Source organism: Tachyglossus aculeatus, chromosome 25 (genome assembly GCF_015852505.1).
Source record: "Tachyglossus aculeatus isolate mTacAcu1 chromosome 25, mTacAcu1.pri, whole genome shotgun sequence".
NCBI lineage: Eukaryota > Metazoa > Chordata > Mammalia > Monotremata > Tachyglossidae > Tachyglossus > Tachyglossus aculeatus.
In genome coordinates this window covers 27,315,621-27,385,901 of record NC_052090.1, presented here as the reverse complement: position 1 = coordinate 27,385,901, position 70,281 = coordinate 27,315,621, and the positions used below count along the sequence as shown (strand labels likewise).

Below are 70,281 nucleotides of genomic sequence, written 5' to 3'. Positions count from 1 at the left end.
GCAGACAAGCAGGCGGGGAAACAGACAGACTTCAGACAGACTACAGGCACGCAGGAGGCAGGCAGGTAGACAGATAGCACACCAGAACATGACAGACAGATATTCATTCATTCATTCTTTCAATTGTATTTATTGAGTGCTTACTGTATGCAGAGCACTGTACTAAGCAGTTGGGAGAGTACAATACAGCAATAAACAGTCACATTCCCTGGGTAGATGGGCAGACAGGCAGATGGCAGACAAGCAGATGGGCAGACAGACAGACTGCAGACAGGCAGACCTGCAGACCGATGGCAGACAGACAGGGTGTCAGCGAGGTCCAAGGGAGCCGGGGCCTCGGCTCAGGGTCCAGCGGCCCCAGGCGGCACTGTACGCTTCCGCTCCCTGCACCACATCCTCCCCTCTGCAGGCTCTCCTGTCCCCACTGCAAGACCCATCTGCCCCTCTCAACTGCCCCTTGGAGCTCACCTTGCTTCTCAAAAGACTTTAGGGCTTCTTGTTGCCACCATGGGCCCCCCTAAGCTCCCGCTTAGTACAGTCCTCTGCACACAGTAAGCGCTCAATAAATACGATTGATGAATGTTGGGGACAAGTTTCCATCCTGGCCGGCCCCACCTCCCTGGATGACCTCTTCTCCTAGAACTCCCGTGCTTCCCCTCACCTCAGCCCAGCAAGCCTCCTTGACACACCTCAGACTCAACTATCCGGCCCCATCCCACTGCTCACGCTCTGCCCGGCTGGTGCCAATCTCTCCCCCCAACACACCGCCCAACCAACCCATATCTTTCCCCTCCCCCTTTCTCCCCTCCCCATTTAGAGTCATGACTCAGAAAGGTGATCTGGGCACTGGGGACTGATTCCCTGTCTCTTCCTGATTAGACCTGCTGTGCCATGGGATTTGAGGGACAAGACACTCCATTTCTGCCAATTTGTCCACTCTGCCCACCATGGTGGACAAGAGGGAAAACCAGAGACGATGGGAAAACCAGGCAAGCCCCAGAGCCCTGCGGGGTAGAGGTGCTCCCTGCCCCCTGCAGTGATGCTGAAACAGGATATTTCTCTCCTCCACCCAGGCTGATCACCAGTCGGACTCCAGGGCTGCCGTTCATCAGCTCCCACCCCCGGATTCCTCCTGCATCGAGCAGACACCCCATAGCTTTGAGGGATTGTTAGCAACATCTCCTTCATTGGTACTTGCTGAGGGCTCAATGCATGCAGGATCCTGTATTGGTCACTTACGTTTTGCAGTGATACTGGACGAGCATCTCTTGCGTGCAGAGCACTGGACTGGGCACCGCCTGTGTGCAGACAGCTGGACGGCCTTCTGTATCTCAAGCATTGTGCTGGGCACCTCCTGGGTGCCGAGCACTGTGTTAGGTTCTCTGAATCATAGAGCGAAAGTAAAACACAGAATCCCTTCACTCCAGGAGCCTGCATGAATACCTTCCTCCTGCCGCCCTCTCACAAGCTCGGGTCCAGGAGGCTTTGTTACATCTTTGCTGGGTCGGTATCGAGCACCCTTATTATCAAACAGCCTTCCACTACAGAAAATCCAGTTTTTCAGTTTCCCCAAGCTTGAGAGCAGGCCGATCCCAAGGTCACCAACCCATGTAGAGGCTGAAGCCCTTCTGCAGGAAACAACACCGGGCCAATGGTCCTGGGCCAGTGACCAGTGTCCGTCAGTGTCTGGTATCCGGTGGTACTGGTCTCTCCATGGCACTGGGCTCGTAGCATCAACAAATACCCCAGCAGGTAGACCCAGCTCTGGCTAGGTCTACAGTGAAAGCACTTCCCCACAGGGGGCGTGGCAACAGACATTCATTCATTCATTCGTTCATTCAATTGTATTTATTGAGCGCTCACTGTGTGCAGAGCACTGTACTAAGCGCTTGGGAAGTACATGTTGGCAATCAATCAATCGTATTTATTGAGCGCTTACTGTGTGCAGAGCACTGTACTAAGCGCTTATATGTTGGCAACATATAGAGACGGTCCCTACCCAACAGCGGGCTCACAGTCTAGAAGGGGGAGACAGATGACAAAACAAAACATATTAACAAAATAAAATAAATAGAATAAATATGTACAAGTAAAATAAATAGAGTAATAAATATGTACAAACGTTTATACATATATACAGGTGCTGTGGGGAGGGGAAGGAGGTAAGGCGGGGAGTGGGGAGGGGGAGGAGGGGGAGAGGAAGGAGAGGGCTCAGTCTGGGAAGGCCTCCTGGAGGAGGTGAGCTCTCAGTAGGGCTTTGAAGGGAATCAATCAATCAATCAATCGTATTTATTGATTGGGGGTCTGTTCCCGCGGGCGGGCGGGTGGGTGGGCTCTCCTCGGGTTGGGGCAGATACTGTGGCTTAGTGGATTGAGCACAGGCATGGGAGTCAGAAGGACCAGGGTTCTAATCCCAACTCCACCAAATGTCTGCTGTGTGACCTTGGGCAAGTTACTTAAGACAGGTGCTACAGCAGGAATTAGAATCCAGGCCTCCACTAGGCCATGCTGCTGTCCATAGGCTGTGAGCCGGGCGTGGGACAGGGACTGCTTCCCACCTGATTAACTTGCATTTGTCCCAGCGTTGACATATAGCAAATGCTTAACAGATACCATAATTATTATGATGATAGTATGCAACTTAGGGCTGGCTAAGGGGACCTCAGTGCAGCCCCCAGAAGTAGTCGCCTCCTGTCCAGGGCACACTAGGACACCTCAGGTCGATTTGATGGACTTTTGAGTGCAACACCAACATCAGTATTTATTTAGCACTTCTCTGGACACCTGAGCACCTACAATAAAAGTAGTAGGACAAATCCCTGCCCTCAAGGAATTTATAATCTAATGGATTGGAGGATTGTTGGTCAGTCAGTCAAGCAATGGCATTTATTTTTTGTTGTGTACAGAGCACTGCTGTAAGCACTTGGGGGAGTACGACAGACTGGCAGATCCGATCCCCACCCTCAAACACCTTACAATCTAGACAGCTCATTTTGCTGACTGTTCAGAACCAGCCCTGATCGTGATCAGTCAGTCAGTCTTTTCTGTTGAGTGCTTACTGTGTGCAGAGCTCTGTACTAAGTACTTGGGAGAGTATAATATAACTATATAACAGACACATTCCCACCCCACAATGAGCCTACAGTCTAGAGGGGGAGACGGACATAAATATAAATAAATCAGAAATAACTATAAATCAGAAACAGAAGGGGCAGCGGGGCCAGCGTGGTCCGGCCAGATGCCGCCCGACCCAGGGTCTGATGATGTCCAGGACTTCCCTCCCCATAACCCGTGACCCACATGCACTGCCCCGCTCCAGCACATAGCTGGTCATTCACTGGGAATCCCAGCACCAGCTGGACAGAGCCCCTGGGTCAGTGACACCCAAGGGGAGGTCCGTCACCTGAACATCCTACGGGCCAGATGCTGTGTTGGGGGGCCTGGTGGGCAGGCGGCTCTTGAGGCTACTTCAGAGACCAGAACTGGGGGGCTCAGACCCTCCCTTAGATACCCACCCCAATTCCAGAGGGAGCAGAACACACCAGCTGGGTTCAAAGTTTATCACCTTGGGACCCGGCGGGGGGTGCACAGACAGCTCAGTACCCGGGCCAGCAGGCAAGGCCCCACCGTACCCCCTTCCCCACAACTCCAGCACTACTCATGCCATCGCCTCCTTGTGCCCCCTCCACTTTGAAGACCGATCTCTCTGCTGGAACAAGATCATCAGATCCCACCTGAGGCTCACAATCTAAATAGGAGGGAGAACACAATTTGAATCTGCATTTTGCAGATGAAGAACCTGAGACGCAGAGAAGTGAGGTGACTTGCCCAAGGTCACATGGCAGATAAGTGGTGGAACAGAGACCGGGCCCGTGCTCTTTTCAATAGGTCACGCTGCTGCTAATAGTAATAATAATCGTTGTATTTAAGTACTTACTATGTGCCAAGCACTGTACCGAGTGCTGGGGAATTAGACGATAGTCAGATCATCAGCTGTGATTCTCATTTTCTGCACCAAGCCTTCCTCGGTGGTTCCGGCCACAGCAGTACCAGGCTTCGCTGACCCCAGAGGAGACACAGTGGCAACACAGCAAGCTGAGGCATCCGCACGGTCCCCTGGAGAATGTTCAATTATCGCTTGAGATCCATATGGTTCTGAAAAATTGCGGCCACGACATCATCACGTTGTGCTGAATGTCCGGTGTCACGCATGTGCTGTCATATTTTTTGAGTGCTGGTTGTGTGTATAGTGCTTTGCACATAGTAAGCGCTTAATAAATGCCATCATCATCATCATCATCACTAAGTGCTTGGGAGAGTATAGTGTAACAATAGACAGACACATTCTCTGCCCACAGTGAGCTTACAGTCTGGCGGGGGGGCAAGATAGACATTAATATAAATAAATAAATTACAGATATGAGCATAAATGCTGTGGGGATATCACGTGCGTCTTCTGGTCCGGAAGTGATGTTAGTAGTCACGGTGAGGTGCCGTGCCCCACCCTGAATGCCCGGGAAGGTAGAGAAGGAGCACGAGGCCCTCTCCCTGACCACCGGGACCTCCCCACCTAACCCCACTCCAATGGGGCCACTGGTCCTTTGATCCTCAACCCCGCAGAACTCTTGTCCATATCCATAATCTGTTCATTTATATATTCATGTCTGTCTATCCCTCTAGACTGTAAGCTCCTCGTGGGTAGGGATCGTGTCTAACAACTCGGTTATACTGTACTCTCCCAAGCATGTAGTACACTGCTCTGCACATAGTAAGTGCTCAAAAATACCACTGATTGATTAATATCTGTCTCCCACTCCACGTGGGCAGGGAACTTGTCCACCAAGTTTGCTGTACTGTATGCCTCCAAGTGCTTGGGAAAGTGCTCTGTACACAGTAAGTGCTCAATAAATATGACTGACTGACGGCCATCCGTGGTCCCCTGGCCCAAGCCCGAAGCTCGCCCTTCTCCCAACCACAGAACCTCCTTCCCCCAGGGCAGACCTGACCCTGAGGGGATGAAACTGCCTACTCAGTGGATTTCTTGCTCTAGGAAGCCTCATCCAGCTCATGAGAGTGAACAGTTTATCCCCATAAAGTGAGGAGAGTCACTGACTTGGGCCAGCAGCGGCTGGCTGTCGTGGGTGTGAGAGGAGTCCAGCCGGCCAGAGGCTCAAAGGGAAATCGGAGGTGGGGTGGGGGTGGGGGTGGACAAGGGCTATGGCACCTAGATCGGGGCCCAATTAGTGGAAGAGCATGAGCAGCCCCAGGCAACATCCTCCCATCAAAGGGTCCTCCATCAAAGGACCTCTCTCTCTCTTCTGGCCCCTCCAGCTGCAGGCCGTGCTCCTGGCTCTGGAGAAGGGCACTGGTTGGGCCAGTTATTCTGAGAACCATCTTTGAGTGGAACGAAAGCCAATTTTCCCCTTTCATCTCTGATCTTTGTTTCATAGAGCTGCAACTCAGCATGCCACCCTAATTACATTAGCAAGTTGGTTTGCAAAGTAACTGAGGGCAGACTTGCACTTAATTGAGCCCCTCTCCCAGGGCAGCAATCAATCAATCAATCAATCATATTTATTGAGCGCTTACTATGTGCAGAGCACTGTACTAAGCGCTTGGGAAGTACAAATTGGCAACACATAGAGACAGTCCCTACCCAACAGTGGGCTCACAGTCTAAAAGGGGGAGACAGAGAACAGAACCAAACATACCAACAAAATAAAATAAATAGGATAGAAATGTACAAGTAAAATAAATAAATAAATAAATAAATAAATAAATAAATAGAGTAATAAATATGTACAACCATATATACATATATACAGGTGCTGTGGGGAAGGGAAGGAGGTAAGATGGGGGGATGGAGAGGGGGACGAGGGGGAGAGGAAGGAAGGGGCTCAGTCTGGGAAGGCCTCCTGAAGGAGGTGAGCTCTCAGCAGGGCCTTGAAGGGAGGAAGAGAGCTAGCTTGGCGGAGGGGCAGAGGGAGGCCATTCCAGGCCCGGGGGAGGACGTGGGCCGTGGGTCGACGGCGGGACAGGCGAGAGCGAGGTACAGTGAGGAAATTAGCGGTGGAGGAGCAGAGGTTGCGGGCTGGGCAGTAGAAGGAGAGAAGGGAGGTGAGGTAGGAGGGGGCGAGGTGATGGACGGCCTTGAAGCCCAGGGTGAGGAGTTTCTGCCTGATGCGCAGATTGATTGGTAGCCACTGGAGATTTTTGAGGAGGGGAGTAATATGTCCAGAGCGTTTCTGAACAAAGATAATCCAGGCAGCAGCATGAAGTATGGATTGAAGTGGAGAGAGACACGAGGATGGGAGATCAGAGAGAATGCTGGTGCAGTAGTCCAGACGGGATAGGATGAGAGCTTGAATAAGCAGGGTAGCAGTTTGGATGGAGAGGAAAGGGCGGATCTTGGCAATGTTGCGGAACTGAGACCGGCAGGTTTTGGTGACGGCTTGGATGTGAGGAGTGAATGAGAGCATATTCCCAGCTAGGTTGATGAGAAGGGGAAAGTCTTGTGGCCTGCAGGCCTGGTCTCAGAGAACTGGAGGAGGCCAAAGGTGTTAGAGGAAATGAGGGCTAGAACTGAAAACAATGGAGAGGGGTTGGAATTGTGGCTGAGGAAAAAAACACCTTCTGGAAGACCTTCTACTCCACTCACACCAAATTCCTCATCCTTCTCCCTCCTCCGACTTCTGCCCATAACTTTCCCACCTCAGAGGAAAGCTTTCATCTCCATCCTCTCTGTTCCAGAAGCCCAGCAAATTCAGCATCATCCTTGCCTCTTGGGCACTGCTCATCTCTCACATTCAGGCCCCTGCCCATCCCCCTCTAGACTGTAAGCTCGTCAGGGGCAGGGAATGTGTCTGCTAATTCTGTTGTATTGTACTTTCCCAAGCGTTTAGTGCAGTACTCTGCATGAAGTGCTCAATAAATACGATTGATTGCTTGATTGATTCCTGCACAATATCTCCCGCATTGTCGTCCCCTTCTCTCCACCCAGTATTTCTAATCAGGGCACAAGCTCCGATCTTGCCTTAGCTAGACTATTGTGTTAGGCTCCTTGCTGGTCTCCCAGACTCCAGCCTCTCCCCGCTTCAATCTAATAACAATAATAATAATAATAATAATAATAATAATAATAATAATGGCATTTATTAAGCACTTACTATGTGCCAAGTACTGTTCTAAGCGCTGGGGAGGTTACAAGGTGATCAGGTTGTCTCACGGGGTGCTCACAGTCTTAATCCTCCTTCTAGACTGTGAGCCCACTGTTGGGTCGGGACCGTCTCTATATGTTGCCAAATTGTACTTCCCAAGCGCTTAGTACAGTGCTCTGCACACAGTAAGCACTCAATAAATACGATTGAATGAATGAATGAATTCCCATTTTATAGAAGAGGTAACTGAGGCACAGAGAAGTGAAGTGACTTGTCCAAAGTCACACAGCTGAAAGGTGGTGGAGTTGGGATTCGAACCCATGACCTCTGACTCCAAAGCCCATGCTCTTTCCACTGAGCCATGTGGGACAACCTGATCACCTTGTAACCCCCCAGCACTTAGAACAGTGTTTGGCACATAGTAAGTGCTTAACAGATGTTATTATTATTATTATTATTATTATTATTATTATTATTATTATTATTATTATTATTAACCCATGCTTACACTGCTCCCCAGGCTTGGAACTCCCTCCCTCCCCAGGTTTCACAGACCATGGCTCTCCCCACATTCAAATGCCTCCTAAAACGTAACTTTCTCCAACAAACACTCCCTGATTCATTTCTTAGCTCCCTTATTCATTCATTCAATCATATTTATTGAGCGCTTACTGTGTGCAGAGCACTGTACTAAGCGCTTGGGAAGTACAAGTTGGCAACCTATAGAAATGGTCCCTACCCAACAGTGGGCTCACAGTCTAGAAGGGGGAGACAAACAATAAAACAAAACATATTAACAAAATAAAATAAAGAGAATAAATATGTACAAGTAAAATAGAGTAATAAATATGTACAAACATATATACATATATACAGGTGCTGTGGGGAGGGGAAGGAGGTAAGGCGGGGGGGATGGGGAGGGGGATGAGGGGGAGAAGAAGGAAGGGGCTCAGTCTGGGAAGGCCTCCTGGAGGAGGTGAGCTCTCAGTAGGGCTTTGAAGGGAGGAAGAGAGAGACCCAGCAGCCACCTCCAGCTTGAACACTGTATTTATACTCATCTTAGTTATTTATTTTGACCACTCCAGTGGTAAACATTTTTATATTTGTCCTCTCTGGTAAGAGTAAAAGCTCCTTATGCTTTAATTCTGCCTTCTCCCCTGCTGGGCAACAAGATTTCTCCATCCTTGTTGACTTCCATGCCCATTAACCATACCAGTTATTTGAGGCTTTTAACTCCCTCCTCAAGCCCCCTCTTTCACTCGCCATCCCTTGCCCTTACTGACCTTGCCAAATACTTCATCAGTAAAATTGAAACCATGGGGAGCAATCTCCCTAAAATCTCTCCTGCTCCTCCCAAGTTCCCCCATTCTCTTGCCCCATCTTCAACACTCCCATCCTTCCTGCAGTATCTCAAAAGGAGATATCCTGCCTCCTCTCAAAACCCAACTCTCCACCTGCACTGCTGACCCCATCCTTTCCGGCCTTATCAAAACACTTGCTCCTCCCTTCTTCCCTCCCTGACCACCATCTTCAACCATTCACCTTCCAATGGTTTTTTCTCCACTGCTTTCAAACATGCCCACATATTCCCTCTGCTTTGACCCAATGACATCCTCCACCTATCACCCCCTCTCCTCTCCAAACTCCTTGAGCAAGTTGTCTGCACCAACTGCCCCCACTTTCTCACCTCCAATTTTCTCCCTGACCCCCTGCAATCTGGCTTCTGCCCCTTTCTTCACTTCTTGGGAACTGTTCTCTCTAAGGTCACTGATGATCTCCTTCTTGCCAAATGCAATGGTCTCTACAACCATCTTAATCCTCCTCAACCTCTCAGCTGCTTCTGACATTGTGGACCACACCCTTCTCCTGAAAACACTGTCTTAACCTTAGCTTCAATGTCACTGTCCTTTCCTTGTTCGTTTCCTGTCTCTCTGGTTGCTCCTCACTCTCTTTCGTGGGTTTCTTTTCATGATACTTGCTAAGCACTTACCATATGTCATGCTCTGTACTAAGACTGGAATAGATACGTGATAATCAGGTTGGACACAGTCTCTGTCCCCCGTAGGGCTCACTGTCTTAATTCCCATTTAATCCCCAGATGCTCCTCCTCTGTCTCCCACCCCCTAACTGTGGGCATCTGTCAGAGCTCCCTTCTATTCTCCATCTACACCCGTTCCCTTGAAGACCACATTCACTCCCTCAGCTTCAAATACCACCTCTATGTAGGTGATTGCCAAATCTACATCTTCAGCCCTGACCTTTGTCCTTCTCTGCTGTCCCACATTTCCTCCTGCTTTAAGATATCTCTTCTTAGATGTCCTGCTGACATCTCAAACTTAACATGTCCTAAACAGAACTCCTCATCTTCCCTATGAAACTTTGTCCTTGCTTTGACTTTCCCATCACTTTAGACAGCACCACCATTTTCCCTGTTCAGAAGCCCATAACTCTGGCATTATCTTCAACTCATCTCTCAATCAATGGTATTTACTAAGTGCTTATTGCTTGCAGAGCACAGTACTAAGAACTTGGGACGGTACAATATAACAAGATTGGTAGTCACATTCCTTGCCCACACAAGCTTAGCGTCTACAGGAGGAGACAGACGTTAATATAAATGTCACGTCTCCTCCAAGAAGCCTTCCCTGACTAAGGTCTCATTTCCCCAACTCTGTCTCCCTTCTGCACTGCCTGTTTCTTTGGATCTGTTCTCCAGAGACACTTGATATTCACCCCACCCTCTAAGTATTTGATAGCCAACCCGCCTGCAGCCCCACAGCACTTACGTATATTGCCTGACATTCTGCCATTTCCCCTATCTGTAATTTATTTCAATGTCTTTCTCCACCTCTAGACTGTGAGCTCCTTGTGGGCAGGAATCATGTCTCCTTACTCTATTGTATTGGCCTCTCCTAAGCACTTAGTACAGTGCTCTGCACACAGTAAGCATTTAATAAATGCCACTGATTGACTGATTACTGACAGGGATCATGCATCCCTTCTTGATTCTGTACTTCCCAAGTGTCTAGTATGGTGCAATGGGAGGGTGGTCTAGGGGGAAGAGCAGGAGCCTGGGAATCCGAAGGACTTGGATCCTAATCCCGGCTCCACCTCTTATCTGCTGTGTGACCTTGGGCAAGTCACACTTCTCTGGGTCTCAGTTACCTCAACTATAAAATGGGGATTAAGACCATGAGCCCCATGTGGAACATGGACTGTGTCCAACCTGATTACCTTGTACCTACTTCAGCACTTAGTACAGTGCCTGACACATAGTAAGCACTTAACAAATACCAGAATCATCATCATCATCACTGCCCCAAGTGGTTGCTCAATAAATGCTACTATTACTACTATTACTACTCAGATAGGAGAAACAGAGTGGTTTGCAGTGTCAGTTTTGAGAGTCCTGGAGGGTCAGAAAGGGCAGTAAGGCAGCTACAATTGGACATAGTCTCCTCCTCCTTGGACAAACCGAGAACTCTGTCTGAGATAAAATTCACAAGGAGCACCAGCCTGAACACATTGTAACAATTGCAAAATTATTAATAATAATTGTTATGAGTATTATAGCATTTGTTAAGCACTTAACTATGTGCCAGGCACTGAACTAAGCACCGAGGTGGATCCAAGTAAATCGGGTTGGACACAGTCTGTACCCTGTGGGGCTCACAATCTCAATCCCCGTTTTACAGGCGAGGTCACTGAGGTCCAGAGAAGTGTAGTGACTTGCCCAAAACCATATGACAGACAAGTGGCAGAGCCAGGATTAAAACCCATGACCTTCTGACTCCCAAGCCTATGATCTATCCACTATGCCATCCTGCTTCTACTGACTAGCAATGTGGTCTCATGGATAGAGCACAAGCCTGGAAGTGACTGTGACTGTGAGCACATCGTTGGGTAGGGATAGTCTCCAACTGTTGCTGAATTATACTTTCCTAGTGCTTAGTACAGTGCTCTGTACACACTTAGTGCTCAATAAATATGATTGAATGAATGAATGAAAGTCAGAAGGATCTGGGTTCTAAACCCAGTTCCATCACTTGTTTGCTATGTAAACTTAGGCAAGTCACAACTCCCCGCAGCCTCAGTTACCACATCCGTAAAATGGAGATTAAGACTGGGAGTCCCATGTGGGACATGGACTATGTCTAGCCTGAGAAACTTGTAGCTGCCTCAGTGCTTAGTACAGTGTCTGGAACATAGTAAGCACTTAACAAATACCATTTTTAAAAAATTGTAAAAGATCTTCTCCCCTTTTTCTCTTGGACCCTTCAGGTATTAAGCCGTATTACCCGACAGAAATTCAAAAACAAAAATCAAAAAGTCCCCTTGAAAAGGCTCAAAAGTTTTAGTCTTTGAAGTCGTGTTTGTCCGAGTTCTGTTAGCTAAAGTTCTAGTCATTAAAATGTCGGGCCCCCAAAGTCTGTGAGTCCAGAGGAAAGGTTTCTGCTGACCTTAGCCCTTTTATGATTGCCGTGGAAGATCATCTAATGAAGAGCAGAGCTCTCCGTGTGGCCAAGAAGAGAGGCCAAGTCGGTGGGGACTGGGGGTAGGGGGTGAGGTTGTGTGGAGGAGGGGGAAGGGGAGGGGGCTGAGGGGAGGGGTACTGGGCCATCCCTGCAGAATGGCCCTCCCTGACTTGTAGCGCCAAGAAACGGTATCAAAGGTCAGGGACCAGAAGGTCCTGGGGCAGATCCGTGAGGAAGGGGAAGTTACTTTTGCCGAGTTTAGCAAGACAATGAGGAGAAAGGGCAAGAATTGGGAAAACTTGATCCAAGTATTTGGGGCAGGGTGAGAGTTGAAGGAGAGAGGCCCCGTCCAGACAGACGGATAGACGGATGGACAGCAGGGCAGGGAGGGAGGAGGAGGAAGGGAACTTTAAGCCAATTGGAAAGGCTGTTGATGGAGTCTCAGCTAGTAGGGGGAGGCGAGGGGACGGGGGTGGGAGCGGAGGATGGAGGGTGTGGAGTAGCAGGGTGGATGGCGGGACCTCCGCTTCCGATTGCCCAGTGTTAGAGCTTACAGTCTAGAGTAGGGGGGAGAGACATTAATACAAATAAATAAATGACAGATATGAACCTAAGTGCTGTGGGACTGTCGTGGGGTGGGAGGATGAAAGAAGCAAGTCAGAGTGACACAGAGGGGAGTGGGAGAAGAGGAAAGGGGGCTTCGATTCAGAGAACCGGGCTGCTTATCCCGGCCTGACCAACTGCCTCCTTGATAAACTCAGCCTAGTCACTTCGCTTCTCTGGGCCTCAGTTTCTTCAGTTGTAAAATGGGGATTGAATCCCTGTTCTCCCTCCCCCTTAGACTGTGAGCTCTGCGTGGGATAGGGACTCCATCTGATCTGATGATCTGGTATCTACCCCAGAGCTTAGTGCAGTTCCAGGCCCAGAGAAGGCACTGAACATGTACCACAATGATTAGTGTTAGCAAGTCCGCACTGGGGCAAGGATGGCTGCTCCCAACTCCTCATGTTCCCAGAGATGGAATTCCCAGAGGCTCTCGGGCCCTTCATTGGCTTTCAGATGCATTCCTCATACGTGCCAGGATGTGTGCTACACACACACACACACACACACACACACACACACACACACATCTAGTCTCAGAACATGCCAGCAGACGTGTGCACACATGCACAAAACATGCACACACATAAGCACACACATTCTAATTCCTAGAACTCCCCAGCAAGTGGGCACAGGTACACATCCACACCATAACATACCCAAGGAACCAAAAAAAGCAAAAAGTTCTCCTGAAAAATTATAGAATAAAAAAATATATTTATCCCAACAAACCAAGTATTATTAACATGAAAGATCATTAATACTTTTTGGACATGACTCTGCTGGCAGCATGGTCTAGTGAAAACAGCCCAGGCTTGGTAGCCAGGAGACCTGGATTCTAATCTTTACTTGCCTGCTGTGTGACCTTGGACAAATCACTTAACTTCTCTGTTCCCTCATCTTCCAAATGGGGATTCAATACCTTGCTCTCTCCCACTGACTCTGTGAGCCCCATATGGGACTTGATTACCTTGTATGTAACCCAGTGCTTAGTACATAGTAAGCCCTTAATAAATATCATTATTAATATTATTATTATCTGATTGAATTCCATCTATCCTAGGGCTTAGTGCAGTGTTGGGCATATGATAAATATGTAATAAATACTACCATTTATCATTATCATCACTATTATTATTATTACAATTTCCCATTAAACAGCTTAAATATTAATGAATTGCAGAGATGGTCTATCAAGTGACCAGATTATAAAGAGTGAACTCACCATCTTCTTTCTTACACCAAGTTGCTGAACTGCTCCTACTATGTCTCCTACTTTTGTATTATATTTCCAACAATCTAGTAGAGCACTTTGCCTACAATAGATGCCCAATGCACTGCACGAGGAAGACAAGGAGGAGGACGAAAGAAACCCTTGGCAGAACAGGAAGCTATTGGACAACAGTGACCAAGAGAAAGCCGATATAATTCCAGGTGAGATCTTCATTCTGAGCAAGGCCAAGAAAGCTGCGTCAGAGGCCGTGGGGCTGGATGTCTTTAGACTCAGGCTGGAAGGCCCAAGACGGCACTGGAGCCCATGCAGAAATGCTCAGGCCAACAAGAAAGTGGGGATCCGAGGGGATCAGGGGTCAGCGGGGGAAGCACCCTCGCCCCGGCAAACTGAGCCCTGGGAAGCCGGTCATTGTGCTCTGTCTTCCTGCCCAGGAGCACTCACTGGGGGAGGGTTCACTGGGTCAGAGTCTCCCTTCTCAGAAGCTCTGCCGGAGGGCCAGGGACGCAGAATCCCTGCTGGCCAGAGGCCCAGACCTCTTGCTAGTGAAAGCTCATTGTGACCAGGGAACACGTCTGCTAAATCAGTTGTACTGTACTCTTCCAAGTGTTTAGTACAGTGCTCTGCACATAGAAAACACTCAATAAGTACGACTGATTGATTGACAAAGGAAGCCCCTCCAGTCCTTCCGCAGATCTGAAGGGGCAAGAGATCCCCCAGACTGCCCCCCACCAACTTCTGCCCCATCCCCCCTGCACTGCCCCCCATGTCTACCAACTCTACTGTACTCTCTCAACTGCTCAGTACAGTGCTCTGCAGAGTAGGCTGTAAGCAACTTGAGGGCAGGGATTGGGTCTACTAGCTGTACAGTACACTTCCGAGCACACAGTACAGTGCTCTGCACAGAGTAGACTATAAGTTCTTGGAGGGCAGGGATCATGTCTACTAACTCTATTGTACACTCCCAGGGCTCTGCAAATGGTGGACTGTAAGCTCCTTGATGGCAGGGACTGTGTCTACTAACTCTACTGCAGTCTCCCCCAGGGCTCAATACAGTGCTCTGCACACAGTACATTCTATTGCTAGTGAATGCTCTCCAACAAGAATTGTACATGCTTATGAAGTGCAAAGCGCTCTTCTAAGCACCGGTAGATACATGATAATTGGGTCAGACATCATCCCACCTGGGGCTGATAGTCTAAGAGGAAGGGAAAACAGGAAATGAATGCTAATTTCACAGATGAGGGTGATCTATGCCACAGAGAAGTAAGGTAACTTGCCCAAAGTCACACAAAAGCCAAGTAGAGGAGCTGGATTTAGAAGTCAGGTCCTCTGGCTCCCAGGCCTGGGCTCTTTCCGTGATCTCTACACTGGGAGTCAATACCTGAGCTCCCGTGATCCAGAGCTCCAGCCCCTCAGACCTTTGCCCTCCCCCTCAGTACTCCAAACGATTGCCGGGGCCTTGGGACCCGGCGACCCCCAGCAGCTCCCAACCATCAGTGACCCTTGACTATCAGCAGCCTTCAGCCAGCGGCCTCTGACCGTGACCCCTGGCCCCAAGTGACACACAACCAGTGGCCCCAGTCAGCCGCCCCATGTCTGCGACCCCCAGAAACTCCAACCAGTGACCTCAACCATCAGCAGCCCCCAGCCACCAGTGACTCCAGACAGAGGCTCCCAATCAGCAGCAGCCTCCAGGCTGCAGCCCCCAGTGGCTCCCAGCGGTTCCCAGTGGTTTCCAGCAGCTCCCAGCAGCCTCCAACCACCCCCAGCCTGTGTCCTCAGCCAGCAACTCCCAGCTCCTCTGGCAGAGAAACCAGATCCAACTCCAGTCCCTCGTCTCTCAGCCAAATCATCCCATCCGCCCTTCCTAGGAGCCTTTGGGACTGCAGACTTGGACACCATAAACTTAAGATGACTTCTGACCTCATCAGGGATCGGCTGCATCAGCAAGCTGGATCCAGAAGGCGTTACAATAAAATGTGTCTTGTTTGTTCTCATTAGAATCCCAGACCTATGGTCTGGAAACTTCTTGGGGAGAGGGGAGGGGAGAGAGCACAAATAGAAGCAGAGCCCTGCTCTAGAGGCAGGAAACCGGGGCATGGAAATGGACGCCCTTCCATAGCTCAGCCGGGCCCAAGTCGCCACTGGAGGCAGTGAAGGTGGGGATGGTTCTCAGGGTGGAGGCAGCTCCCAGGCTGTGGCTTCATAGTCTCCAGGAGCATCTGCAGGATTCCTGGGGTTCGACGTGCGGGTCTCGTTCTCTAAACTCATAGGATGCGCAGAGAATGGCAGATGGAAAAGAACCCGACAAAAAGGGGATAGAGTTCAGGAGGAAGAATCCTCCCAGAGGGCACCAAGAGGAGTATTTATAGAATCATTACTCACACAGTGATTCTAATTAAGGGCAGTGACCCCTCCCCTCCTACGCTAGCCACTTCGATCCTCTGGCCAGCTCCTGATGATTTCAGATACATTCAAAAATGGGGGGGCCAGTGGCCCCAGAGAGAGCAAGAGGAGTTGAGAAACCCTAGTAAAGTCTGACTCAGAAGTGGCAAGGCCAGGTGGTGAGGAAGGAAGGGGCCAGAGAGCAGCCCCATTGGTCCCTCCCGAGGGTCACATGCTCCAGCCCCTTTAAAAGGAAATGATCTGGGCCAGAGGTTCGCAGCATCTTTCCACTCTGCCAAGAAGCACCACCTCATCTCCCCCAGAGAACCGCAGTCACTGACAGCTCCCAGCATGTGCGAGGCATTTGTAGGAAGCTGGAAGCTTGTTTCCAGTGAGAACTTTGACGAATACATGAAGGAAGTGGGTAAGAACCAGTCCTGGAACGGTTGGCCAGGTTGGCCCCGGGGAATGTAGCTCCTCCTCTGGGGAAGGACAGAGGAGAGGAAAGGTGAAAGAGAAGGGCCAACTCTCTGGGCTTAGGTGGACGGGGTGGCTGAAGGGGGTGTTCGACATGTGTTTCTGGCTCTTTTGAGAAGGCGGGCTGGGCCCCTTTGCTTCCAGATTCCTCTCGGGCAGATGACCCCGTGGAGGACCTAGTTGGGCTCAGCCCCTGCCTGAGAGAGAGAGAGAGAGAGACAGACTTTTTCTGGCAAGAGGTCCTCCGGCATTTGCTATTCCAACTGACTAGAAGCCTTTGCTTCGTCTGAGGGGAAGGGGGAAGAGGACGCAGAGGAGAAGGAGGATGAGGAAGAGAAGAAAGGGGAAGAGGAGGATGAGGAGTGGGAAGAGAGATGGGAAGAGGAGGAGGAGGAAGAGATATAGGAAGAGGAGAAGAAGGAGGTGCAATAAGAGAAGGAGGAAGAAGAGAAAGGGGAAGAGGAGGAGTACAAGGAGGAGAAATGGGAAGAGGAGGAGGAGAAATGGGAAGAAGAGGAGGAGAAGGAGGTGGAAGAAGAGGAGGTGGTGGTGGTTGAGGTTTGGAATCAGGTGAGGTTTTTTTTTTCATAGTTCATGGTTTCATCTTGGGGCACAAATGATTTTCCTCCCCTTTGGGGGCAGGGCTTTCCTCATTCTCACTCTTAGGTCTGCCAGGCCGCTAGGGCCTCTGGGGCTTCGGTGGGCACTGGCAGGCACAGATCTATTTTTGCATTCACTTGTTTGCTCTATAGGGGCCCAAGGCAAGGCCTGAAAGGCTCTTGCAGCTTTCTTACCTCCCAGGGCTTTGGGTGTGGCCTGCAAGGAAGGCCCAGATAGAGAGAACAGTCTGGGCTGTTAGAGTTACTCAAAGACTGGAGGAATTTCTGCCAGTGTGGGGTGGTGTGGGGGCAGGTTGAGGAGATGTCTCTTCCCAGGTTTAGCTCCCAGACCCTACTGCCCCACCACCTTGGCCTGGGAGGGTATTGCTTGAGTGGGAACCCTTTAGGACTGCAAACTTGTGGGCAGGAAATGTGTCTGTTTATTGTTGCATTGTAGTCTCAAAAGTGCTTCGTGCCATGTTCCACACACATTAAGCACTCAATAAATACAACTGAATGAATAAACAAATGAATGAATAAAACCTAGAGCTAGGAAGTGTGGGCTACAGGAGGCGGCCTGTTAGACTGACGCACCATGCGGGCAGGGAGCTACTCGTCTACTTCCACTGTTTAGGTTCAAGTACAGAGCTCGGCACACGGTAGGCATACAATAAAGACTGCTGACATTGGCGGGTGGAAAAAACAGGTCAAAGAAGATGTGAAGAGAGGAGAAGAGCTGGGTGATTTTTTTTAACCCTGGGAGGTCTGAAAATCCTGGGCCTGACTGAGTTGGACCCAGGGCCCGTGGGCAAGGAGAGGAAGGGCGGGCTCAGCACTCTCCCAATGCCCATTTGGGTGCAGCCAGTTTCCACAGGAGCCACCCAAATAGGGATGGGGAAGCTGCAGATCTGTGGGTTGCCTGGAACTGTAGTATACGGGCAGGCCCTCAGAGACGCAGGAGTGGTTGCTCAATCTCTGTAGCTGCAGGGCTCAAGAGACCCCACCCAATCAATCAGTCAGTGGTATTTATTGAGCACTTAGTAGGTGCAAAGCACTGTACTGAGCACTTGGGAAAGTACAATACGATAGAGTTGGTAGACAATCCCTGCCCACAAGGAATTTGCAGTCCAGAGAGAGAGACTTTAAAATATATTACAGTAGGGGAAGTGGCACAGTCTAAGGATATGTGTCTATAAGTGCTGTGGTGCTGAGGGTGGGGTGACTAGCAAGTGCTTAAGGGATAGCAAGTGGCGTTGTAGTGGGGAGCTTGGAGAAGGGAAATAAGGACTTATTCAGGGAAGGCCTCTTGGAGGAGGTGTGATTTTTAGGAGGGGGCTGTGAAGGTAGAGAGAATGGTGATTTGCAGGATATGAAGAGAAGCAGAGAAGCAGCATGGCTCAGTTGAAACAGCACAGGCTTTGGAGTCAGGGGTCAGGGGTTTGAATCCCAGCTCTGCCAATTGTCAGCTGTGTGACTTTGGGCAAGTCACGTAACTCCTCTGTGACTCAGTTCCCTCATCTGTAAAATGGGGATTAAGACTGTAAGCCCCCTGTGGGACAACCTGATCTCCTTGTAACCTTCCCAGCGCTTAGAACATAGTAAGCCCTTAATAAATGCCATCATTATTATTCTAATTATTATGAAGGGGGAGGGAGTTCCAGGCCAGAGGAGGACATGGGCAAAGCGTTGGCGAAGAGATAGGCGAGATGGAGGTACAGAGAGTAGGATGGCATTAGAGGAGACAAGTGTGAGGGCTGGATGGTAGTGGGAGATCAGCAAGTGAAGAGAGGATACAGAGAGCTGATTTGTGCCTTAAAACCCGGCTCTCTGGTTCTCGGTCCAGCACAGGAAAGAGGGAAAAAGGGCCTCTGGATCTGTGTGCTGGTCTCCAGGGGGTGAAAGAATGGCTTTGTCCCAGAAAAGCAGACCCTCAGGATTTCTCACCTCTACCTCCCAGGCTTCAGGAGGTTAGGGGCTTGAGGCCAGGACTCTGGCCCCGTAAGCATTGAGGGACTTTTCTCAAAATCATTTTTGGACATAAAATTCTGTGGCAAACTCTTGGAGGAAAACAAAGCCCTTCATGGGGATTAGCTAATCCTGCAACAATGTAATCAATGCATGGGAGGAGATGGAGCCCAGCCCCCATCTGGTGCCTCCCCTGTACCCACTGACTGATGCATTGGAAGCAGGACAGCCATAGCAGCAAGTGCAGGTGCCAGCCTGAACTGCATCTGTACCCCCCCACCTATATGTGGGCAGTCGACCTGACCCCTTAGCACCATTAAAGTGCCCAATGGAGCAGCAGCAGTGGCAATGGCAGAGACTCCCTGCCACCCACCTGACTCTCTCTCTCTCTTTTTCTCTCTGTCTCTGTTTCTACCTCTGTTTCTGTCTGTCTCTCTCTGTGTGTCTCTCTGTCACTAAACCTCCATGTCAGGCTAAGGGTCACTCATGGAATGACTTCCAGGTGAATTCGAAAGGTGATTTTGTCTGTTTCAAGTCATCAGCAGGATTTCAACCCTCTTAGGGAAGAGACAGAGGTGTTGGGGGTGGGAGGGATTCAGGTAGAGGAGGAGGCTGACATCTCACGGCAGACAGCAGGGCCCTGCCTCCTCCATCCCAGCGTCTATCCTAGCCAGATCAATTCTCTCCCAAAGAAGACTCATACATCACATCCTCTCCTCCCCAGCTCCTTGTAGAGACCTCCCAATTCCCCTAATTCCTGGGCCTGCACCCCTCTCATCCCAGCCTCCCAGACAGAAGCCTGGGTTGTGCTTTTGGTAGCCAAAAGGCACCTTCTTCCAGGCATCCTTTGACCATCCTTAGAAATTACACACATGTACACACACATCTCACATAGCACAGGGAGTGTATAGGGATGGAAGAAATTCAAATCGTGGGAACAGACCTGACAGCCAGCACTGGGAGAAGTAGCATGGCTTAGTGGATAGAGCACGGGCTTGGGAGTCAGAAGGTCATAGGTTCTAATCCCGGTTCTGCCACTTGCCTGCTGTGTGACCTTGTCACTTCACTTCTCTGTGCCTCAGTTACCTCATCTGTAAAATGGGAATTGAGACTGTGAGCCCCATGTGAGGACAAGGATTGCGTCCAACCTGATAAACTTGCATCTACCCCTGCACTTAGTAGAGTGTCTGGCTCATACTAAGTGCTAAACAAACACCACATTCATTATTATCATTGTTACTACTACTACTAAACCATACCTGTTCTCATCTCCGAACGGTAGGAGTGGGTTTTGCCACAAGGAAAATGGCAGGCATGGCCAAACCCAGCACAACCATCAGCATCGAAGGCGATGTCATCACCATCAAGTCGGAAAGCACCTTTAAAAACACCGAACTCTCATTCACGTTGGGCCAGGAGTTTGATGAAATCACTGCGGATGACAGGAAAGTCAAGGTAAAAATCAGGTTTCCTGAAAGGACAGAAAATGGAGAGGAAGAGTCGGGGAGGAGAGAGGGAAGGAGGGGAGAGAAGAGGAGAGGAGAAAGGAGAGGAGGGGAAGGGGAGGAGTGGAGCCAAGGGGAGCGAGACAAAAAAGAATGGAGAGGGGATAGGGGACAGGAGAGAAGATGGATTTCACAGAGTCACCGTCTTCAGACTCTGCCATTTAGGGGAAAATGAGCCAATGAGGCTGGAGGCTCTCTGGCTCCACTTCCAGGCCAGCACCTCTGTGGGTGGTGGAACCGCGTCACTTTTCTTTCTTGATCCGGGCAGAGTGTCATAACCCTTGACGGAGGTGAGCTGGTTCAAGTGCAGAAATGGGATGGAAAGTCGACCACGATCAAGAGAAAGTTGGTGGATGGAAAACTTGTTGTGGTGAGTCAGGGGATGGTGAATGGTGGGTGGTGAGTCAGAGGATAGTGAATCGGGGGGTCAGTCGGTCAATCGTATTTATTGAGCGCTTACTGTGTGCAGAGCACTGTACTAAGCACTTAGGACAGTATGGTATAAAAATATAACAGATGCATTCCCTGCCCACAATGAGGTTACAGTCTAGGATGAGCTTGGTGAGTCATTTCCAACTCAGTGACCCTGTAAACACCAGGAGCCAGAGACCCCCATGGTCCACCTATTGGTGGAGTCTCCAAGGCCCCCATGGATGCAGCCAAATGACCTGGTTAGGGGACACCTATCCCGGACTCAGATCCGGGCCCGGTGAGCTGGGGAGTAATCTTTCCCAGTGACTGAAGCCGGGGAAGGTGAACCCCAACATAAAATGATGCTTGAGCTTCAGAGGTGAGTGGAGAGGATAACTAAATCTGGCCACTTTACCCTCTAGTGGCAAGTAGGGGGGTTCCTTGGCATGAACGTTGGCACTGACCCTATTGAGCTCCTCAGGCACTGAGGGAGCACAAGCCCTTGAACATTACACTTTGTGACAAGGTGGCAGGCCGTGGCCGGGGGACTGAAGAATCCTTTCTAGCCTAGAACGGCCAATCTCTTCCCCATCTCCAGTGGGGGCTCCTCTTGCCCCTCGGCTCACCTCAGCACGCCCGCTTTACCGACTCAGATGTGGGCAGGAGGAGATGAAACCATTTCCCAGTTCTAACATCTGGCTCCAGCCCAAGTGTGATCTTATTTAGAAGTTCCAAGCAAGTTTCTCTTTTCCAGGAATGTATCATGAAAGGCGTCACCTCCACTAGAGTCTACGAGAAGGCATGAGGCATGACTCTCCCCACCCAGGCCAAGGCTGGCAGGCTGGCATTCTCCAAGCTCAGATCCATCATCTCGTCAGCTGTGTTCTCCTAATGAAACTTCTTCTCGCCAAACTGGGTCCCACTGGGCATTCCGGAAGAAACGGTTACTCTGTTGGGTGTAGAGGATGAATAAACCTCCCGGAAGCTTACTGACTGACTTTCTGGGTGCCATGGAAGGGCTGTCCAACCCCATGGGGGATCCTATGAGGTCGCGGCCTTGTAATAATAACAATGGTATTTGTTAAGTGCTTAGTATAATAACTGGCATTTGTTAATTGTTTACTATGTGCCAAGCACTGTACTAAGCACTGGGGTAGATACAAGGTAATTGAGTTAGACACAGTCCCTGTCGCATATAGGGCTCAGCTTCTGAATCCCCACTTTACAGGTGAGGCAGCATTAGAACCCAGATCTTTTGATTCCCAGGCCCATGCTCTTTCCACTAGGCCATTTCTTCCAGCTAGCCAAAGGCCAGGATGGGGATAAAAGGGGAAATGGCTGGGGGTGATGTGCAGATGGAGAGGCCCAGAGAAGGGAGAGAGGGAGAAAGAGAGAGACATGTGAAGAGGGAAGGCACAGAGGACAGACCCAGACCCAAAAGAGGCCCCGCTGCCTTGAGCTGAAGTGTCCTGGGACAGATGAATTCACCGATCCCAAAGCCCCTTGAGAACATGGAACCTGGCTGAGTTCCCTCCCCACCCCTGCCCACGGAGAGGCTGGGCCCACGATGCGTGATGAGTGGAGAGGGCTGGGACTCGGCTGAGGGGAGAGCTCCCAAACACCTGCTAGCACTGCTTCCTGGGAAAGCCAATGGGACTCATCTAGGTCACACTGGGAACTGGATAAGTTGGATTAGTCACAAATTCACCCTCAATTTCGAGTGCTCCAATGAGACCCGGAGGTGTTGGGATGTTGGCAGGAGGACAATTTGCCTGGAGCCAGACAGATCCCGGAGGGGTGCAGGGGAACACTCTTCCCCTGAAAGCAAGAGGTAGCCTTCCAGCCCACAGAAGTTAGAAGAAGGAATTAGACCCCTGCTCCCCACAGTGTAATAATGATAACAATAATAATAATAATAATAATGGTATTTGTTAAGCGCTTACTATGTGCCAAGCACTGTTCTGAGCATTGGGGTAGATACGAGGTAATCAGGTTGTCCCATGTGGGGCTCACAGTCTTAATCCCCATTTTACGGACGAAGTAACTGAGGCACAGAGAAGTTAAGTGACTGGCCCAAAGTCACACGGCTGACAAGTGGCAGAGTTGGGATTAGAACCCACGACCTCTGACTCCCAAGCCCGTGCTCTTTCCACTAAGCCATGCTGCTTCTCTTGTACATCCACTCTCCCCACCCCCACCCACCTCACCCTGGAGGCTGAACCTCTGAAGAAGATTATGAGAACTTGAAGGAGATATCTGAGGAGCTGGGGCAGGGGGCAGGGAGGAGGGGGCAGGCGGGCAAAGATTCTATCCAACAGAATCCCCCAGTTATATCCACTAGTGCCAGCCCAGTTCCCTTCAACCTACCAGGAACCTCTCTCTGGTCATCCTGACAAACTCTCCCATCACACATTATCGTAGGGTCCCTGAATCTCTTCCAATTACTTACCGAACTGTGGTCTCGCACAGGGCTATTTCCAACCACCTTGGGGAATTTCACGGTCGGTGGCATTTTCTTTGAGAACTAGGGACACTGTTATTTATTCTCACACACACACACACACACACACACGGTTCTCACCATTCTTTGTTTCCCCTGAAGATCACCTCCTCTCCCTCCAGTGTGAGACTCCTCCAAAATGGTGATACTGACCAAGAGGGCAGAGACCTTCTGAGATCACCACTGCCTCCAAGGAGTGCCAGGACAGTATCAGGGCAGGGGAAGTTCAGGAACCTGGGCTTCACATCTTTCTGACTTTCTAGATGGACAAGGTTGTGATATCACCACCTTCTCACAGTGACCCAGTATGGGTCTCCATGGGTATAACGAAACCCTAGAAACCCAAGGGCAGGTATCACCCTCTCTCAGTGACCCAGCAAGGTATCACTCTCTCTCTCTCCACCCAGACTGTCAGCCCAGGGAACTAGAACAGACCCTTCAAGACCCCTGACTCTCCCATCTACATCCCTGACAATGCCCTAGTGATCCAGAACAAACCATTCAACACCCCTAAATCTCCCCTCTCCATCCCTGACTCTCCCAATGTCCCAGCAAGAAACATCCAACACCCCTGACTCTTCCCTCTCCAATCTGACTCTCCCTGCCTATGACCCCACACAGACCAGCCAATACCACTGACTTTCCCCTAGTGACCCAATATGAACCATCCAACACTCTTACTTCTTCCCTTTTCATCCCCGACTGTCCTCCAATGACCCAACACAGACCACCCAACACCCTTAATTCCCCCTTTCCCATTCCTGACTCTCCCTGCCTCTTACTCAGCAAAAGCCATTCAATACCCCTGACCCTCCCTGACTTAGCTCCAGTGACCCAACTTGGATCTTCCAACACCTCTGTCTCTCCCCTCTCATACTTGGTAACCCACCATGCACCATCTGATCCCCCTGGCTCTCCTCTCTCCATTCCTGACTCGCCCCCAGTAGCTGAGCAACGAGGTCTTGCCCATTGCTCTACCCAAACCCTCTGGAGCCACTGATATTTCCAGCTACGAAGCTCTCTGAGGAGCTGGATTCCTCGGGCTCAACCCCACTTGGGGAGGAAATGCTTCCTGTTGTGCATTTCTGAACCAGCCTCCCTTCAGCTCCAACTCCATGTCTGCACCCCTCGCGGCTCTGCAAACTCTGTGACCTCCCACATCGGCCCAGCCCCAACACTTGCAGCTGGCCACCACCTGAGGCTCAGAGGCGTCTCCCACGTGGATTCCTCCAGGATCTCAACATTCAGCCTCTTGGGCATCGAATGCCCAGCCCCTGTCCTGGTCAGCCCTGCTGGCCCAGGGGGAGGCAGGGTGGAGGGACACCATCTATAGGCTTCCAGCCACCCCAGCTCTGTCAGTGCTTGGCTGATGCTAAGCACAGGACACTTCCAAACACTTAAGTGGTTTTTTTTCTAACTAACAACTACTTGAAACCCAAGCCCTAGCCCTTCGGCGTTCTCCCGCCCCCTGAATGCCTGGCTTTCAAGTCCCTGGATCAGTGATAATTAGACAGAGAGAAAGCCTTGTTGCTCTTCTCTCTGAGGAGCTCAAAGCACTCAGAGACTATCAAGCCAACACATCAGGGCTGGAAGGCAGGGAGGCAGAGATGGCGGGATGGGAGGGAGGGGAAGGAATTGTTTTGAAGATGAGTACGGTGGAAAAGGCTGATTCCTACTAAAAGTTTTTCAGAGGTAAACAATAAGTAGGGTTTGTCAAAACCTCCAGGGAGACTGTGTTTGAACTGTCCTAGTACTAATCACCCACCCAAACCATCTACTAATCACCCCCCACAAACTGTCTGAGGGCTAATCACCCCCCAAAATCACATTTACCTGCTAAATGGGACTCCAATTTGCAGCTAAACCAAGGAGAGGGGACACAGGTGGCTGCACCCTTAGGTGGCCACTTCTGATTGGCTCCCCCGAGCATCACGCGGTCCCAGGCCCTTTAAGAGAAATTCATCAGCAAGCTCGGCCCAGCCTGACCTAGCCCCCAGAGCGACAGCATGTGTGAGCCCTTCGTGGGAGCCTGGACGCTGGTCTCCAGCGAGAATTTCGACGCGTACATGAAGGAGTTGGGTGAGGCGGGGCAGGGAGGGCTGTGGTCACATGGCTTGGGAGGGGCAGTGGCCTGTCCACAGGATCAGCCTCTCCCTGGGGGTTCGGCCCCAGATGCCCAAGGAGGAAACACTGACCCTCCATCCCACTGAACTTTTTCCAACCCACCTCTAGCCAAGTGTAAGACATTCTCCTCTCTGGACGCTTGGGAAAAGAATTGTTGGGATTCTCACCGGTCTAAACCCTTTTTTTCCGGAAACTCTCTCACCATCACAGGCCTGCAGCTTGGGTTCTCCAGCAGTTCCCATTCAGCTGTTGCAGAACAGGTGGGGAGAAGCCATTAGGTCTCGTCTTGGGGAGGGAGATGCTCGGCTCTGAGTCAAGCTCCCGGTGGTGGCCATGTTGACTGGGAAGTTAGTTCCACTCCGTATGAATGCCCAGGGTCAGAGCAGAGGAGAGCAGAGTCCTCTTCACCTTTGCCCTCATCCTTGAAGGAAATTCCCAGCAGTCTTCTCCAGGGCCATGTCGGGTGGGTGCTGCTTTGTGGCCAGGACATGCTCCTGTTGGAACTGCCCATGGGGACTGGAAAGCTGGACTTCCCTGCCTTTCCAGTGTTCTGGAATGACTCAAGGGCCAACACCTTTCTGAAGAAGTCCAGTGCCCACAGATCTACTCCAGGCACTTTGCTTTGTTCCCAAACTTTTGAAGAGCCACCATGACTTGTTTTGCTCCCTGCAGGACAATTGAAAGGATATTTCGTGTCTGATCAATGGTGTTTATTGAGAGCTTAATGTGTACAGAGCACCATGCTAAGCTCTTGGTGGATTGCAGTACAATAGAGCCTAGGATTAGAACTTTGAGTCAGGGGCTCCTGGGGAGTTCAAACACATATGAAGGGCCAGGCCCACATGGGCCAAAGCAAACTCTTTTGCCCAAACCCTTGGGTGATCTACACCCGACTGCAAGTTGGCATTAGTTATGTGGACGGTTGGGTAGAGGAGAAAGACCTGACCATCTGCGGAAGCGAAGCGAAGGACAGGTGTTCTCCAATGTGACGGGAGGTGATGGGCCGGGGTGGGTGGAGGGTGCTCCTCTTGGGAGTTGTCAGCAGCTGGGGGCCGGTGAAGGGGACCAGGCTGATGCCGAGCCCTGCTTTCAGGCGTGGATCTGGCCACCAGGCGGCTGGGTGGGTCAGCAAAACCCACTGTTCATATCAGCTGCAATGGGGACGTGATCACCATCGAGACCAAAAGCACTGCCGCCAGCAGCACCATCTCCTTCCGGTTGGGCCAGCCATTTGACGAGACCACAGCCGATAACAGGAAAGTCAAGGTGAGTGAGGCGGGGAACCCTCCTCTCCTGGAAATTCCACAAGGACAGCAGTGTGCCCCCACATGCTGAGGGGCTGCTGTGCCAAGGCAGAACCTGGGCTCGATATCCTCCTCCCAACTGCCCGAGGTCAGAGTAGTGCTGGGGTGGAGCAGGGGGGAGGGATGTGCAACCTGGGGGAGTTGGACTGTCATTCGAACAGGGAGATTGAACCCAGTGGACAATTGCAGCTTGGGGCGAGAGTGGGAGGGAGAGAAAGAGCCCTTGGGCTTTGGCGCTTCCTGCCCACAGAGCCTCATCACCCTGGAGGGCGGAGCCCTGGTCCACACGCAGAAATGGGATGACAAAGAGACCACCATAAGACGACAAGTCGTGGGGGAAACCCTGAGAGTGGTGAGTTGCACACCTGAATCTGAGACTGAACCAGCCTTCTGGGTCCTGTAGTCCCTCGGGGGGCCGGGGGGCGGGGGGGGGGCGGCTGGGGCATAGGGGAATAGGCTGGGGAATAGGCAGTCAGCGGCCACCCAGAACCGCCGTCTCGGCCACCCAACAGGTGTGCACCATGAACACTGTGGTCAGCACCAGGATCTACAAGAGGGCTTGAGGGTCCCAGAGAGGATCGTCTGCTTCCTGAAGACCACGAGCCCCGGGGTGACAGCAAAGCCACATACATGAAGGGAGCAGAGACAAATCCCAATAAAGAATTCCCACCCAGCCGATGCTGCGGCTCTTCCTCGGGGCGGGGGAGACTGCGGCGATGGGAGCTGGGTGAAAACAAGGGACTGTTCTAGGGGGGAGGGCGGACGGACTGGCAGGCGGGTGGACGGGCAGCGGGTGGACATGGGCTCCCAATGAGAATGAACCCACCTCGGCACCGGATCTAGCTGGGAGCCGTTTCAGAACCACAGCTGAAAGGCCCCATTGTCTCCCTTGCCCCCGGCTCCAGCCATTCAGGAGAGATAGAGGCAGTGTCACTGTCCCACTGTCCCCTGAGCTGGGCAGGACAGAGCTGTATTATGGGCCTGCCTGAATTTCCCATTGTCCCACAGGAATTTGATTGTTACCACTATGCCGGGCTCCCCCTCAGTTCCCCCTGGCAGGGAGCGAGGCGGGAGAAGGCCTAGGATGACCAGGGCTTTGGGGACAGATGGGAGGAGGGGGGTGAAAATACTGTGCATCACATTATGTTGCCGACTTGTACTTCCCAAGCACTTAGAACAGTGCTCAGCACGCAGTAAGCACTCAATAAATAAGATTGAATGAATGAACATCAAGGCCCACCCAGAGGCCATCCAGGTGCTCTCCTATGTACCCCTCCCTTCCTCTCCCAGGGAGAGGGCACATGGGGTGACCGGGAGGGAGGCTCTTCCCAGTACCCCTGGAGTAGAGAGGGGAGCAGTGCCTGAGGCTGTGAGCTTGAGGGACTACTGCCTGTCCCCCTGATGAACCCGGGATTCCTGTCTTGGGTCTGTACCTCTCTTCCTGGCTGGGGTGGGCTTGATGAGCCAAAGGTTCAAGGGATCCTGCCTATCTAGCGGAAGCAATGTCAACATTTATTGAGCCCCTACTGTAGGGCGTGCCCTGTACTGGCACCTACCACGTGCAGAACCCTGTGCTGGGCATCCACTGTGACCAGAGCATGGTACTAAATGCCTACTAGATGCAGAGCACTGCACTGGGCACCTGCTGGGCACAGGGTGTTGTATTGGATACTCACTATGGCTAAAGCAGCACTTTACAGTGCTTAGCACAGAGTAAGTGCTTAACAAATACCATCATTTTTTTTAAGCATTATGCTGGGCCCCTACTGAGGGTAAGGAACTATGCCAAGTGCCTCCCTTTTGCAGGGGTCTATAGGACATACTTGGGAACAGTCTATATCAGGGAAAAAGAATCAGCCCCTGCCCAGGAAGTGTTTACAGTCCTGCTTCTACTGACTGCTTCCAGCTTCTCCAAAATAAGTCTTCACTCAGCTGCTGAGCACCCACATCCTAAGGAGTCCCACGGTCAGCCCTGCCCTGTCCTCAGCCTCCTTCAGAGGGCCCTCCTGGACCCCCGCCCTCCTGGTTAGTCAACTTGGACTGTCCCATGCCTCTTCTGCTCACTCTCTGGAGGGATGGGGAGGGTCTCTGAGGCAACCAGGGGGTGGGGAGCCCTCCATGGCTTGGGGAAGCCAGTCTAACCCTGAACCTGCCTTCCACAGAGAGGCCTCGGTAGCCGGGAAATGTATTCAGGAGGGCGGAGCAGGGTCTGTGCCAGCAGAGGAGGCAGACCCCGATCCGGCCGTGGCTCCTGCCCCTCTGTCGCCCCTGGGCCTCTCTCCACCCGGGTCCCTGTCCGCTCTCAGATTGTCTTTGGGAGGGAGGAAGGCCCGGCCTCAGCAAATGACAAACCATATCCTCCGAGTCATTTCCTCCATCTCTGCCCTGTCAACTGGCACAGCACAGGTCAGAGTTGCTTTGGTCACACCAGAACCCTCGATTCCCAGCAAGTGCCCATTTCCTCCAGGAAGACCACCTTGCCCCTGCCCCACCAAGAATAGTCTCCCTTACCTGGTCGTTTTCCAAGAAGGCCAGAATAAGCTCTGACATAGTGGAATTGGGCCAAACCAAGCCTGAAAGCAGAGCTTCAAACCCTGTAGGGCTCTGAATGTGAATCCCTTGGAGGAATAGTCACTTTCAAAGACTGGAGAAAGAGCAGCTGGAGGCAGGGAGGTCAGCAAGAAGGTTGATGCAGTAGTCAAGTGGTGCCCTCCACTTTGTGTTTTCTTTTCCGGTTCCTCTGCCTCGGTTGCCCCAATACCACCGCCTTTGGCAAGAAGTGGCCAGTCATCCATCTAAATAATGATCCCTCCTCCGGTGACTTCAGGGAGAGCTGTTGTAGGTGGCCAGGAAGGTCTGTCTCCTTACACTGGGACTCTATTCGAGGAAATTAAAAAATTCACGAAAAAGAACCAATAAGAACCACTTGCAAGACATGAGTGCTTCGATCCTAACCTCAACGTTTTTCAAATTCTCCCTCAGCCCCAGCTGATCAATCACAGAAGTGGCTTGACATTTCCATATTGTCCCAGCTCCAGATTGGCCACCTGGAGGAGGACGGGGGGTGCGGGGCTGGTGAGAGGGACAGATGAGAGAGGTGGCCTTCCTGAACACCCAGAACATCACAGCTTGTATGGAGCCGGGCCAGTCCCAGGCCAGTCTGGAATTGGGCCAGTCCCAGGCCGGTCTAGAGCTGGGTCAGTTTCAGGCCTGTCTGCAGCTGAATCAGTTCCAGGCTGGTCTGGATCTAGGTCCATCCCAGGCTGGTGTTAAACTGGGCCAGTCTGGAGCCGGTCTATAGCTGGGCCACTCCAGGCCAGTCTGGAGCTGGGTCAGTCCAGGGCCAGTGGGCAGTTGGGCCAGTCCAGGACTAGAGGTGTCAAGTGGATTTATCAACATTCCTCATTCCTGACCAGTGATGATTGAAGGAAATTATGTACTCTGAGATAGCTTGGAATGGCGCATGGATTGGTGCTTGGGATGGAGCCCAGGGTGGCACCAGATACAGTGCCAGGGAGGACAAATGATTGACCAGGCCTTCGTAAGGCAGTGCTTGGCACATAGTAAGCACTTAACAAATGTCATCATTATTATTTTAAGACATGTGACTCCTCAACAGTGCCAGGGATCGTTTTGGGGAGGGAAGTTTGGAGAGTCCAGGGCCCGGACCCAGAACTGGAAAAGAAAGGAGTGGAGAGCAGGGTCAGAAGGAGCCCAGGGACCTGGGCAGCACCCCCAAGGGGTGGGAGAGCCAGTTGGGGGACACCAGGCTGGAGGGGATGGGGAGAAACAGGGCAGGTTCTGGGGGAGCAAGGCGCACAACAAGGGCTACCTGTGGAAAGCGGGGTCATGGACTGGGGTGATCTGCAGGAAGGGACCCGGGAGAAATTCCAAACATCCCCAGTAGAGAGGGAGAATGGGGTCAGAGAGGACAGGGAGACCATGGAGAGGCTGGGGAGAAGGAAGGTGTAGGAAATAATAATTATAATAAAAATTATGGCATTTGTTAAAGGCTTACTGTGACCCAAGCACTATACTAATCGCTAAGATGGACACAAGCCAATCAGGTTGGACACAGTCCATGTTCCAGGTGGGGCTCACAGCCTCAATCCCCATTTTACAGATAAGGTAACAGGCCCAGAGAAGTGAAGCGACTTGCCCAAGACCACTAAACAGACAAGTGGCAGAGCCAGGATTAAAACCCATGACCTCCTGACTTGCAGGCCCGTGATCTGTCCACTATACCAGGCAGCTTGAAGCCCATACAAGAAGAAGACATAAAGTCCAGAGACCATTCCATGATCTCGTCCAATCATGTCCCAATTCAGAGCTGACCCAGCTGTGAGAGATTTTGGCAACAGGAATCTTCAGGGCCAGGCCCCAAGTTGAGGGGGGTTCCCACAGTGACATAACCTCTGGCCTCTGACTATGGACTTGGCCTTAGGGTGGTCTTGGCCAGCACAGACCATCCAACACGATCAAATTTCCCTTCTCCATAATAACATTAAGAATGATTGTATTTGTTAAGTGCTTACAAAGTGTCAAGCACATTTCTAAGCACTGTGTAGATACAAGTTAGTCAGGTCAAACACAATTTCTTCCCCTCATGGGGCTCACAGACTAAATAAGTGGGAGAACAGGAATTACATCCTCATTTTACAGATGAGATAACTGAGGCTCAGAGAAATTAGGTGACTTGCCCAAAGTCACACAGCGAGCAACTGATGGAGTCGAGATAAGAACACAGGTTCTTGCTCTTTCCACTAGGCCACGGTCCATCTCTAACTCTCCCCCGGTGACGTAGCACAGACAATCCAACACTCCTGACTTTTCCCTCTCCATCCCTAACTCTCCCCCGGGGAGCAACTACAGACCCTCCAACACCCCTAATTCTCCCCTCTCCCTCCTGGCCCTCCTCCAGGGCCCAGCAGGCTCAAGTCACCAGTGCCAGTGCTGTGTCAGGGTCTGTGGCCGCAGCCCCTCCCCTTAGCCGTCTTGTGCCCACAGAGCGGCGTCTGAAGGCCGAGTCGGCTCTCGCCTGGGAGAAGGCGCCTTTGTCAAAGCATTTTTGTTGGGGGAAGAAACTACGGTTGTATGTGGGAACCTCGCCTGGTAAGCGACTTCTCCATTGTATATTACTAATGAAAGAGCAAAGCTGGATGGGGCTTCGCCTCTGCCCAGGGTGTCTGCCCCATTGGCTGCATGAAGAATCATGTGCCTCAAGCATCCTTGAAAAGGAGCTATCAAGGCCAGCTCGCTCACAGTCCCTCTGCCCTCTCCCCGTCCTACTGTCTCTCGTGCGGCTGCCTAGCCCAGCCCGGCCCAGCACCATGTGCAGCCGGTTCGTCGGGACCTGGAGGCTCTCCTCCAGCGAGAACTTTGAGGACTACATGAAAGCGCTAGGTGAGTGACAATAATAATAATAACAATTTTGGGTTTTTTAAAGCTCTTACTATGTTCCAGGCACTTTTAGACTGTGAGCCCACTGTTGGGTAGGGACTGTCTCTATATGTTGCCAACTTGTACTTCCCAAGCGCTTAGTACAGTGCTCTGCACACAGTAAGCGCTCAATAAATACGATTGATGATGATGATGATGAAGTGTTGGAGTAGATACAAGGTGATCAGGTTGGACACAGTCCCCGTGCCACACGGAGCTCACAATCTTATTATTATTATTATTATTATTATTATTATTATTATTATTATTAATCCCCATTAAGGTAACTGAGGCACAGAGAAGTTAAGTAATCATAATAATAATAATGATGGCATTTATTTAGCGCTTACTACGTGCAAAGCACTGTTCTAAGCACTGGGAGGTTACAAGGTGATCAGGTTGTCCCACAGGGGGCTCACAGTTTTAACCCCCATTTTACAGATGAGGGAACTGAGGCCCAGAGAAGTGAAGTGACTTGCCCAAAGTCCCACAGCCGACAATTGGCGAAGCCGGGATTTGAACCCATGACCTCTGACTCCGGAGCCCGTGCTCTTTCCACTGAGCCACGCTGCTTCTCTAAGTGACATCCCTAAGGTCACGCAGCAGACAAGTGGCAAAGCTAGGATTACAACCCAGATCCTTCTGACTCCCGGGCCAGTTCTCTATCCACTAGGCCACCCGTTGCCAGAGGCCAGTCCCGTTACAACCCAGAGCAGGGTGGGCGGAGCCACGGAAGAGATGGCAGCAGTCAGGAGGGCAGATGCTCTGCCCAGCTGCCTTGACTTTGCTCTGATGCATCAGTGGCCCGCTCGGAACCTGGGCCCGAACCTCAGGGAGCTCAGTCCTTTCTAGCCCCAGTGGCCCCCACCGTGCTCTGCTGTCCAGTTCCTCAAGGAAATCTTCAATCAATCAATCAGTTGTATTTATTGAATGCTTACTGTGTGCAGAGCACTGTACTAAGGGCTTGGGAGAGTAAGCTCATTGCGAGCAGGGAATGTATCTGTTTATTCCTGCAGTGTACTCTCCCCAGTGCCTAGTAATAATAATAATGTTGGCATTTGTTAAGTGCTTACTATGTGCAAAGCACTGTTCTAAGCGCTGGGGGGGATACAAAGTGATCAGGTTGTCCCATGTGGGGTTCACAGTCTTAAACCCCATTTTACAGATGAGGTAACTGAGGCTCAGAGAAGTTAAGTGACTTGCCCAAGGTCACACAGCAGACATGTGATGGAGTCAGGATTCGAACCCATGGCCTCTGACTCCAAAGCCTGTGCTCATTCCACTGAGCCACGCTGCTCTGCACACAGTAAGTGCTCAATAAATATGATTGACTGCCTGACTATAACAGAGTCGATAGACGTGCTTCCTGCCCACACTGAGTTGAAGTCTAGAAGGGACGCACTGGCCACTCCACTAGAACTGGGCCCCAATGCTTCCCAGACTTCCTTGGATTCAGGAGCATGAGTCGGGGGCCCACCCTGGATCTCTGGGAGGCCTTGGCTGGACCTAATTGGCCCTGGGACAACCACCGACCAGCCCGCTGCTTCCTCCTGGGAAACAGGCCCCACCATGGCACGCTTCAGGCAGACACTAGAGGCGGGAGGGTCGAGGGCATCAAGCAGGGCAGAGGTGAGCATCCCTCCCCCCATCCCAAGCTAGGCAGGTTCCATCCAGCTAGGTAAAATGGGGATCTGGTTCTGGCCTGCAGGAGTGGGCTTGGCCACCCGGAAACTGGGCAATCTGGCCAGGCCCAGTGTGACCATCAGCATGAAGGGGGACACAGTAACTCTGAGAACAGACAGCACCTTGAAAAGCACAGAGATTTCCTTCAAGTTGGGCCAGGAGTTTGACGAAACCACCGCAGATAACAGGAAGACCAAGGTAAGCCCAAAGCTACGTGTTACAGTGCCCTCTCTGCCAGACCCAGTGAGGCTCTTCTTGTTGTGATGAAAACCCAATGCCACTTTATGTCTCGCAGTCCTGCGTCCTCACCCCGCACCTCCCTCCCCTCTCTGCGCCCTTGACCCTTGCCCCCCCACACCTTGTGAGCTTGCCATTCACTCCAGTCCTACCCCCATTCCATGTACCACACCCTGCATCTCTGCCCCCATCTCATGTTCCCCTTGCCCCGCACCACACACTCCCACCCAGCACCCTGACTCCCCCTCTTCCCCCCCGCATGCCCCTAGCCCCACCGAAATGACTCCGCAATGAAGGCAGTGCCTCTGTGGGTGTCTGGATCTGCAAACATCAGTGAAGCTATTGTGTCATTGCAGAGTGTGGTGACCTTAGAAAAGGGAGCCCTGAACCACATCCAGAAGTGGGACGGCAAGCAGACGACAATAAAGAGAAAACTGGTGGACGGGAAGATGGTGGTGGTGAGTGCGGCCCCTGAACTTCCCAGACGAGAAGAGATCAGGGAAGGGAAGGAGTGGGGGCTACTCCACAGGGGAGGGGCTCTCTAAGCCATGACAGGGAGCCCCACCAGGGCAGCCACCTCTCTCTGTTCTCAATCCTCAGGAGCACCCCGAGAACGGGGCCCACTTCAGCCAAAGTTGAAGCAGAGTTTTATCTTCCCAGTTTGACCCATATGGTTTTTCCTAGCCTGGTGGCAGGCAGTTAGGGGAGGTGGTCCCCAGGGGCAGCCTGTCCTCACTGGACCAGGTCTGCCCTCCCAAGCGCCTCACCCACTCTGTGTCTCCTAGGAGTGCACCATGAAAGGGGTGGTCTGCACCCGGGTCTATGAGAAGGCCTGAGGCCCCCGCAGCCTCTTTCGCTGAAGCCGACTGCGCTCCCCAGAACCAGTCCGGTTGAAGAAGAAAAACTGGACTCTGGGCTTTGGCCTCGTTTCTTTCTGTGTATCAGAAAAAGGACTAAACTGTGAAACCTGATTGAAAGCTGGACTGTAGCTCCTTCAACTGCCGGGGTTATAAAACAAAAGCTTGAAGTGACCCGGGGCCCTAGTCATTGCATTCTAATTTTGAGGCCTTCCAGAAGAACAGAGAATGTGGTTGAAGACTCTTGAAAATCTCATCACCCCAGGGTCACTTCCTCTCTTAAGGACAGGCCATGTCTGCCTCTCCCATTTCTCAGGCAGCACCCCAGTACCGACTACCCAGTTCTTTCCATGTTGCCAACCAGAGAGTGGGTCTGCGGTCCCTGAAGCTCCTGGGCGGACTGCTCACTGACCTGTGCGGTGTCGGCGGTCCTCCTGCAAGGAGTGAACCTGGGCTGGTCGATTGGTTCGGCAGTGGAAAAACTGGCCCCCAGGTGGCGCTGGTTTGGTATCACAATCACAGCAGTGAATAATAATAATTATTAATTAATTATTTATTTATTAATTAAATAATGATGATGATGGCATTTGTTAAGTGCTTACTAAGTGCCAAGCACTGTTCTAAGCACTGGGGAGGATACAAGGGGATCAGTTTGTCCTACGTGGGGCTCACAGTCTTGATCCCCATTTTACAGATGAGGTCACTGAGGCACAGAGAAGTTAAGTGACTCACCCAAAGTCACACAGGTGACAACTGGCGGGGCCGGGATTTGGACCCATGACCTCCGACTCCCAAGCCCGGGCTCTTGCCACTGAGCCACGCTGCTTCTCAGTGAATGTACGTTAACTTTCGTGTTCTGCCAAACGATTTGTCCTATAACCTCTGAAGGGCTTCAAAGGGAGGGGGCTGTTCCTAGGTCTGAAAAGGTATCCCTCACCCAAGGTGGGCATTGATCCAATGTTTGAAGTGGCCTTACTCACCCACTGGGGGCCCTGATCCAGGAACTCAGTGACATCACACTCCCACAGTGGGTGCTAGAGCAGGACCCACGCAGTCCAGTCCTCTTGGGGCAAGGGTCCATTCTGTGAGCCAGGTTCCCGCCTTCCTGGGCTGGTTGCTGCCCCCTTCAGCACCTCTTTCAGACTCTGGCTTCCTCGTGTCCCCTGTTGGCAAGCCTATCTGGCTTGGGGTGACTTTGCTCCCTTCTCCCGCAGCGTCCTCTGTAATCTCACTTTCTGAGGTCCACCATGGTCGCTGGGGCAGATGGCCCATCTCTGCCTCGTCTGTCCCCAGAAGAATCACCAGTCATCCACAATATTTCCTGAGCCCCTCGTTTCCATGGAGCCCTGTCCTGGGCAAATGGCATCATGCTAGTCAAAGAATGACCCTGGCTATTATCCAGAAGCCCTGGTAAAAAGAAGCAGCATAGCCTAGAGTAAAGAGCACAGGGCTGGTGTCATAGGTTCTACTCCTAGCTCTGCTGTGTGATCTCGGGCAAGACGCTTAACCTCTCCTTTGCCTCACGTTCCTCATCTGCAAAATGGGGAATAAATACCTGTTCTCTCTACCCCTTTGATTGTGTGCCCCATGTGGTAGAGAGTCAGTTTCCAACTTGATTACTTTGTATCAGCCCCAGTGCTTATCCATAGCAAGCCCTTAACAAATGCCACGATTATTATTAGGTGAAGCAAATGAGGGGTTCTCTGACTCCTATCAGTCACTTGGAAGCAAGGGGGCTGCAAAACCCTCTGGGCAAGATGCCTCAGCCTGTTCCTCTGGACTTTCCAAAAGGAATTTACAGTAGCTGCAGCTTGTATTCCAGTTAAGACAGCTGAGACGGGTGGCTTTCGAAGCGGAGGTCAGAGCACCCACTCTGTGCAAACCCTAGCCAGAGGCACTCAGCTACAAACCACTTTTATGGGGTTGACAACAGCTGGCTGAATTAGACATCTCCCAATCAATCAATCATATTTATTGAGCGCTTACTGTGTGCAGAGCACTGTACTAAGCGCTTGGGAAGTACAAGTTGGCAACATATAGAGACAGTCCCTACCCAACAGTGGGCTCACAGTCTAAAATGGGGAGACAAAGAACAAAACAAAACATACTAACAAAATAAAATAAATAGAATAGATATGTACAAGTAAAATAAATAAATAAATAGAGTAATAATAAATAGAGTAATAAATAAACAAATAGAGTAATAAATAAATAAATAGAGTAATAAATCCCAAGTGTCCAGCACTGTAGTAAGGGCTTGGGGGAATTCCACAGGGTTAGAGCACATACCGGCCTCCTCTGCTCAGGTCACTACTGAGTTTGTTCTTCCTCTATCCCATCATCCATCCAACGGCACAGGGCAACTGCTACATACAGAGCACTGAGGGATCCGCGACGGTCTGGCAGAGTGCCCTGGAATTCTGCTATCTTGCTCACACCCCGCTGGTAAGCTTCTCGAGGCCTGGGGTAAGCAGTAAAACCGTCACTGTCACCATGGGTAAAACAGTAAATCTTTTCCTGTCACAGAGGCCAAACAGTAAAACTGTCGCAGTGGGTGAAACAGTAAAACTATCATAGTCACTGTAGCTATTAGGGAAAAAGTAAAACTGTCACTGTGGGTAAAAGAGTAAACCTTTCACTATCATTGTTTCACTATGGGTGAAACAGTAACACCATCACTATCACCGTGGCTGTGGGCTAAAATGCAACCACTTCTGTCACTGAGGGGAAAAGAGTAAACCTATAGCTAGCACCGTGACTATGGATGAAACAGTAACACCATCACTGTTGCCATGGGATTAACTACAACCATCACTGTGGGTGAAACAGTAAAACTACCCCTTTTGCCATGGCTGGGGGTGCAACTAAAATCATCATTAATATTGCTGTTGCCACCCCAGCAAGGTGGAAGCCCTGGCACCTGTTTCTCTGGGTTGGTGTATAGCAGGGCCAGGTGCCCCGGAGCCCCCAGAGGGAAAGTGCTGGGGCCCTCAACCTGAGCCCAGAGAGTCCACCGTGGATCCACAGAGTAATCCCATTCCTGTCTAGCTCCTGTGTCAGCCTCCCGCATCAGGAGAGGGGTGGCAGCCTCCAGAGTTCCCCCATTCCCACCCTTGTTGTTATATTGTACTCTCCCAAGCACTTAGTACAATGCTTTGCACTCAATAAACACTCAATAAATACAATTGAATGAATGAAGGAAGACCAGGTGCAAGGCCAGACTCTGGGAAAGTGAACAGTCTGCCCTACATGCCATCCGATCAAGCCTGGGACACTCAGGACTTCGATGCCCGCTCCCACGGTGCCCTACCCAGAACCGACAGAGGGTCGAGAAAGACGAGAGCCTCTGAAATGTGTAACATGGGTGTTTAGTGCCATCCGACTGACAGCTAGGTCCAAGAACGGGCAGCGATTGCTCAGTCGGACACATATCTCCACTGGCAGGGATAGTGGGGAACCGATCACTTCTAGTGCTTAGGCCAGCGCTAGGGCACTGTAGACTCTAGACTGTACACTTTAGACGAAGCTTGTTGCGGGCAGGGAATGTGTCTGTTTGCTGTTGTGTTGTATTCTCCCAGGTGCTTAGTACATTCATCATAGAGAAGCAGTATGGCGTAGTGGATAGAGCACGGGTTTGGGAGTCAGAAGGTCATGGGTTCTAATCCCATTTCCACCACATGTCCCCTGTGTGACTTTGGGCAAGTCACTTCACTTCTTTATGCCTCAGTTACCTCATCTGTAAAATGGGGATTGGGACAGTGAGCCCCACATGGGACGAGGACTGTGTCCAACCTGATTTGCTTGTATCCACCCCAGTGCTTAGTACAGTGCCTGGCACGTAGAAAGCACTTAATAAACAAATACCATTCATTCACTCATTCATTCAATCACATTTATTGAGTGTTTACTGTTTACAAAGCACTGTACCAAGCACTTGAGAGAGTGCAATGCAACAATAAATAGTCACATTCCCTGCCCACAACAAGTGCACAGTCTATAAGTGCTCAATAAATATGATTGAATGAATGCATGAATGTAGACTCAACAGAGGCTGATGACAAGTGGATAGGCCCCACTAGACTGAGCTAGAAACGTCTTCCTCGAAGATTTCAACACCTAGTTAAGGTTGGGAAATTCACCGAAACTTTCTCAGACAAGAATTCGACATTTTTTCCATGTCTGTTTCACTTAGCATATTGTCTGTTTCAACTTGTTCATGGTTTGAATTGCAAGGGGCCAAGAGGACTTCTGGAATTTTCCTAAAGACCTTCCTGGAGGAAGGACTGAGAGGAAGTTTCTTGTGGACCCAGAGCGCTCATTCTTCCCTCATCCCCCTGACAGAGGCTGCTGAAGAGCAAGTGAGCCTCTAGAGCCAGTGCCCTCCTTTCATTTAATTCATTCATTCAGTTGTATTTATTGAGCTCTTACCATGTGCAGATTGCTGTACTAAGTGCTTGGGAGAGTACAGCATAACAATAAATAGACACATTCCCTGCTCACAATGAGCTTAGAGTCTAGAGGGTGAGACGGACATTAATACAAATAAATAAATTACAGGTGAGTATATAAGTGCTGTGGGGATGGGGGGGAGGGGTGATGAATGAAGGGAGCAGAGCAGGGCAATGCAGAAGGGAGAGGGAGAAGAGAAAAGGAGGACTTAGTCAGGGAAGGTCTCTTGGAGTCGTGCCTTCAGTAAGGCTTGGAACGGGAAGAGAATAATTGTCTGCCAGATTTGAAGAGGGAGGGCATTCCACATCAGAGGTAGGACGTGGGCGAGGGGTCAGCAGCGAGAGAGACAAGATCGAGGTACACTGAGAAGGTTAGCATTGGAAGAGAGAAGTGTGCGGACTGGGTTGTAGTAGGAGAGTAGCAGTGGCCCAGGCCGGGCTCCAACTCTGGGCGGATTCCCTTGTCTAGACCAGGATCTGCCACGGCACTCTCGGGTAGTGCGAGTCGGGGCAAGGCGACCCTACTTGGCTCTCGCTGGCAATTCCAGTCCCAGAGAGGAAATGGCCAGGACCGGAGCTGAGAGGTGAAAGGCTGCCACACCGGGAACTTGGGGTTAAGGGTTTGTTCCTCTAGCAGTGGATTGGCTCTAGAGAAGCTCCGTTTAGCTCTTTCTCTGCACACAACAACTATGGGAAATGTTTTTCAGAACAGGAAAAGTGTACCGGCCGTGATAGTGCAAAGACAAAAATAACTGCCGCAGGTGGGACATCCGGGCCCAGAGAGGAGACAGAGAGAGAAAAAGAGACTTACGGGTCCCAATAGGCAACCACCCAAGAGAATTAGCCTCGAAGAAGGGATTGGTCTTCATAACTGTTTCTAGTAAGGATCTTGCCTACCAGGAGGCACTAATCACAGCCCCTCAATATGACAGTCTTGTCCCTCATCCACAGGTAGTGACATACTGGGCCTGGACTGGGCTGTTTGGACTGGACATAGCCTGGGCTCTTGGAGGTTGAGGCAAGCCACACTGACAGACCCTGATGTACTGCAGGACGGATAGAGAGATGGACAGTTCCCAAAGACTGCAGGATGGACAGACAAACCCTGATAGACTGCAAGACAGGCAGGCTGACCCTAGCAGACTGCAGGACTGACAGACAGATAGACAGACGCTGGTGGACTGCAGGACTGACAAGACCAGCCCTAACAGCCTGCACGTCAGACAGGTAGAACCGGGCAACCTGCGACCCAGAGGGGAGCAGTCAGTCACTCAACAAGGTCATAAATTAAACAAGTTCACAGGAGGCTGTGAGGCTCCAGAGTTCTTCCCAAACTCTGACTTCCACCAATTATCGGTCAGCACAGTTGCTGACAGTTGCCATAGTTGCAGGAAAGAGCAAAGGAAAGAGGTTATAGCTCTTAGAGCTGCAGGTTGCCCTCCGGCAGGTGAGCAAGCAGGCCCAGGGCCCACCTCATGATTGGGCCATCCAGGCCCAAACCACCTTCCCCTGCCTCAGGAAGAGGAGTCTATGCTGGAAGGTCCCGGGCTGGGCGCACTGTACTTGTTCTTCACTGAAGCCATGTTAGTCATCTCGTCCTGCCCTGCTGGTCATCCTTGCCACTGGTCAAAACACCCTGCCAGTCATCGGGCCCTGCCGATCAACCTGTTCTTCCCTGCTGGTTGCCCTGTCCCACAAGTCAACACGCCCCACCCGTCATCTAGCCCCACTTGTCAATGCCCCACCAGTCAGACTGCTCTGTCCTTCCAGTCTCCCTACCCTACCACCCATTGGGCTCCACAGTCATCAGCCTCTGTTGGTCACTGGAGATTTGGGCCCAGATAATTGAGGTGGATTTTTCCAGTGTCCAAGATGGCACTCTTAAACTTGCAATCATTCCAGGATAACCCTACAGGCCGGTTATGTCCCTGGCTGGCAGTTTGACAGCTGATTGGGTTTTTGAGTTCAGGTTTGTGACTTAACAAGGAAAAGTCCCTTTACTTCTCGTTCTGGTGGGTGAAAGTTTTGAGAGGCTGATCAGGCTCCAATGGCAGGGTCATATCAAGGCTCAAAACGTCGCCTCCGTACCTCTCTCTCTCCAACCCTTGTCCCTCTCTTCCTCCCTCCATCCCTCTGTCCCTCCTTCCCTTCATCCATCTTTCCTTCTGTTTGGCTCTCTCACCTCCCGCCCCTCTATCCGTCCCTCCCTCTCTCTCCCTCCTCCCTCACTCTCTCACATGGGTGGGTCCGGAAGACCACATTTGGTTACTTTCAGAGGCCAGAGTTTAGATATAATCAAGTTCTTTGTTAGAGAGTCAATTAATTACAGCATATCCTTGCTATTTCAGTGTGCAGCATTGCGATTGGCCACTGGCCATGACATCGTATATGGGAAAATTGAGGTTTTTAAAATAACGGAATTTAGAGGAAAGGGCAGAACAAGAGTACCAAATGCTCAGAGGAGTGATTGTCATTATGAGAGGAGGGACCGGGCCACACAAATCCTCTGCCAAGAACAGTATCGTCATTTTACAGAGGAGGAAACTGAGGCCCAGAAAGGTTAGGTGAGATACCCAAGGTAACATAGCAGTCCAGGGGCAGAGCTGGGATGAGACCCCAGGTTTTCAGACTGCCAGGCCCTTGTTTTCTCCACAAGACTTCGTTATCTGCAGCCTCACACACACTATAATGGGTGGGATGGGTTGGAAATCAGATACTGGGGCCATTCATCTGGGGGAAGCTGCCAATCAATCAATCAATGCTATTTATTGAGCACTTACTATTTGCAGACAAAGTCTTTGGTAGAGTACAATATTGCGGAGTTGGTAGACATGTTTCCCTGCCCAAGATGAGCTTACAGTCTAGAAGGGCCAGCACCGTGGAGCCACGAAGGGGCTCTTGACTGACCAATGGCACACTGAAGGGCAGGAGCAGCTCAGCAATACAGACAAAGCAGCCTCGGGGACATCTTCCACTACAGACCATCCTGCACACTTTGTTCTTCTAACTTCAATCTACTTACTCCACCTGGATCTCATCTCTTTCTCATTGTAAATCCATTGCTTACATCCTTCCTCCTGCTTAGAACTCCCACATCATATCTGACAGGACACTGCTCTCCCCATCTTCAAAGCCCTCCAAAAATCACATCACCTCCCTGAAGCCTTCCTTACTAAACACTCTTTTCCTGACCCTATTCACCCTCCCTTCTGTGTCGCCTATATCTTAGTTCTGTACCGCCCCCGAAGCACTCTGATACTCACCCTTACCCTACCCCAACAGCATGTGTGTACATATCATTATACTCTGCTGCCTCCCCTATTTTATTGTCTGTTTCCCCCTCTAGGCTGTAATCTCACTGAGGGCACCAACTCTGATGCACTGTACTCTCCGAAGGACTTAGTACAGTGCTCCTCAACAAAAGGAAGCTCCTTATAATTGACTTTAAAGCACTCAGCTTGCCCCCGCTTACTTCACTTCAATGTTCTGCTCCTGCAGCCCAAACCCACACTTCACTCCTCTTGTGCCAGCTTACTCACTACGTCCCGATCTTGTCTGTCTCACCACCGACCCCTTTCCTACATCCTCCCACTGGCCTGGAACACCCTCCCCTTTCGAAAACACCAGATCACTGCTTTCCCCACCCTTTTTTTGTGGTATTTGTTAAGCACTTACTATGTGTCAAACGAGCTCAGGGGTAGGTACAAGCTAATTAGGTTGGACTCAGTCCCTGTCCTGAACAAACAGGGCTCGCAGTCTAAGTCTTATTAAGGTTGCAGCTCCTCCAAGAGGCCTTCACTGATTAATAATAATAATAATAATAATAATAATAATAATAATAATAATGGCATTTGTTAAGCGCTTGCTATGTGCAATGCACTGTTCTAAGTGCTGGGGAGGATACAAGGTGATCAGGTTGTCCCACTTGGGGCTCACAGTCTTAATCCCCATTTTACAGATGAGGTAACTGAGGCCTGGAGAAGTTAAGCCCTCTTTACCAACTCCTTCCCCCTTGTGCATCAGGTATGCACTTGGATCTGTATCCTTTTGGCACTTTGTATTCCCCCCACCCTCAGCCCCACAGCACTCATGCACATACCTGTGATTTATGGAGTTACATTAATGTCTGTCTCTTCTTCGAAACTGAGCTTGTTGTGGGCAGGGAACGTGACTACCAACTCTGTAGTACTGTAATAATAATAATGATAGTATTTATTAAGTGCTTACTATGTGCAAAGCACTGTTCTAAGTGCTGGGGAGGTTACAAGGCGATCAGGTTGTCCCACAGGGGGCTCACAGTCTTAATCCCCATTTTACAGATGAGGTAACTGAGGCACAGAGAAGTTAAGTGACTTGCCCAAAGTCACACAGCTGACAATTGGCAGAGCCAGGATTTGAACCCGTGACCTCTGACTCCAAAGCCCGTGCTCTTTCCACTGAGCCACTGAGTCTGTACTCTCCCAAGTGCTTACTACAGTGCTGTGCACATAGTAAGCACTCATTAAATACCGTCGACTGATTGTTTGAAGAAGTACCATTAGAGAAGCAGCGTGGCCTATGGGAAAGAGTCCAGGCTGGGAGTCAGAAGGGCCTGGGTTCTAATCCCAGCTCCGCCACTTGTCCCCTGTGTGACTTTGGGCAAGTCACTTCACTTCTCTGCACCTCATTTCCCTCATCTGTAAAATGGGGATGAAGACTGTGAGCCCCAAGCGGGACAACCTGAATACCTTGTATCTACCCCAGCGCTTAGAACAGTTCTTGGCACATGGTAAGTGCTTAACAAATACCATCATTATTATTATTATTGCCACTGATTGATTGACAGCGAATCAGCCTCTCTTTAATAGGGATGGGGGACGGGGCCCGGTCAGCACACCCATAGATGGAGAAGGATCTGCTGGAGCTCAGAGTGTCAGCTTTGACCAGTGCCAGCTTGGAACAGCACAGTTGTTGGTGAGGATCTCTGGGCAGCCAATGCCGGCCCACCCCAGCTCTCCCTGGCCCCCACCAGAGCCCGACCGACAGCTCCCACTGTCCAGGGGCTTTTCAGCACCCTCATCCAGCATTACAGGTGACGGCTGTCAGCCCCGCATGGCCAAACATCTTTCTGGACCAAGCTAACTGACCCCTTCATGGCCACATGACTTTCTTTTTTTTTTAATGACATTGGCTTAAGCGCTTACCATGTACCAGGCACTGTACATAGATAGATATGAGGTTGGACACAGTTTCATGTCCCACATGGGGCTCACACGAGGGGCTCATGAGGAAGCAGCATGGCGTAGTGGATAGAGCATGGGGCTGGGAGTCAGAAGGTCTTGGGTTCTAATCCCAGCTCCGTCACTTGTCTGCTGTGTGGCCTTGGGCAAGTCACTTCACTTCTCTGTGCCTCGGTTACCTCTTCTGGAAAATGTGGATTGAGACTGTGAGTCCCATTTGGGACATGGACTGTGTCCAACCCGATTTGCATGAATCCACCCCAGCATTTAGTACAATGCCTGGCACATAGTAAGCACTTAACAAATACCACAATCATTATTATCATTATTATTATTATTATTATTATTATTATTATTAATCCTTATTTTACAGACGAGGTAACAGAGTTCCAAAGAAATTAACTGACTTGCCCAGGGTCACCCCACAGACAAATGGCAGAGCTGGGAGTAGAAACCAGGTCCTTCGGACTCCCAGGCTGGTGCTATATCCACTAGGCCTAACTAGTTCTTGTTACCAATTAGTTTCAGGGTTAGCCCTGGTCTGGACCAGCAGTGTCGGAAGACCCTAGACTTCAATAGCACTAGGGGCCAGGCAACCCCAAGTGGCTGGGTGAGCTAAGATCCTTGTTGAAAGGGATTATCTCCCATTTTACCAGCTGGGAAGCACCAACACTGCATCCAGGGCTGTGGAGACCAAGGACAGTGTCCGGCCTGATTAACTTGTACTTACCCCAGCGCTTAGAATAGTGTTTGACACATAGTAAGCACCTAACACACACCATAAAAGAGCATTACCAACAAGCATTATGATCCCCACTGATGTTATTGCTATCATTGGAACTGTTACATTTGCCAAGCACTTATCCAGACAGTCGCTAAATCCCGTCCGTTTTCCTCCACATCATTTCCCGGATCCGCCCTTTCCTCTCCATCTAAACAGCCACTTGCGATCCCCTGGATTTCCAAGGCCTCTGCCGGGAGCCGCCCTCCATTTTGTTCCCCCTCCCCCCGCACAGAAGGCAAACTAGATACAACGCTTGTGGACAGGCAGTAAAGGAGGGCGTGCAGGCCTTTGGATATGACTCTATCCCACGAGCCACGGAGTTTCCAAGGCAGAGGAGCCCCAGACCCCTCTCCCAAGAACCCCAATCTGAATCTGAGGAGAGGGCAGAGATGACAACACCAAGGAGGAGGAGGGATGGGAGAGAGAGAAAGGGAAGGCAGGGAAGAAGTGGCCTAGTGAATACAGCATGGGTCTGGGTGTCCGAAAAACCTAAGGTTCTAATCCTGGCTCTGCCATTTGGCTGTTGCTATGTGACCTAGGGCAAAACACTTAACTTCTCTGTGCCTCAGTTCCCTCATCTGTAAAAGGGGGATTAAGACTGTGAGCCCCATATGGGACAGGGACTGTGTCCAACCTGATTAGCTTGTATCTACCCCAGCACTTAGTACAGTGTCTGGCACACAGAAAGACCTTAACAAATACCAAAAAATAAAGAAATAATAAAAATCTTTAAAAAGGAAGAAGCATGAGATTTAAGAAAGGAGGGATGGATAGAAGGAAGGTGAGGGGCAGCCCCACCCTTGGGGGCCATCCCCATCACATCCCAACAACTCATCTCCCCTTCAGTCCGGACGTTGACCTGAGCCCATCAACTGTCCGGAGGGGAAACCGACCACCACAACCAGAGAGTTTCCCCAACCACCAGCTCCCCCTACCCCAGGTCCAGGCCCTGGAGGGAGGGGACTTGGTCTACTTGGCTCGGTAGGGATTGGAGGGGAAAGGGAAGGAATTCTCCCCGGGGTTGGAGGAGCAAGGGGGAGAGCAGAGGTACTTGAGGGCACATGACTAGAAAAAGAAATCAATGAACGGAATGTAGGTCGTTCGCTGTGCCGATCAAGCGATCAAGCGGCAATTGCGGACAGACCAAGTCCTGGGCTCTGCTCTGGGCCTGAAGGTCTTAATCTTAACCAGTAAGGGATGGACTCCCCACACTGGAAAGTGGGAAGATTTTCCCATGTGGAGTTAGACGAGCACTTGGCATATCCTCTGGATGGTTAAGGCAAAAATGTAACCCAGTCACTTCTCCTGTGCGTTTCCGCTTGCTTTTCCCAGGAGCAGCTGGGTCTGGGAAGTGGCGGGAAGTCAAAGGACAAATTCTGCTTTTGCTCTTGAAGACCCACGTGCCCTAGGTCATCCTCAAACAGGGGGTGGGAGGGGAGGATGAGGGGTGGAGAGAGGGGGCGCAGAGCACCACAAAGAGGAAAAACATTGACTTTTCCGAAATAACCTCAGAGCCCATCATCAAACAGTGACATATACTGAGCACTTCCTGAGTTCTAAGCACTGTACTGAGCACCTTGGAGAGTGCAGCAGTGGCAAGACCTGGGGTCCTTGATCTCAAGGAGCTGAGACAAATGAGGGAGGCAGACAAAAATGCTTTGCAGACAGTGAAAGCCAGAGGAAGAATGAATATAAGCAGGAAGCTGTACAAGCACCATGATACACAACAGCTGAACAAATAGCTGAATGTAAAGAGAAATATATACTTTATATAAATAAAAATATACAGAGGGACAGGAATAAAATCCAGAAGTGCTAAGGGTGGGACTTAATCTGACATGACTGAGGTGTTGGGAATTAGCTGGAAAAGCCTTCCTGGAGGAGATGGGATTTTAGAAAACTTTGAAGATGGGGAGTGCTGAGGCCTGACAGACTTGGGGGTAGAGGAAAGGGGGTTCCAGACTAATACAACGGTGCGAGGGAGGTATCGAAAGCAGGAGATGCAGCATGGCCTAGGGGAAAGAGCCCGGACCTGGGAGCCAGAGAACCTGAATTCTAATCCCTGGTCTGCCACTTGTCTGCTGTGAGACCCTGGGCAAGTCACTTAACTTCCCTGTGCCTTAGTTACCTTACTTGTAAAATGGGGATTAAGACTGCGAGCCCTGTGTGGGACATGGACTGTCCAACCTGACTACCTTGTTTCCAGCCCAGTACTTAGAACAGTGCCTGGAACATAGTAAGCACTGAACAAATGCCAAAAAACCCCAAAATACTCCCTGGCCCCTGGCCCACTGGACCCAGACACATCTCCAGTCCCAGCCCACACCTGTGGCTCCACCCTTCCAGTGTGGGAACCTGAAGCTAGAACCAGAGGCCCTCCTGATTCAGCTCTGCCCTTGGCCAGTTTCAGAGGGAAGGAGCTACTCACCTGCTAGCCAAGAAACCACTGAGACACACACTCCCAGCCTCAGTCTCCCCAACTACCACTGCCTATTCTCATCTCCATCTCTCCCCTCTCCTCCATCTGTCTTCTCTCCCATCTCTTCATGCCCCTCCCTCCCTCTCTTACCCCCATTTCTCCCCCATCTCCATCTCTCCTTGTCCCCACCCCCATTCCCCTCTGCTTCCAGCAGACAGAGCCGCCTCTGGGCCTCACATCCACAGCCACTTGGAAGAAAAACCCCAAATTCCTCTTGGGATCCCAACAGGATTGGCTTCCAAATGTTTCTGGGTGAGAGTTGATTGCTCAGTGCAGGAAATACTCATTGGAGCTGCAATTAAACCTCTTTCTGAGCCTTTCCCATTGCGCTCCCCACTCTGGGCAAAGGGTCAGTACCCCACAAAGTCAGCAGAGTGTACACACTGTCCCCGGGTGCTCGGAACCACCCGGGGGAGGGGAAGAACCCCGGTCTCAGGGGTCCCGGTTCCTCTGTTCCACGCCAGCCTGAATATTTTTCCAGATTGGGATGGGAATGGCCCTGTGGGGATAGCTGCGATGGAGAACAATTCTGGCTTGGCGTCAGCAGGAAGGAGAAAGGGCTGTTCCTGTTGGTTCCGGCACAAACCGCCTCGCTCCCTCCCTGACTAGGTGTGGTGGAGGAGCAGGTCAGCACCAGGGGCATGAAGTCTGATTAGCACGACCGCATGGCCTAATGGGAAGTGCAAGGGGCTGAGGCACCAAGCCCAGACTTTAACACCAGCCTGCTGGGTGACCTCAAGCAAGTCACTGAACTTCTCTGAGCCCCTGCTTCCTCGTGTGTCAAATGGGAATGAAGCCCCTGCCCACCCTCCTTCTTGATTGGGAGGGACAGAGACGCTGCCTGATCTGATTCTTGTGAATCTATCCCAGTGCTCAGCACAAAGTAAATGCTCAATAGATACCACAGTAGCTATTATTATCATTATTAGAAGGAGAAAACCATGAAGGCAGCACCACCCAGATACCCCCCAAGAGAAAGAAAATCAGTTTTAGAGTTGGCCTTCCCCTGGCACTCATTCCGTTTCCCAATGACCAGCGTAATAATAATAATTATGGTACTTGTTAAGCACTTACTATATGCCAGGCACTGTACTAAGTGCTGGGGTAGATACAAGTTGATCAGGTTGGACAGTCCCTGTCATACAAGGGGCTCACAGTCTTAATCCCCATTTTATAGATGGGGTAACTGAGGCCCAGAGAAGTGAAATGACTTACCCAAGATCACACAGCAGGCATGTGGTGGGAGCCGGGATTTGAACAGTCAGGAATAGAGCCCAGGTCCTTCTGTCCACTCTTCCTTGCTCTGACACCTGGTGGGTTGGGCTGGGCCCCATAGTGGTGACTGATTGCCGTTTATTGTCCTATTGCTGCTGCCAGAACACCTGCAGTACGCAGACAGTTACTCTCCCCAACTTCAAAGCCTTACTGGTGGCACATCACCTCCAAGAGGCCTTCCCTGACTAATCTGTCCTATCCTCATCTCCCACTCCCTTCTGCGTTGCCCTGATTTGCTCCCTCTCCCTTTATTCATTCCTCCTCCCAGACCCACAGCACGCATGTCCATATCTGTAATTTCATTTATTTATATTAATGTCTGCCTCCCCCTCTAGACTGTAAGCTCACTGTGGGTAGGAAACGTGTCAGTTACATTGTTATATTGTACTCTCCCAAGTGCTTAGTGAGTGCTCAGTAAATACGGTTGACTGACTGACTGACCGGCCCCATCCCAGGCCCAGAGAAGTCCCAGCTCAGAGACCCCACATCTGGAGATTCCACTTGCCTGAAGACCACTAGCCCAGAGAACCTGCCCACCCCCCAGCCCAGGAAGCCCCCATCTGCAGACCAACCCAGTGTTTATCACCAGCAGTACAGACCCAGGGCAGACCAGGCCAGACCCAATGCGGGAGAGTCCAATATTCTAAAAAAAGCTTCCCTTCACCTCACAGCTCCCTCTAATTATCACCCCATTGCACTCCAAACTCCTTGAGTTGTCTACACCAGCTACTTCCACTTCCTCTCTTCAACCCCCTGAAATTTGGCTCCTTCCCCCTTCGGTCTAGGGAAATGGCCTTCTCTAAGGTCACCAGTGATCTTTCTTGCCAAATCCAATGGCCTCTACTTCATCTTAATCCTCCTCGATCTCTCAGCTGCCTTCAACACTGAGGAACACTTCCTTCTCCTGGAAACACTATCCAACCTTGGCTTCACTGACACCATCCTCTCCTGGTTCTCCTCCTCTCTCTCTCTGACTGCTCCTTCTCAGTCTCTTTCACAGGCTCCTCCTCTGCCTCTCACTTCTAGTTTTGGGAGTCTCTCAAGGCTCAGATCTGGATCTCCTTCTATTCTCCAGCTATACCCATTCCCTCAAAGAACTCATTCACTCCTATGGTTTCAACTACCATCTCTACACCAATGACGCCCAAATCAATCTGTCTCTTTTTGCTTATAGCATTTATTAAGCACTTACTATGTGCCAGGCACTGTACTAAGCACTGGGGAAGATACAAGTTGACTAGGTCAAACCCAGTCCCTGTCCCACATGGGGCTCACGGTCTCAATTCCCCTTTTACAGATGAGGTAACTGAGGCACAGAGAAGTGAAGTGAGTTGCTCAAGGTCACACAGCGGACAAATGGCAGAGCCAGGATTAGAACCCAGGTCCATGCTCTATCCACTAGGACACACTCCTTCTCTCCATTCTTATATCTCCTCTTGCCTTTAAGACATCTCTAGTTGTGTGTCCTGTCAACACCTCAAATTTAACATAACTCCTCATCTTTCCACCCAAACTGTGTCAACCGATCGTTATTTATTGGGTGCTTGGTGTGTACAGGCTTCTGTACTAAGCACTTGGGAGAGTACAGTACAGCAGACCTGATATACACATTCCCTGCCCACAATGAGCTCTAAATGTGGAGACAGACATTAATATAAATAAATAAATTATGGATATATACATAAAGGCTGAGGGGCTGAGGGAGGGGTGAATAAAGGGTGCAAGTCCAAATCCTCCTCCTCTAGAATTTCCCATCAATATAGACAACAAAACCATCATCCTTCCTGTCTCACAAGCCTATAACCTTGTCAATATCCTCAACTCATCTCTCTAATTCAACCAATATATTCAATCTGTCACCAAATCCTGTAGGTTCTACCTCTGTAATATCTCTAAAATCCGACCTTTCTTTTCCATTAAAACTGCTAACACGTTCATCCGAGTACTTATAATCTACCTGAACCATTGCATTAGCCATCTCACTGACCTCCCTGCCTCCTGTCTCTTCCTACACGCATCCATACTTCACTCTGCTGCCCAGATCGTTTTTCTAAAAAAATCTCGGTCCATTTCTCCCCACTCCTCAAGAACCTCCAGTGGTGCTTCCTCACCCCCACATCAACAGAAACCCCTTACCATCTGCTTTAAAGCACTCAGTCAGGTCTCCCCCTCCCAAATTGTCTCTTCGAAGTCCTACTATAACCCTGCTTGCAGTCTCCCCCTCCCAAACTGTCTCTTTGAATTCCTACTATAACTCTGCTTGCACACTTTGCTCTTCTGCTAACCTACTCACTGTGCCTCCATCTTGTCGATCTCTTGACAACACCTTGCCCGTGCCCTCTTCCTGGCCCGGAACTCCCTCCCTCTTCATATCTGACAGACCACCACTCTCTCCACTTTCAAGGACCTACTAAAATCACTTTTCCTCCAAGAGGCCTTCCTCGACTAATTCTGCATTTCCCCTACTCACTCTCCTTCTTTGTTGTCTGTGCATTTGTAGCTGCACCCTTGAAGCACCCAATATTCAGTCCATCCTCAGTCCCACAGCACTTCTCTCCATATCCATCTGGAATTCATTTTAATGTCTATCTCTCCCACTAGTCTAAAGGCTCCTTGTGGGCAGGGAACATGCCTTCCAACTCTGCTTTATTTTACTCTGCAAAGTGCTTAGTGCAGTGCTCTGCACACAGTAAGCACTCAATAAGTACCACTGATTACAATTCCAACGATCAAGTTGGCGCTCAGTAAATACCGCTGATTGATGGACTCATCGAGAGAATGATGGTGAGGCCTCAGGCATCTGGTCTCCCTGCTTCCAACTTCTCCCCTGTCTAGTCCACGCTCCACACCGCTGCCTGAAATGTCGCTCAGCACATGCCTCTCCACCCCTGTAAAACCTGGGTCACCCATCTATCTCCACCTCAAAAGCTCCTGACCTCTGACCCCCAGGCTCCCCACTAGCTGTTACCATCTTTCCCCTCTGCTCTCTTCTCCCTCTTCTCCTCAGTTCACTCTCTTTGCTCCTCCCAAGCTGACCTCCTAGTTGGAGCTTGTTCTGGACTTTTCCACCTTCAATCCCTCACTCACGCCATTCCCCCAACTTGAAACAACCTGCAGCACCCTGTCGTCCCTCGGCCCTTCCCATAGGTTGCCTGCAGAGCCCCAGGGCTGGCCCTAAATGCTGCCAGAATCAGGCCACAGGGAGCTGCCTGCCTGCCGGCCCCAAGGCTGGAGTTGCCATTCCCAGAGGCCAACCTGGATCCAATCCAAATGCCACTACATCCACCTAGCGGGTAGGGCTGAGGGCTCAGGGGATGGAAACATGGACTCAGGCCCCTTCTGGGCTGGGCAGATTCTCCATCACACACTACAAAGAAACACTACACACTACAGAGAAGCAGCATGGCTTAGTGGGAAGAGCACGGGCTTTGGAGTCAGAGGTCATGGGTTCAAATCCCAGCACGACCAATTGTCAGCTGGGTGACTTTGGGCAAGTCACTTAACTTCTCTGTGCCTCGGTTACCTCATCTGTGAAATGGGGATGAAGACTGTGAGCCCTTCGTGGGACAAACTGATCACCTTGTATCCTCCCCAGCACTTAGAACAGTGCTTTGCACATAATAAGCGCTTAATAAATGCCATTATTATTATTATTACAAATGCCTCAGGGCTGTGCACGTAGGAGCATGCAAAAACACATACACACACATACAAGCATACATACACACAAGGGGTGGGGCCGTTGAACGGTCACATAAGAGGAGCTGTCCTGGGCCCACTGGACCTACATCTACATCTACATCTCTGCCCCTGCTCTCTCCCCCTCCCTCCAGGCTCGCATCTCCTCCTGCCTTCAGGACATCTCCATCTGGATGTCCGCCCGCCACCTAAAGCTCAACATGTCGAAGACTGAGCTCCTTGTCTTCCCTCCCAAACCTTGTCCTCTCCCTGACTTTCCCATCTCTGTTGACGGCACTACCATCCTTCCCGTCTCACAAGCCCACAACCTTGGTGTCATCCACGACTCCGCTCTCTCATTCACCCCTCACATCCAAGCCGTCACCAAAACCTGCCGGTCTCAGCTCCGCAACATTGCCAAGATCCGCCCTTTCCTCTCCATCCAAACTGCTACCCTGCTCATTCAAGCTCTCATCCTGTCCCGTCTGGACTACTGCACCAGCCTTCTCTCTGATCTCCCATCCTCGTGTCTCTCTCCACTTCAATCCATACTTCATGCTGCTGCCCGGATTATCTTTGTCCAGAAACACTCTGGGCATATTACTCCCCTCCTCAAAAATCTCCAGTGGCTACCAATCAATCTGCGCATCAGGCAGCAACTCCTCACCCTGGGCTTCAAGGCTGTCCATCACCTCACCCCCTCCTACCTCACCTCCCTTCTGTCCTTCTCCAGCCCAGCCCGCAACCTCCGCTCCTCCGCCGCTAATCTCCTCACTGTACCTCGTTCTCGCCTGTCCCGCCGTCGACCCCCGGCCCACGTCATCCCCCAGGCCTGGAATGCCCTCCCTCTGCCCCTCCGCCAAGCTAGCTCTCTTCCTCCCTTCAAGGCCCTGCTGAGAGCTCACCTCCTCCAGGAGGCCTTCCCAGACTGAGCCCCTTCCTTCCTCTCCCCTTCGTCCCCCTCTCCATCCCCCCATCTTACCTCCTTCCCTTCCCCACAGCACCTGTATATATGTATATATGGTTGTACATATTTATTACTCTATTTATTTATTTATTTATTTATTTTACTTGTACATTTCTATCCTATTTATCTTATTTTGTTGGTATGTTTGGTTCTGTTCTCTGTCTCCCCCTTTTAGACTGTGAGCCCACTGTTGGGTAGGGACTGTCTCTATGTGTTGCTAATTTGTACCTCCCAAGCGCTTAGTACAGTGCTCTGCACATAGTAAGCGCTCAATAAATACGATTGATTGATTGATTGATTGACCTGCAAGTGTCACCTATGAGACTCGTCCACCGCCTCAGCCCCACCCTCGGCTCTGTAATGCCACTGCCTGATCTGGCAGAAATCCTGGAGTTGTCAGAATGGGAGAGACAAGAGGCAGAACTGAACACCCTAGGAAGAGACTCCGGCCCAGTTTCCTCACTGCCCAGGGCCCTGGGCTTGGCCTGGTCCTGTCAGGGGGTATAAAAGCCACCTCTCCTGAGCTGGATATTGTCAGAGGACTAGTTCCTCCAGTTGGCCTCCAAGAAGGGCAATCCAGACTGTTCCCTGGGGCCCAGGCTGATGCTTTCACAGTACCCCCAGCCCCGTATCTCCTCTCCCACCATACCTCCATCCCTGCCTGAGGGCAGAAGTGGCATCTCTCAACTCTCCACCTTCTGCAAAATGCTGGCCGGAACAGGAAACCTGCAGCCCCCAACCCGGTGGGGCCCTCTGGGACTCCAGAAAAAAAGAATCACGCACAGACCTTTCATTAACACCCCCACTGAACTTTGACTAACACCCCAGTGACCTCTGATGAACATCCTCTTCCCGTTTCCATTCTAGTCTACTCACTGCTTGGGGGGAAGGGCAGGGCTGCAAGGTGAGCACTCACTGACTCGTGCCCATGGCCTCTGGGCATGTTTCCCCAAATGCAGGGCAAGGGGCAAGAGGGGAGGGTCGTTCTGGCTTTGAACACTGGAACAGATTGGATAATGGATTTGCAGTGGCTGGCCCCGCCTCAGGGGCTCCTTAGCCTCCAGCCTTCAAGGAGTTCACTTAAGGAAAGAAACACACTCATGTCAGAAAACTAAGTGAAACTCCCCTCAAATCCTTCCTCCACCTAACTTTCCCTTCCAGTTGATGACACCACCATCATTCCTGACTCTCAAGTCTGTCACCTTTACATTCTACTTGACTCCTCTCTCTCCTTCCAGCCCCATATTTAATCTATCACTAAACTCTATCATTTCTTCCTCCATAACATCTCAAGAATCCTCCCCTTCCTCTCTATCCCAACACCATCATGCTGGTCCACGTGCTTGTCCTATCCCACCTTGACTGCCGAATCAGCCTCCTCGCTGACCTCCCTACCTCCATCCTCTTCCCTCTGCAGCACATGATAATAATTATGGTACTTGTTAAGCGCTTACTATGTGCCAAGCACTGTTCTAAGCACTGGGATAGATACAAGTTAATCAGGCTGGAAGCAGTCCCTGTCCCACACTGGGCTCACACTGTTAATCCCCATTTTACAGATGAGGTAACTGAGGCCCAGAGAAGTGAAGTGACTTGCCCAAGGTCACACAGCAGACACATGGCAGAGTTGGGATTAGAACTGAGGCCCTTCTGATTCCCAGGCCCATGATCTGTCCACTAAGTCACAATGCTTTCTCACATACTCTGATGTCTGGAGCAGTTTTCTAAAACATCATCCTCCACATGTTTCCCCCATCCTCTCTATTTTCCTATTACACCCCAGCCAGCAAGCTTTGTTCCTCTCAAGCCAACTTACTCACCGGGTCTCGTTCTCGACTCTCCTATGGCCACTCCTCGACTCCCGCCCTCTAAATCACATTTCTCCTCTCCCCGAGTTTCATCCCCCTCAACCAGCACTCCAACACTTTATGCCAACCACATACTTACATAGTCACAATCACCTGTAACACAGTTGGACATGATTCATTACTTTAGTACTCACTCACCTACAAATTCATTTTCCTTCTTCCTCCTAACTGCAAATCAATCCATGGTATTCATTGAACACTTACTGTGTTCAGAGTACTGGACTAAAGGCTTGGAAGAGTACAATAGAAGGGGTAGTCACGTTTCCTGATTAGTGTCTATCTATCTCCCAGGTTAAATTGGGCAGGGATCCTGTCTACTAACGTTATGCCTGCCCCATGGCTCCACCAGGTTGGACAGGCACATAGTGTTGCTGGGGCAGGAGTGGAACGTCCAGTAGACCACCTTCACCTGCAGGGAATCCCCGTTGGAAATGAGCTTTGGGCTTTCCCCGGTGTCAGTAATGCAACGGCGGCAGAGACAGCGGCCCTGAGAGGTGTGAGCCCCACCCGGGAGAGACTGTGGGCTTGTGAACCCTGAAAACACTCAGGGTTTCCGGGGTCTGGGTTAGAAAACGGGTGACCCGAGGAGGTGGGATTGGTGTGTCTGCCACTTGCTGAGATGGGGGTCCCTCGAAGGGCCTCACTGGGGTCCGTGCTGGGTGTGGACCATGAGGCAGTGGGGTGCGCTGGATGGACTAGATGGAGCAGAGCCAGAGCGGGGCACAGTGCCAGGACCAGCCAACAGGATCCAGGAGTTGGCTTAGGGCAAGGACTCTTCTTTTGTGCGGTGCTCTCTTTGAGCAGGGGGAGGGTCTCGGGGAGGGCATCCATTGGATTGGGGACTTACCATTGCAGAACACTGTACTAAGTGCTTGGGAGAGGGCACTACAACAGAGTTGGTAGTCATGGTCTCTTGCCCACAGTGAGCTTACTGTCCAGAGGGGAAGACCGTATTAATATAAATAAATCATTTAGCAATATGTAAATGTTTGAAAGAATACACTAGAGTGGGTAGACATATTCCCTAATTAGTTTAGTGTCTGATGGTTGGGTAAATACCAAGTGCCCAAAGGGCATAGATCCAAGTGCATAGATGATGCAGAAGAGAGAGGCAGTCAAGGAGATGAGGACTTAATCAGGGAAGGCCTCTTGGAAGTGACTCTGTTCCGGCTGACCCCCGGCCCTAGGGGCTACGGCCCCTCCAGGGGACAGAGAAGAGGCGGAAGGGCTATTGTGGCTGAAGTGAGGGTGTGTGCACAATTCCCAGGACCAGGGGACAGAGAGGCCGCTCCTTCAGGGTACAGGAGACCGAGGTCCATCTCCCGACTCACTTGCCCGGAGGGAGTGGAGAAAGGAAAGCCCCTGTGGCTCCTCGCCAGACCCCACACCCTCTGGTTCCAGTCCTGGGGTAGGTGGAGGAAGCGAATTGAGAAACCCCCAGTTTGTTTGTTTCTTATTTAAAAAAAGAACAAAAACTAAATCCTCTGGAGTATAGCACGGAGCTTGGCACACAGTAAGTACTTAACAAAAACCACCACCATCTTCATCATTAGTGTCATTATTATTATTATTATTATCATCGGAGCCACATTTCCTCCCTCCAACGGAAGCTTGAGACTGTAGGAATGCTTGAGAGTCCAACAAGTCCAAGATCACCATCTTTTCCTGAGCAATCCTCCCCCCGACCCCCCCCCAGCCTTCAGGAAGACCACTGAATCCTGCCTGGACACCAAAATCTTGGGAGAGCCAGCTTCCACTGCCCAACAGCCCGGACCAGCCTGACACCCTACAGGGTGGTACCTCTGGACCCAATCCCATAGCCCTCAAGCACCCAATCTGGAGGCCTCGGTGACCCCTGGCTCCTCACTGCTGCCTTTATCCGCATTTGGTTAGCATGGCATCCTTCCAGCTGGCCAGATCCCCTCTCTCACTCCGGAGGAGCTGCTTCTCTGGGCTCATTGTATCTGAACTCCCAGGGGCCAGGCCAGCCCTGACAAGCCCCCACACATGCCAGGATACACAAACACACACTTCCAAAATGATTTTTCTGGTCTCCAGAGCAGTTTGTTTTCTGGCACCCAAAGTTTCCCCTTTCGGGGACTAGTGCTTCCTCTCCTGGTGGGCCTGGTTTTGCTCAATCCTGTCAGAGTCCTCAATTCCACTCTCCTGGAAGAAGCTTCTCTGACTATGGAACAGCAGTGGAGTCTTCCCCAGGCCTCTAAATCCCTTCACATTCCTCTTTCCTTAGCCATCCTCCTCCATTCCACTCTCCTCGCTAAGTGACAGGGGCGGGAGAACCACAAGACCTAAGGGTGAGGGGCAGTAGGGCCCAGTGGAAAGAGCACAGGCTTGGGAGTCAGAAGATTCTAATCCCAGTTCTGTCCCTTGCCTTCTCTGTGTCTTTGGAAAAGTCACTCGACTTCTCTCTACCTCAGTTTCCTCATCTGTAAAATGATGATACTTAGACTGTGAGTCCCATGTGGGACAGGGACTGTGTTTGACACATAGTAATTGCTTAATCAGTATTATTATTAGTATTAGTATTAGTATTAGTATTATTAGTGGGTGGGCACTGGGCTAATATGACTGGGGTCCTGGGAATTAATCAGGGAAGGCTTCCCATAGTTGGTGGGGCTTTTAGATGGACTTTGAATTTGTAGTGAACTGTAATGTAGCAGACTGTTTAGGGGAGTGAGTTCTGGCCCATCCAGGCTACTCCCACCCACTGCCCCTCATCCCCATGCTGTCAGCCCAGGAGACTGCACAGAAAGTATGCAGAACCCCACTATTGGGTAGGGACTGTATATGTTGCCAACTTGTACTTCCCAAGCGCTTAGTACAGTGCTCTGCACACAGTAAGCGCTCAATAAATACGATTGATGATGATCTAGGCAGAGTAAAGTGTTCTGAGAGGCTAAAGCTTTGTGGGCCTGAGTCTCACTGGCCTTGTTACCCCCTCCCCCCCAACACACACACCAAGGGTCAGTTTGGGAGTCATGGGGCCCTTGGGGAATGGGAGGAGAGCAGAAGCCTCATATAAAGCCGGACCCCAATGACCTTCATGATACAATTTATGCCTTTTTAGTCCTCAGCAGTGAGAGAGACCTGAAACAGGCCTAAATCTGCCAGCTCCTGGCCCAGCATCTGCTGGGACCGATTGGTCCCCAGTGTTTCCCACTCCCGGGCCAGTCTCCCGGGACCAACCAGCCGGCATAGCTGCCAAGTCCCTGCCTAGTGTCCCCCAGGACCGACTGGCCAGCAGGGTTGCCAGCTCCCGGCCCAGCATCTCCTGGGACTGACCCGCCCCCAGTGCCTTGTTGGGTAATGGGGTCAGTCTCCCCAGGCCTGTTACAGAGAAACAGGAAGTGTCTGGGGACCAGTGGAGTAACTGGAGTGCATCTGTGAGCTTTTTCATCATGAGGGTTATATAGGTCACCGTGAAACCTCTGACAAGGGAACGAGGGAAACGAAACCAGTTAAATTGCCAAATTAGAGACGTGGTTTCCCCAGGGTTTTGGGGGTTCTCATTATTTCCTGCATCCTCAGCGCTCTCCACCTGCCCAGGAGCAATGAGGTTTGTGGAGATTTCTCCAACCCCTCTCCCCGCGCCCACCCCACTGCCATCAGGAGGAGCTGGGGTGAGGCAGTGTGGTTCAATGGAAAGAACCCAGGCCTGGGAGTAAGGGGATCTGGGTTCTAATTCCATCTCTGCCACTTGATTGCTGTGTGACTTTGGGCAAGTCACTTCACATCTCGGGGCCTCAGTTACTTCATCTGTAAAACAGGGATTAAGACTGTGAGCCCATGTGGGACATGGGCTGTGTCCAACCTCATTAACTTGTATCTACCCCAGTGCTTAGCACAGTGTCTGGCACATAGTAAGCACTTAAATACCACTTGAAAAAAAGCCAGGGAGCTCAGATGGGGCTACCCCATATCCCATGGTTAGGCCCCCTAAGTTATGTTTATTGTTTTCATTGTTCATGTTCTCAACCTCTGTTCTCACATGTTCTCATGTGCATGTTCTCACATGCAAGCAAGAAGACCTTGATCCAGAACAAAGAAAGAAACATTTGTTTTTGTTCTGGGGGTCAATCTCTCTTTTGGGCCCAAGACTCATTCTCCCTTTCACTCTCTTCTGAGTTAAAAGCTCAAAGAAAACTCCTCCTCTTCCTTCTTCTTCCCCTTCCCAGGCTAAAGTGTCCCTAACGACTCATCAGAGTTTCAGTTCAGTCTCCACCTCTCACTCCACTGCCGCACGCATGTTCTGCTCCAAAACAACAGCGGAACCTGGGTACACTGCACTTGGTGCCCAGAGTCCCGTAAGCCCCCATGCCCGTTGTTGGGCCCAGAGCTGCATAGCACCCCACGGCCCCAATGACCCTTTTTCCGCTGACACCCTGTGTCCCGAGATGTCCTCCCCACCATCCCCATAAAGTGCCCCATGTTCCCCGGTATTTTCAGGGCCTGGTGCGGCTCAGTGAAGAGCTACAGGAAATCCCTGATGGGTTTACTTGGCAATAAAGCATCCATCATGTTACGTGGAAAAGAACAATTGCAGATTAAAGCAGCTGCAAAGGAAAATCCGGCCCCAACACTGTCATTGTCTAAAATAGCTCAAACATCACTCCGCAATCATTGCCCTTCAACACTGCTCCTGCAAAAATTGCCTCCACAAACATTACCCTCCTATCAGTGCTCCACAAATACTACTTCCTGAGCGTAGCTCCAAGATCACAGATCAGTACCAAGAAGAAGGGAACTGGGCACTGAACAGAGCAGAGGCCATCTGGTTCCTAATGAGTGATATTTATTGAGTGTTTACTGTGTGTAGAGTTCTATACTAGGAGCTTGGGAGAATTCAATAAAACAGAGTAGGTAGACGTGACCTCGGCCCACAGGAAGCTTAAAGACTAAAGGGTTAACCACATTGCCAATTGTTCTCAGGAAGTTGCTGACTGCTATCATCCCCATTCAGTCCCCACTCATATTGAGCACTTACTATGTACAGAGCAATGTACACAGTGCTTGGGAGAGTACAATATAACAATAAACGGACACATTCCCAGTCCACAACAAGTTTAATTGCTCCAGCACAGCCTTCTGTCCCTGCATCCCTCACCTCCCAGGAGAGAGGGTGAAAGGGCTCCCCTGCTGGAACTGGTCCATTCCACCTTACCTCCCACCCCCTAGCCCCAAGATTCCCATCAGCATCAAACAAACTATTTCCATGGGCACTGGGGAGAAAGTGACTATTCTCCTGGGACCACAGTCTGACAGTCGGCCCTCCTGTCCCCTCCCATGGATGGTTCGGCCCCAGTTCACCTCAGCGGCTCCAGCCAATCCCAGCAGCCCCAGTCCATCCAACAGCCCCAGACTGTACAGTGATCACAGCCCATCCCAGCAGGCCTAGCCCATCCCAGAGACGCTGGTGGTTATTGAGGCCGTTGGTTTTTCTGATCAACCCTCAGAACCTCCAACTCTGGGAAAGCCACTGATTGGTGGATTGGAAGCCATATGACCAGCAGACCGAGGCCCACAAACTCAGGTCCTCTGCCCAGTTTCTATATGTGAGCAGAGAACCCACCCATGGCTGGCAGTGGTCGGGCAAGGGGAGGGAGATTAGAGCCCATCCCCCAGGGCATCGCCACATGGGCCTGGATGTTTTCCCGGACACTGCTGGCCCAGGAGGACAAAGAATTGGAAAGTCCCTTCCCAGGGCTGGGGTGAAGAGAAAGAGTGAACATGCTGTACCCCTCCTTCTCAGACAGTTAGCATTCCCACAGCCAAGCCCGGCCCACACTCCCACTGCCCTGGAGTCCCTCCCTTGCAGTGGGGAAGGCCGGACCAGGTCCCCCGACTATGCCCCTTCTTTCTCAGACAGCACTAGAAGGGTATCTTCCAGAGAGAGCTTTCTGGGCCCTGGGGTAGGGTCTACCCCAAAGAGAGAACCAACCAGGCCCCAGGGAAAAATCTTCCCCGGAGGGAGCTGACTGGGCCCCTGGGAAGGGTCTCTCCCAGAAAAAAATTGACCAGGCCCCAGGGAAGGGTCTCCCCAAGACCGAAGAGGGTTTCCCAGCTGTTTGGGACCTATTACTCTATATCCCCATGAGGACATCACCGGGTTAAGCTGGCAAAGGACCCAGGGGGACCAGGAGCCCCCCAGGGGTGGATGGGTCAGTTTCCTCACCTGCCCCCAGAACACACAGACAGAAGTTTGCCCGGGGCTGGACTCCACTGGGGCAGCTTCGGGTAGCCTCAAACATCCTTCTGGCCATCAGAGACTCTGAAGGGGATGGGAGTGGAGGTGGGACGGGGGTAGGATGTGTCCTGGCCCGGTAACCTGCATGCCCATCCCCTCGGGCCCCACCCTGCCTCCTCCAAGCCCAGCAGTCGGTCACCTGCATCCAGCCACCAGCAGCAGCGAGAATCCAACTCTGACCCCCCACTGCCTACTGTCCTGCCTGCCTCACATATGCCCAACACGTCCTTCACCCTCCCCTCCCATGCCCCTCATGTGCCCCTCACGTGCCCCTCACCAGCCACTCACCCACTGCAGGTCACTCACATGGCCCCCACCCTCCCTTCAGGTTCTCCTCACATGCCCCTCACCAACAGGAATCTGCGGCGTTTCAGTTTCCAAATAGCCCAGTCACGTGCATGTGATTCCCGAATGTGTAGATCAAAGAGCCGTTGTTCCCATCTGGAGGCCCAACAGCCCCCAGGATGATGGGCAGGGGCAGCCGGCCAGAAAGAAGCGGAAGCTCAGCCGGCCCCAACAGGCCCAGTCAGGGCATTTTTCCCTGATGGCCCCCAGTGACGTTGCGGGCTCACTCCTGACCCTAACCCATCTGCTGCCTAGGTCCCCGACCTGCCTCTGTCAGTCAGTCCCGACCACTCATGCTGCCCATCTCCCACATAGCCAGGACCATGGCTAGGAACTGTGGCATCTGGCTCACAGGGTAACCATCCATTCCCCAGATCTGTCTGTCACTGACTCTCTCCCACTGACCCAGCATGGATCATCTAACACCCTTGCCTCTCCTCTCTCCATCCCTGACTCTCCCCCAGTGACCCAGCACAGAACATCCAACACCCCTGACTCTCCCCTCTCCACCCCTGACTCTCCCTCAGTGACCCAGCATGGACTATCTAACCCCCTGACTCGCCCCTCTCCAGCCCTGACTTTCCTTCTAGTGACCTAGCATGGACCCCTCATCTAAGGATCTGCCAAACTCCTCCGGTCTTTTCTGGTGTTTCCAGCTGCACAAGTTCTCGTGGGAAAAGATTCCATCCGCTCACCCCAAGCTGGGGACAGATGTTTGAGTTGAGCCTGCCACTCAACAGCTTGGGCGGGCCTCCTCTTTCCTGAGACAGGAGGGGTTTGGTGAGTAGCAGTTCCCAGGGCCCTCTCCTTGTGTCAGCAGGGATGTTATCAGGGGGAGGAAAAGGAGTGGGGAGCGAGCTGTAGGTGTAAGAAATGGGTCAGCATAGGTGGGGTGGAATTGTAGGTGGGATGGGTGGGTAAGGGTGGCAGAGGCGGGGAGCCCCAGTTTCTGCTTCCATCTTCAACGACCCCCAGGTCTGGTGCTTGGCCCACCAATCTCTCTATCCTCCCAACTGCAGCGTGGTCAGCTTGGAAACTCAGGCAAGATCCTGCTTTCTGCCCAGAGCACTTGTTTCTCAGACTACATGCACCTGGAGACCAAGCATGGAAGAACTTGTCCCCTCCTGGGAGGGAGGGAGAAGGGGCCTGCCAGCCCGAAGATTTCAGGTTTCAGATTTCCAGGTGCCACTCTCTAAGTACTTGGTGGCCCTTCAGAATCAACGCCATGAGCTGCTGATTTCCACCCTTGCTCGATTCCAACCACTCGCCACCCCTGTGACCAACTGACAGATCCGTCTCTGTTTTCCTGGGGCAAATGTTTTCAGAGCCAGGTGCAACATCAGAGTAGATCGGGGCAGTGGCACAAGCCCCCAGCAAACATGCCAATAGCAGTGGAGCTCCTGATGTGAAAAATCAAGTGTTCCTGCTGTAAGGGAGTGATCCCCAGGCACATCCCAGACAGGCAGGGTTTCCACCTGAAGGGAGAGACAAAGCCCCAGCACATACCTGCTCCTGGCCCCCAAGGGTACCCTGACCCTGGCAACCAGTGGGTCCCTTGATCAGTGACTGTCCAGGGCCTGAATCTGGAGGTGGATAACACCCTCCTCTTTCCAGATGGACTCAACCTTTTCAACACCTGAGCAGGCACGGTGCACAGCAAGCGGTGCACTCTCCATTTCCCTGTATTCTAAGAGTCCCTGAGCTACATGGCAAAGGATCACCCCTTTCGTCCAGACCATCCTCCGAACATGGGCAACATCGATAGAGTGGCTGCCACCTGAGAATACTACAGTGGCCGGGATGGTCCTGGGCAGAGGAAGCGCTGAGTTCCATACATTGCAGCACAGGGGGGTGTAATACATCCACTCACTCAACCTCCAAACTGGCCCACACCTTGCAGCACAGTCCACTCCTGGTTCTCATCCAGCCTCTCTGGTCTATCCTTCTTAGGCTATTTCACCAGCTCCATCCCCTCCCTAACCCCTTGGAGAGCTCACTTGCTCCCAAGGCTTCAACTACCACCTCTACACGGATGACTCTCAATTCCACCCACCCAGCATCATCCTCTCTTCTTCCCCGCAGTCTCATATCTCCTCCTGCTTCCAGGAAATCTCTACTTGGATGTCCCACCAGCACCTCATGCTCAACATATCCAAAACTGATCTCCTCATCTTCCCTTTCATTCATTCATTCATTCAATCATATTTATTGAGCACTTACTGTGTGCAGAGCACTGTACTAAGCGTTTGGGAAGTACAAGTTGGCAACATATAGAGACGGTCCCTATCCAACAACGGGCTCATAGTCTAGAAGGGGGAGGCAGACAACAAAACATGTGAACAGGTGTCAAATCCTAAACACTTGAGTACTCACCCTTACCTCCACTCCTATCCCCGGGGACACTTAGGTACATATCTTTGTACTCTATCACATCCTCCCACCTGGAATTTATTGTGGTGTCCATCTTCCCTGCTAGACTCTCAGCTCGTTGTAGGCAGTAGACCGGTCTACTAACTCGACTGTACTCTCCCAAGCATTCAGTACAATGTACTGACCACAGAAGACTGAAAGTTCCTGAGGGCAGGGAGCCTGTGTGGGAATTCCTATTGCACTCTTCTACAGCAGTGCTCTGCACATAGTAGACTCTAAACTCTCAGAGGACAGAGATCATGTCTACTAACTCTATTGTACTCCCCCAGGCGTTCAACACAGTGTTTTTCACAGATTGATAGCTTAATTATATTAGAATTAGTACACAGGATCCCTGCCCCAAGCTGTCTCTGCTCTAAGCATGGTCTTCGTCTGCCTTGGGAAGTCACACCGTCCCACATGCTCTTCAACATGCCTTTTCTGAGAATGTTCCTTTTTTCTCTTTCAACTTTGATGCTGCAATTCCACCAACACTATTTCTGGGCTAATGCCCTTAAGTCTCTGGAGGCTTTTACTAAATAAAAAGTAGTGACGAAAAAATCAAATATTTCTAGTCGCATCACGTGTATCTGACTCTCGCCAGTCTGCCCCTGGAGTCCAATTAGCTCAACGCTTCCCTCGGTCCTTATCCTTACAGAATTGCCCCATCCCCGTTCATGAGGCAGCTAATCTTTCTTGAGCACAAGCCCCTCGAGGGAGGGCAGGCCTATGTCCATCCCCTAGCAGCCCCCCAAAAACACCTTGTCGAGGTTGGCCACAGATGAGGCCCCATCTGGGGCTCAGTGGATTTGTGCTAGGCAGTTGCCCGCCTGCTGTGAAAACCCAAACATGGCCCCTAAGCACCCTGGTGGATTTGGGTTAGTTAAGACCTTGGAAGCCCTATATGGCCAGGGCTTAACTGTGCTCAGTCATCACCTGCACCCGTGCCTACGCCGGATGATGGGAAGAGGCTCCTTGCAACCTAAACGGGAATTGCTGCGCTGCCGTTGGCTGGTCACCACAGCCAAGGCCACCACCACTGTTGAAAATCTGGGCACCTACTATGCACTGGGGCAGCCCAGCACAAGGCTCTCTGTGCAGCTCCAGAGCTCAGCACAGCTCAGCATGGTTCAGGACAGCACAGCTCAGTCTATCATGAGAGACAGCTTGGGCTCCCATGAGGCTGAGAAAAGTGACCTCATTCAGGGTGAACACTCCCTTGGGTCAGCGGGGGCAGAACTGTGACCAAAGATCACAAATTTCCTACCCATCCCCCACTTCAGTCCTCCCAGGCACCCCCAGGAGTAACATAGCCCAAAACTGCTCTGGGAGGAGGTGGGTCTGACCGATAGGAACGTGGGACATGCTCAGCCAATCAGCAGGTCTAGGAGAACTTTGGTAATCTGGGAAGAAGTGAGTCTGGCCACTGAGAACTTGGACAGTCAGCAAGTCAGGCAGAGCTGCCAGAGAGGCAATGTTGTCTGTTCTTTCTTCTAGAGAGCTTTTCATCTTGCTTCCCAAATTTGCTGAACTGCCCTGGGCCCACAACATGGCCCGCCTGTCAGTATCATTCTCCCCAATCACCATCTTTAAACAAAAGGACAATCTGCAAACCTTGACTCCAAGCACACATGCTCCAATCAGAGAAAGCCTGGACAATTATTTGAAGGGAAGTCAGGCACGACTTTTCTGTCTCCTATTGCACCCGCTCTGGGGATTAAATCAAAATTCTGGTGTCTCCAGAATCTGTGGGTGATCTGGGAGTGCCTGAAGAAGCCTGGGAGTCCCTGAGGCTCCAGATTAGTCCAGTCCTTCTTAACATACACCCAGCCCCACCAGGATCCTGAGTCAGGGATGAAACCAAACCCTAAACCAGACCTTTGCTGGGGTGGAGTGCGGGTAGAGCTTCCTGGCCCTCATGGATTTGGGAGGTCACAGAAGATGTCTCTGGAATTTGTGACTGCAGATTGGAATGCAGCAGTTAAAAGTGCTGCTTGTAACCCCCATGCTAATGGCTCTCCCCACCATTCCAGCCAGGAGCCTTCCAGTGGCCCACATCCTGGGGCCACAGCTGGTCCCATGCCAGCTTGGGGAGGGGGGATGGGGGGGTCGACCTCATTCTGGGAAGGGAGGAGGAGGAGAAGGAGAGGAGTAGTGGGGAGGGAATGCCAGAGCATGTAATCTCTGGCAGCACAGAGACCTGCAGCTACTTGTCTGCCAAACTTGGAGAATTCACCTGTGGCCATGAGCACCTGGGAAGAAGGATATGTGTGCATATGTGTGTGTGGGGGGGGGGGGGTGAGAGAGAGACACAGAGAGACAGAGAGACGGAGACAGACAGAGACATATTTGTTATGTGCAGTACTTTGTGCCTCTTTTTCTTCTGTACCACAACCCACTCAAAGCTTCTGAGAAACAGCATGGCTCAGTGGAAAGATCATGGGCTTTGGAGTCAGAGGTCATGGGTTCAGATCCCAGCTCCGCCACTTGTCATCTGTGTGACTTCGGGCAAGTCACTTAACTTCTCTGGGCCTCAGTTACCTCATCTGTAAAATGGGGATAAAGACTGTGAGCCCCACGTGGGACAACCTGATCACCTTGTAACCTCCCCAGCACTTAGAATAGTGCTTTGAACATAGTAAGCGCTTAATAAATGCCATTATTATTATTATTATTATTCTGTTCGAAAAGAGCCAATGCTTTCTGCATTGCCACACTGGTCCCTCTGCCAGTTCTTTCCCAGCATTCCACTGGGTCTCCTCATTGTCTGACCCTGAGCCTTACTACCTCCTCTACCCCTCTGGCTTTCGGGACACTCCATTTCAACTTATCATACAGCACCTGCTCAACTATCACACTGTACTGTCATACGTTTGCCTTTCCTGCTGCCGCACATTTTCCTCACATGGTAGGCTCTCCTGCTGCCACCTATTCTCTTCGCATGATTGGCTCTACTGCCGCCACTCATTCTCCTTACACAATCGACTCTCCTGACATCTCCCATTCTTCTCACACAGTTGAGTCTCTTGCCATGGCTCATTCTCCTCATACCTTTGGCTCTCGTGTTGCCGCTCATTCTCCTCAGAGATTTAGCTTGCCTGCCTCTGCTCATTCTCCACTCACAGTTGACTCTGCTGCCATCATTCATTCTCTCACAAGCTCACCCGGTGAATGGGACCCAGCTGGCTCCCACCTCTAGTAGCAGTTAGAGAAAATGACTGACTGCAATAGGAAGGATTCAGGTTAGATGTTGATTAAAAAGGAAATCCTGACTGGGCTGGAACTTGGAGACAATCCTCCCCTGGCCCCTAAGATCAGGGAAAATGGCCACCCCAATCCCCTGTCTGAGGTAGGGGGGTTTGTAATTTTTAAGCACTTGACAGTCACTGCACTAAGCCTGGGATAGAGACAAGCTAATCAGGTTGGACACAGTCCATATCCCCATGGGGCTCACAATCTTAATCCCCATTTTACAAATGAGATAACTGAGGTACAGAGAAGTTAAGTGACTTGCCCAAGGTCACATAGCTGACAGGTGGTGGAGTCGGGATCAGAACCCAGGTCCTTCTGACTCCCCAGCCTGTGCTCTATCTAATAGGGCTTGCTGCTTCTTGGTTGGTTGAGCAATTCTGTTCTTCCTGGAGGCAGGAGGATGGACTGAATGGTTTCTCAGAGGCCCAGCCACCTACCCCAGAATGTGCCACTTCCCTTCCCAACTGTGGTTCCAAGTCCTCTCAGTTCCCCCAAACTCTGCCATCTCCACCCTACCTTCCCACTGCCCTGGTGACAATCCCCGGATCACCACTGTCCAAGCCCTGAGCTGACCCATCCACATGGACAAGTGGGAAGCAGCTGGACCCACCACTTCCCTAGCCACCTGGCCTGAGGCTGTTCTCTTTGTTCCTGTTGAGCATGGTTGACCTTCAAGCTCAATACATGGAAAATGTCCAGAGTTACTATGATATTCTAATTTCAACATTTAGTAATCACTTACTATGAGCACCAGGGTAGATAGAATGTTAAGAAATCAAGCTCCCTGTCACACAAAGGGTTCCCCATCTATCTTTCCCCCATTTTACAGATGAGGAAACTAATACTCAGAGTAGTTAAATAACTTACCTGAGTTCACCTGGCAAACCAGGGGCAGAGCAGAGACTAGAAAACCACAGGGTCCTCATCAGTCAATCATATTTACTGAGCACTTACTGTGTGCAGAGCCCTGGGAGAGTACAATATAACAGTTGGGAGACATATGCCCTGGCCACCATGAGCTTACAACATAAAGGAAGAGACAGACAATAATGTACATAAATTAGGATATAGATATATGTAAGTGCTGTGGAGCTGAGGGTAGGGTGAATAAAGGGTACAAATCCAAGAGCAAGGGCAACACAAAAGAGAGTGGGAGAAGAGGAAAGGAGGGTTTATATGGGAAAAGCCTCTTGAAGGAAATGTTTTATTAAGGCTTTGAAGATGGGGAGAGTGATCATCTGTCATATACAAAGAAGGAGGGCATTCCAGGCCAGAGGCAGAATGTGGGTGAGAGGTTGGAAGAAAAAAAGATGAAATCAAGGTACTGGAGAAGGTTAGTATTACAGGAGTGAAGTGTGCAGGCTGGGTTTTAGTAAGAAGTCAGGGAGGTGAGGCAGGAGGGAGCAAGGCAATGGAGTGCTTTAAAGCTGATGGTAAGGAGTATTTGATGCAGAGGTGGATGGGCACCCACTGGAGGTTCCTGAGGAGTGGCGAAACATGGACTGAATTGTTTTGTACAAAAAAGATCTGGGCAACAGAATGAAGTATGAACTAGGGTGGGGAAAGACAGAAGGCAAGCAAGTCAGCAAGGAGACTGAGGCAGTAATGAAGGCAGGATAGGATAAATTCTTGGATTAACATGGTGGCAGTTTAGATGGAGAAGAAAGGGTGGATTTTAGCAATGTTGTGAAGGTAGAATGGACAGGATTTGGCAACAGATTAAATATGTGGGTTATCCTGACTCCAGTCCCATGAACTTTCCGTCAGGGTGCACTGATTATCTCCATTTTACAGATAAGAAACGGAGTCCCAGAGAAATGAAAGGCACCCAGCAGGCCAGTGGCCAAGGCAGGACTAAGAACCTGGGTCTCCTTCCCAGTCCAGTGTCCTTTCCAATAGGCCTCACTGCATCCCATTTCTGAAATCAGTGAGAGAGAGAGGGAGAGAGAGAGAGGGAGAGAGAGAGAGAGAGAGAGAGAGAGAGAGAGAGAGAGAGAGAGAAAGATTGAGACAGAGTAAAGGATGTTCCTGGTGGTTAGCTCTAGCAGGAAAGGGGTCCTTTAAAACTAGTCGTAATAGTTACTGTCTAGCTAGACTGTAAGCTCACTGTGGGCAGCGAATGTGTCTGTTTACTGTTGCATTGTATTCTCTCAAGCACTTAGTACAGTGCTCTGCAAACAGTAAGTGCTCAATAAATATGATTAACTGAGTGGCTGACCCCACCGAACCAACCTTGAAAATCCAGAGTCTCAGACAAGAGGTTGGGTCACAGTTATGGGCCCCAAGATCACCCTAGGGAGGGGATTCCTTGGGCATGCCAAGAAGGACGTGGATTTTCAT

General features: G+C 51.1%; 3 protein-coding genes across 4 annotated transcripts; all 3 read left to right on the top strand.

Annotated features, from left to right (window-relative positions):
* Nucleotides 1-16,151: 16,151 nt before the first annotated feature.
* LOC119945455 (fatty acid-binding protein, adipocyte) lies at nt 16,152-21,800 on the top strand. The gene is made up of 4 exons (XM_038766570.1): nt 16,152-16,278; nt 20,178-20,350; nt 20,669-20,770; nt 21,566-21,800. The coding sequence occupies exons 1-4, from the start codon at nt 16,206-16,208 to the stop codon at nt 21,614-21,616; spliced, it is 399 nt and encodes a 132-aa protein (XP_038622498.1). The 5' UTR covers nt 16,152-16,205; the 3' UTR covers nt 21,617-21,800.
* A 3,517-nt stretch (nt 21,801-25,317) lies between these two features.
* Nucleotides 25,318-27,302, top strand: LOC119945446 (fatty acid-binding protein, adipocyte-like). Its single transcript, XM_038766536.1, has 4 exons — nt 25,318-25,390; nt 26,529-26,701; nt 26,990-27,091; nt 27,252-27,302. Exons 1-4 carry the CDS (start codon nt 25,318-25,320, stop codon nt 27,300-27,302), a joined length of 399 nt encoding a protein of 132 aa, XP_038622464.1.
* A 4,688-nt stretch (nt 27,303-31,990) lies between these two features.
* Nucleotides 31,991-38,491, top strand: LOC119945449 (myelin P2 protein-like). 2 transcript variants are annotated; one of them, XM_038766538.1, is made up of 4 exons: nt 31,991-32,142; nt 33,887-34,059; nt 34,455-34,556; nt 37,314-38,491. In XM_038766538.1, exons 1-4 carry the CDS (start codon nt 32,070-32,072, stop codon nt 37,530-37,532), a joined length of 567 nt encoding a protein of 188 aa, XP_038622466.1. In that variant the 5' UTR covers nt 31,991-32,069; the 3' UTR covers nt 37,533-38,491. The 2 variants fall into 2 exon arrangements, with proteins under 2 accessions (XP_038622466.1, XP_038622467.1); XM_038766539.1 differs by lacking the exon at nt 37,314-38,491 and adding an exon at nt 34,884-35,129.
* The last annotated feature ends 31,790 nt before the right edge of the window (nt 38,492-70,281 follow it).

What these genes read in the sequence shown, in the direction of transcription:
- LOC119945455 (XM_038766570.1), top strand. Translation starts at nt 16,206, where the DNA reads ATGTGCGAGGCATTTGTAGGAAGCTGGAAGCTTGTTTCCAGTGAGAAC. An exon ending in CGGATGACAGGAAAGTCAAG is followed by an intron (nt 20,351 to 20,668) that starts GTAAAAATCAGG and finishes TGATCCGGGCAG; the next exon opens with AGTGTCATAACCCTTGACGG. An exon ending in TGGATGGAAAACTTGTTGTG is followed by an intron (nt 20,771 to 21,565) that starts GTGAGTCAGGGG and finishes TCTCTTTTCCAG; the next exon opens with GAATGTATCATGAAAGGCGT.
- LOC119945449 (XM_038766538.1), top strand. Translation starts at nt 32,070, where the DNA reads ATGTGCAGCCGGTTCGTCGGGACCTGGAGGCTCTCCTCCAGCGAGAAC. An exon ending in GGACTACATGAAAGCGCTAG is followed by an intron (nt 32,143 to 33,886) that starts GTGAGTGACAAT and finishes TCTGGCCTGCAG; the next exon opens with GAGTGGGCTTGGCCACCCGG. An exon ending in TGGACGGGAAGATGGTGGTG is followed by an intron (nt 34,557 to 37,313) that starts GTGAGTGCGGCC and finishes CCAACGGCACAG; the next exon opens with GGCAACTGCTACATACAGAG.
- LOC119945446 (XM_038766536.1), top strand. Translation starts at nt 25,318, where the DNA reads ATGTGTGAGCCCTTCGTGGGAGCCTGGACGCTGGTCTCCAGCGAGAAT. An exon ending in CGCGTACATGAAGGAGTTGG is followed by an intron (nt 25,391 to 26,528) that starts GTGAGGCGGGGC and finishes CCCTGCTTTCAG; the next exon opens with GCGTGGATCTGGCCACCAGG. An exon ending in TGGGGGAAACCCTGAGAGTG is followed by an intron (nt 27,092 to 27,251) that starts GTGAGTTGCACA and finishes GCCACCCAACAG; the next exon opens with GTGTGCACCATGAACACTGT.